This window comes from Rattus rattus, chromosome 15 (genome assembly GCF_011064425.1).
Source record: "Rattus rattus isolate New Zealand chromosome 15, Rrattus_CSIRO_v1, whole genome shotgun sequence".
NCBI lineage: Eukaryota > Metazoa > Chordata > Mammalia > Rodentia > Muridae > Rattus > Rattus rattus.
Window position 1 is genome coordinate 12,124,399 of NC_046168.1, and position 72,089 is coordinate 12,196,487.

The following is a 72,089-nucleotide window of genomic DNA, read 5'->3' on the forward strand; positions in this document are numbered from 1 at the left end:
CACCAATCTCTGAGGTCCCACAAGCTCATGACTTAAAATCTCACCAATCTTCACTCTGAAAATCTCTGCCCTGAGCTCTGTCCCCTTAGAAATCCTATATAAGCACTGTCCCTTTGTCCAGTTCCCTGCTGTCCGCTCCTGGGGGCAGAGGGCAGCTATCTCTGGATTCATCTCTCCACACCCTGGACCAGCCAATAAATCTTTTATGAGATTTCCTGCCTCAAGCGACTCTCAAAGCCAAGAAGAAGCAAAGAGAAGAAGAGAAGAAGCAAAGAAAAGAAGCCAGGCTGAGGCCCCTGACCTCCTCAGCTCAGTTGAGGCTACCCTCCCCTGGGAGCTGCAATGCCTCTGCTTAGGAGGAAACCTCAGGGCTATGTGATTCCTGGGTTCTGGTATCTCAGGATGCCCTTCCACTAGGATACCTTCTGCCCTCAAGGCTGTATGGTTCCTGGGTTTCGGAGTCCCAAGATATCCTTCCATCTGAGCGGAAACACTTACAGAAGCAGAACCCTCTAACTCCAGGGTTCTGTTTTGAAACACCAAGACCAACAATCCTCAGGAGGTTTCTGGAAAAGGCAGATTCTAGGTCCACCTGGTGGAGACCTGTAGTGCAGGACCATCAGTCATAGGTTGCTAGATACCAATGGACATTGGTAGGGAAGAAATATTACCAGAAGATTATTCTATTCTGTTCTGTTCTGTTCTGTTCTGTTCTGTTCTGTTCTGTTCTGTTCTGTTCTGTTCTGTTCTGTTCTGTTCTGTTCTATTCTATTCTATTCTATTCTATTCTATTCTATTCTATTCTATTCTCCTTATAAGAGCCAAAGTTAACCTCTAAGGCCCACTTACCCAAGAACAAGGTAACTTCCCAGAATGCAGGAGCTGTTGTTCTTAGGAAACAACAAGCCATGCTTTCACCCTAAACAAATTCGTTTGAACCAACTACACTGGATGAACTTGGTCATATGTAGGGGAGAGGAGATTGATGCTGGCTCAGGGTTTCAGGCTACTTCACTCCACCATGATGGGAAAGGCATGGCATTATTTATGACAGTAAGAGCATGTGGCAGAGACGCCTCACAACAGACCAAAATGCAGAGGACAGTGGAACCAGAGGACAGTCTATAACTTTCCAAGTCCCACTTCTAGTGAGTCACTTCCACCAGTGAGTTCCCATCTGTCAAATAGTGCAACAGCTCAGTGTTTGATATGCGTTGTAGAGCAGGTACTCAACTATGTGACTGTATCATATCCTTCATAGTTGTCCTCTGTGTTGAGCTGTGTGTGGGATTTTTCAGGTCATCCAGGTGCCTAGGCTTTACTTTGGCAGACATAGCTGAGACTCCTGAGAATTCTGCCTGACATCCTTGCCAGCCCAAGCTTTGGTTTAGTTGTATGCAGTATTACTCTTAGGTCTTATCTGCATAGCCCTGATGGCCTATCAAGATGTGTATCTCACTGGGCTTGATGCTTAGTGGTGTATGCCTTTAAAGCCAGGATTAGGAAGGCAGCAGCAAACAGATCTCTGTGATTTCAAGGCCACCCTGCTGTACATACCGAGTTTCTGAACAGCAAGGGCTATGTAAACAGCCTGTCTCAAAAACGTAAAAAAAAAAAAAAGGTTGTTATGGGTCTGGGCTCACTCAGAGATTTGCCATGAACAGAAATAAAATTAATAAGAGAAGCCTTTTTGTTTTTAATTAGACACTGGCACTCTGAATGATCCGGGCCAGGTCTGTTCCTGAAAGTGCTCCCAAGCCTGAGTCCCTAGCTATACTTGATTACCCAGTGTCACCTACTGTCATAGCAACAGACCTAAACTGCATCCACTGCTGTCATGGTAACAGACCTGAACATTCTATTTCCCAGAGTACCCTGTTGTAGCAACAGAGCAGAAGACTCCATTGCTGTCATGGCAACAGATCTGATGTAGCCCCTAGTGTGTCATCAGCCTAATGCTTATAGAGTAAAAATCACGAGATCACATTTTTTTCTGCCTACATGTTTTTAACATATATGTCTTGCAGCTATCCCAGTCATTTAGCAGAGTAAGCAAATTTGATTACAAAAGCAGAAATAGCAGTCTTATGACCTATTATCTTGCAAAAACAGCAAATTTTACAAGATCAGTCAATTTAAGAATAGTCTTCATGGGGCTGGAGAGATGTCTCAGCGGTTTAGAGCACTGTCTGTTCCCCAGTTCAATTCCCCCAAACCACATGATAGCTCACAATCTTGGGATCTGATGCTCTCTTCTGGCATGCAGGTATACATACAGATAGCGCATTCATACATAAAATAAATACATTTTTAAAAAAGAAGTCTTCCTTTGAGAAAAAAAGGGAAGAAAGCTGCTGGAATACAGCCTGTGCAAGCTGGGAGCTTACATGTTGGAGGCTTTATTTTTTCTTCTTTTTTACCTGCCAAGCATAGTAAGTGTACATTTTAAATAATGTTAACCATAAAAGATGAACATCCCTCCCATCTTTATTGATCTCTTAGATGTCCTCTTCTGTGAAATGTTTAACGAAGGTCTCTGTTAGTCAGAGTTCTCTAAAGAAGCAGAACTGAATCTGGAATGAATATATAGACATATGCATATTAAAAGATATATGCATAGTTATTAGAGGGTCTTACAAGCTGTGATTAGAGTAGTCCAATAGTGCTTATTTCCTAATGGAAATAGCCAGCAATCCAGCAGTAGAGTCTCAACAGCTCAGCAGTCCCTATATGGTACAACAGTCCTAGGAGATTCATAGAAGGCCACTAGTCATCAGTGTATGTCACAATCCCATAGAAGTAGTTTCTAATTGCCGCAAAGGATGTCTCAGCAGCAGAAGCAATAAACACACTTCTTTGATGTCCTTTTGTGTGTGATGCCACCAGAAGTTGTAGCCCAGATTTAGGGAGGGTCTTCCGACCTCTAATGATCCAATCAAGACAATTCCTCACTGGTGTGTCCAGCTGTTCTAGTTCCAGACGTAGCCAAGTAGACTACTGGGATTAGCCATCACAGAATAGCCTCTATTTTCCATTTTTAGAGACTATAAAATTGTGTAGTTTCATCTATTTTTAAAAAACACTGACAGGACCTTTGAAACTCTATGCTGGATATAGTTTTTTGTTTGTTTGTTTGGTTTTTAAATCTAATCCCATTCTGTGGATTTTCATGAGCAGAACTTTTTTTTTTTTTTTTTTTTCAGAGTTGGGGACCAAACCAGGGCCTTTGCCATAGGCAAGCGCTCTACCACTGAGCTAAATCCCCAACCCCATGAGCAGAACTCTTAATAACAGATTTGTGTTTTATTTTATTTTCTTCATGGAACTTTTTGTGTCCCATTTAAGAAATCTTTGTGTCCTGGGTCATCAATGTGTTTTATTTTCAAGGGGGCTAGAGAAATGGCTCAGGGGTTGAGTGTGTGCTGCTCTTCCAGAGGCCCTGTGTTCAGTTTCAATTATCTACCTTGGGCAGGTCTTTAGTGTCTGTAACACCAGCTCCAGAGGACTTTACACCCTCTTCTGGTTTCCATGGGCACTTGCACTCACTGCACAGATATACACATAATTTCTTTTCTTTTCTTTTAGATTTACTATATATAAGTACACTGTAGCTGTCCTCAGACACACCAGAAGAGCATCAGATCTCATTATAGATGGTTGTGAGCCACCATGTGGTTGCTGGGATTTGAATTCAGGACCTCTGGAAGAGCAGTGCTGTTAACCACTGAGCCATCTCTCCAGCCCCATTTCTTAAAATAAAACCTTTTAAAACAGAATTAGCCAGGCATGTTGGCACATGCTTGTAATTCCAGCACTCAGGAGGAGGAGGAGGACCAGGAGTTCAAGCCCAGTCTCAGCTACATATAAAAGGTCAGTTTTGGCTACACGAAAACCTGCTACAAAACAAACAATTGCAAAATCATCCCAACAGTACCTTCCGTACCCAGGAAGGTCATTGCATTTTATATGCTTTTGTCACAGGAACCTCCTGCTGGGTTTCCCCAAAAGCTTTATTTTCTATCAGACAGGCCTATCTCCCTAAAGCAGGGATTGAGAAAATAGCATCAAATATTGAGGTAGGATTTATATACGCCACCAAACTGCAAGGCTATGGAGTTTTCAAGGGTTTTTGGTTATATAGGAACTTGGCAGAACATTTCAAAATAATTTTCAGAACACATCTTATCCAGATGGATGGAGGTTAGGGTATAGGATGTGGAAGACATCAAATTCCAGAAAATTAGTCAAGATGTGGTCAAACTCAAGTATTATAGGGAACAGGAATGAGTTTACTTTGACCTTGTAACCAGGTGGCTTTTAATCTCAAGATGGAGTCAGGCTTGTCCATCAGTTTCAGTTCAGCTCTGTTCTACAAGGTGGTCAGGTATGTTTTTCAGAACTGGACAAAATCTCTTCCTAGACTGTAGGCAAGTTTTTCCTCTGGCTAGTACCTAGGGTTTTAGCTTTTCCCATTCTTCATTCACCATGGGACTCCTGAGGAAATCTTAATTCTTTGGAGTCCACTGTTTCAATAGTTCAGCAGCAGAGGGAACAGTACTTCTGAGTGTGCATGTGTACTAGACGTGTGTGGGTGCACACATACCACTGTGTGCGTGTACATGCACAGCCCAGAGGTCAACGTCAGGTATCCCAGCTACGAATGCAGCTGAACTCTGAACTTTTCTTCACCCTTGCACAGGAAGCATTTTATCCACTGGGCTACTTCTCCAGCCCTTTCTTGATAAAATAGCCCCTTTCATTAGCTGGCTCGGTCATACACATCTTTAATTACGGCACTGAGAAGGCAAAGAAAGATTTCTAAGCCCATCCTGATCTACATGATGAATTTCAGGCCAGCCTGTGAAGCCCTGTCTCATACAACAAAGCTTTCAGGTCTGAGAGATGTCTCAGTTACTGAAAAGTGCTTGCTGTTAAGCCTAACAGTTTGCTCCCCGTTCTGGGAGCAAGTAAAGGGTGGAATCAGCTCTGATTGTACATACACATGATGTATTCATACCATAGTAAGGCTTTTTTTTAAAGGTTTCAGCAAAGGATGATGGTGCATGCCTTTAATTTCAACACTCAAGAGGCAAAGGTGATAGAGCACTTTGAGGTGAAGGCCAGCTCAGCAAATTGCAGGCTACCAGGGTGACATAATGAGATCCTGCCTTAAAAAAAGGGTAAGATTTGTGTGTATAGACACACAGGAGTGAGCATAGGCCAATGGCATTAGATCTCTTAGAACTGGAGTTTTAGGGAGTCTTGTATTGCCAGACACGGGTACAGAAATCCAAATTTAAGTTTTTGGCAGGAACAATAGACCATTTTGACTTTCCAACCCCCCCCCTTTTTTTTCCAGAGGCCAGCTGAGGGCAGAGGGTACCCTAGAACTGGAATTACAGGCAATCGTTGAGTACCATGTGGATACAAGGATCCCAACCCGGGTTCTTTGCAACAGGAAGTACTCTTAACTGCAGAGACATGTCGTTAGCCCCTTGTTCCTGTTCTTTAAAGCATTTAAATTGACCACCATGCCTGTCTTATTTCATCCAGGCATTTCTATCCCCTCCTCTTCCTGTAGCCTAAATGAGAGGAGCATAGACCATCCATCACTCAAGAATTGAGACCAGCTTGAGGACATGGAGAGGCAGCATGAACTGTATGTGAATGACAGAGCACAGTTCTAAGGATACTGGGGAGATGCAAAGGCCCTGGGGAGTTGCTATAACCTTGAGCCTCTTCATAGCAGTGTCGGAGAGAGAAAAGGCCTCTCGGGGGCACAGCCACAAGCAGGCACACAGAGGCTGAATAATGTACAGAAGGAACAAAGGTATGGGAGGGAGGGAGGCCCTGCATAGTATATCCTTACCTGTGCCCACTGGCTTAGCAGCCGCTGCTTTTCTCCCAGTCAGGGATACCAGGATGGAGTAGCTCCCCTACTTCAGTAGAGTGAATGGTTTCCTATTTGTCAGCCCCTAATCCAACCAGGGGCACTCCCCAACTAGAAAAAGTAGGGGAAATACACTTTATTGATTAAGGCAGAGCGCATGTTTATTTCTCAGACTCTCCTCACTTGAATATAATTCTTCTCTCCCCACTGGTGAGGTGAGTTGTCAGCAAGAATAGCTAGTGGATGTGCACTGTGTCTCCTACTTTCAGGCTTGGGCTTCAGTTCCTGAGACAAGACTAAAGGCACGAAGAATATAGGAATCATAGGGAAATATGAGAACTGCTATGGTAGCTCCCTCTGGAAAACGGTGCAGAAAACTGAAATCAGACAACCCACCAAGGCCAAGTACTCTTGCTCCTTCTTTGGCAAGATCAAGATGAAGAAAGGAGCCGCTGGCATCTAGCACTGTAGTTCCGACATGAAGAGAGTGGCGGCAGGCCTGGACCTACACCATTCTGCCATCACAGGAAGTCTGCCATCAGAAGACTCAAGGAACCGAAAGACCAGTTAGAAGTGCCACCATCTGAGACTCACCTGGCCTGCAATAAATGGGCTAATTTACATAAAAATATTACCAACTTTTGTGACCTGGAAGTGATTTTGTCTGGTATTAGTGTACTGGCTGGCATTTGTCCTGTAGTCAGTGAGTGAAAACAATAAATAAAAAGGACACGATGCTGCTGGTATGGTGGAAGAGGAAGTTTATTACAGATATGTGAGTGAGCATAGCCAAAGGCAGACACAGCTGGGAGAGTCCAGAGTGGTCATGACTGTCAACCATGTGGGAAAGAAGGAGAGAGAAAGGGAAGGGGGGAACCAAGAACAGGAGCCAGGAGGCCAAAGGTACAGAAGAGGAGAGATGAGTGGGCAACCAAAATGTCTGAATTATATAGGGAACAGCTTCTGGGAGAGAGAATTCAGGGCAGATGGTGAGGCATGTCAGCCATATCCCGTTACAGGTATGGACTGAGGGATGATGGGAGAACCTGGAGTCCAGGCCTGCTTTGAAAGGTTAAATAGGCACCTCAGCCGCTTGTCCTGGGTCTGAAACTTACTATCACAGCCTTTTCTTGATAATACACAAATAAGGGGCAACATAATAACTTATGACTACTTTTTCCCCATATTGGGACACTGTTGTCGGGGACCCAAAAAGCTGGAATGTTGGCCAAGTCCAAGAAGAGCAGGCTGTTTCCCTTGCTGTCTAGGTTGCAGGAATATCTAGCTAGGGACATGAAGACAGCAGTTGGAGCAGTTTGCAGTCTTCCATTGAGTGGAAATCTGCTGGAACAGATTTAAGGAGCTTGGGGGAAATTTTTCTTAGGTTTATATTTAAAACTTTTAGGCCCATGGTCCTGGTAACTGGGGGAGGGGAGTCCCAAAACCAGAGAAGGGGAAGAGATCCCACCCTCAGAAATGGGCAGGGAGGGAAACAGGCTGTTGGTGGACAGTACTTATCTGAAGTCCATTTGGCCCGTGAGAAGTGGATCCATGTCCATACCCTGAAGCTTTCAAGAGTTCTTTACATTTACAAAAGAGGATTAAGTTTTAGCATTACCACTGTTTGTAATCTGAACTGAAATCCACACTGTAGAAAGAGCAGCAGATTCACACCTTTGAGACAGTGAAAAAGCCTGGGACCCCAAAAAGACTTTGGGAAAGCATTAACACTCTTTTTTTTATCCAGAACATTGGGAGATATAGAGCGAGTAGATTTTTAAGAACAATGAGAAGCACTTTTAAGTCTCTAATTAGAAGACAACCAAAGAAAATTTAAAATCCTGAGCTCGTGACTATAATACGAGTACATGTTTATCAGAGCTAGATTAATAGTTTATCAGATCTCCATTGGTTAATATTAAAACTCTAAATTTTTGCTGAAGTTTTAATATAAAAATAGCATAGAGAGGGAAAGAAATCTGAAACATTTTTTCATGTATTTACCATGAGAAACAGGTAGTTGATTACTGACAGCAGTCATTGTAAAGCAGGTTCCTTTAAATAAAGGGATAGTAAAAAGTTACTTTAAAACCTGTTTTCTCAGTTTATTTCTATTTTAGAGTCTGGTAGCAAGGTTCTCAGAGGGACGTCTTAGGAAGCTAGGCCTGAGGCCTGACTTTTACATATGAAGAGAACTGAGAAGACAACTGAAGGTTTGGCTGCTGGCATAAACTAACAAATCTGTCACTAGCCCAGTCACCACTCCATCAGAGATCTGAGAAGGATACATTTCACAGGAGTAAGCAAGCAGGAAGTACAGACCAAATGGCTCTAGATTAAAAATGACAAGTTTAACAGCTACCGAGACGATCACCCTACAGCTGCTCTGTAATAATCATGGCTTCACTGGGGGGCAGAGGTCCCCAGGTAGCATCAGTCTTCGGCTACCAGACCCAGAGAACAGACTTCCCTGTGGCCTATCTTGTCAAGAGTAAGTGGGTCGTCACCTCTCCAGTGTCCTGCTTGTCCACAGTTTGGACAGGGTGAGGTGAAGAACAGTTTTTCACCCAGTGTCCCACTTGCCACATTTAAAGCAAGATCCAGATGGAGTTCTGTGCACCATCAACTTCTCTGGAAACCTTGAGGCAACGGCTAGGAGCTGGGGTCTCTGTCACAGTAGGTTTTTTCCATTAAACATTTTAAGTGCTGTATTCAGCAGATTCCTGAAAGTTCGGAGGAACATTCTCTATCAAGCATAAACTAACAAACTTTGCTAGTTTCTAGTTAGTTGTTTTAGGCTTAACTTTGAAAACGTACTGGAGACTAAATAAAGCTTATATCAGAAATTATTTACATTAGTACTTAGCATGACTGCTGTATTGTGTACCTGAATAGACCTTAGGAATCTAATAATCTTATCAAATATACATTATTTATCAAACATATTATTATTTATCTAAATTTTCCAGAACAGTTAGCAAAGACATTAGTCAAACATTCATCTTAAATCAGTTTTTGTTAATCTAAGTATCTTAAATTTTTAACAAAAATTTAACAAAATTTATAACAAAAATTCTAAAATATTTGGAGACTTCTACTTCCTTAGTCTAAAAGGATACACAATGATAAACTAAGGGATCAGAAGTACTGAGAAATTTTATAATTGTTGCTTTATGCCAAGTGGTCATCTTAAAGACAGTGAAGTCACATGGCATATACCCTTTAACCTTAGTAAAAATGACTACCAGTCATGTGGCTGCTTACATCTTGATGAGGTCATCAGCCAAGATGGAGGCAAGTCATACAGCTGCTGTTTAAATCATGTTTTCCTAGCAGACCTATTTTTTTAAAGCAAGAGTTGAATCCAAGTTACAAGTACAGTATATTCTACACCAGATTAAATCACATATATAGTATGTTATAACAAATTAAAATCCTTATGTATAGGTTAGTTATAAGCTTCTCGTTGTAAGTTTTAAGCCAAATTTTGTTACAGAATTTATAAATATGGTGTTTATGGAATGCGACTAGAAAAGTGGGGAAGTAAAAAGGATAAAGGTAAGTGTGATCAAACACACTATCTATATACGTAAAATATCATAATGAAAACCAACTATGTGTAATATATGCTTATAAAATACCAAATACTTTAAATTAATTCTCCAGTGGAATTTATTAGTACTTCCAAGACACTGAGTTTAAATGTTTTTATTACTTATATGAACTCGCACACATTCTTTTGCTAACTTTAATTTGTTATGAAAACTGCTAGGCTAAATGGGAACTGCCCAAATGACTTCATTTTGTCCTAGTTTTAGCTAACTCCATCTCAAGCTTCACCCTACTGTTCCCCAACCAAGGCTAAGCACACCTTGATGAACAGAGCATTCTCACACAGCCGTATCTGTAGCTTTAGGAAGTCCATAACATAAAATAAACTTTTTTGGTTTTTCATGGCAGGGTTTCTCTGTTTAGTCCTGGCTGTCTTGGAACTGGCCTAGAATTCAGACATCTGCCTGCCTCTGCCTCGCTAGTACTGGGATTAAAAGCATGTACCACTACCGCCAGTCTAAACAGACTAAAACAGTGCTAAAACAGACTGCCCCCAAACCCACACCCTTGCCCTGTGACAGGGTTTCTCTGTATAGCCCTGGTTGTTCTGGACTCACTTTGCAGACCAGGCTGGCCTTGAAATCACAGAGGTCCACTTGTCTCTGCTTCCGGAGTGCTGGAATTGGTATATGCCACCATGACTAGCTTAAAACAAACTTAACTACACCTGTTTTATACAGTGCTAGGGAATCACTTATGGATTTGTAGAGCTGGTGGTGCATGCTATAGGTCTTATAAGAAATGTTTTCAAATAAGAACTGTCAGTCAGTCACACTGGGTGCTGTGGTACATGCCTTTAATTCTAGCACTCAGGAGGCAGAAGGAGGATCTGCGTTTGAGGCCAGCCTGGTCCATACAGAATGTTCTAAGACATCCAGGAACTCATTCTTCTGGCCTTGCTTCTTCTCTGACTTGGCTTTCAAAAAAGTCTTAGCATTGTATATGCTGTTTTATGTTCTTAGCATAGTTGTGTACACTGGATAACATCCAAAGGACCAGTGCTTACTGACCCACTAGCCTCTGATGGTCTTAATATAAAACTTTTCTGAAAAAATTCTAATTCCATATTATTTCTAGTCAAAACCCTTCTTACTACTTATGAAATGTGCCCCAAAGAGAATTAGAAATCATGCTTCCTGCAAACTCAAATGGCAGGTGTCCCTGTTCTGTATCACAAGATATCCTTATTGTTAACTGATTAAGTATTACTTTTTTATCAGTGTGATAAAGGCCAAGAGTTTATTTTGGGCTTACGGCTCCAGAGGGTTGGAGTCCACAGTGGCAGAGTAAAGGTAGCAGGTGGCAAACAGGAGCAGCAGCTGAGGGCTCACATCTTGATCTGCAAGCAGAAAACAGAGAGAGCTAATTCACAGTGGTATGAATTTTTTGAAACCTCAAAGCCCCACCCCTACCCCCAAGTACTATACTTCTTCCAGTAAGGGAACAGAACAGACTTCCTAACCGTCCAGAGATAAGCAATATCTGAGGACCAAATATTCAAATGCCTTAAACTTAAGGGGTGGGGGGAGAACTCATTCAAAGCACCACATTCCCTGGCTCACATAGGCTTATGGCCATATCATAATGCAAAATGCATTTAGTACTATTTCAAAAGTCCCTACTGTCTTCCAGTTTCAAAACAGCTTAATAGAGTCCAAACTTTCTGACACTCAAGGCAATCTTTTAATTGAAGACTCTGTAAAGTCAAAAGCAAGTTCCATCCTTCCAGCATACAATGGCACAGAATATATAGTACCATTCCAAAACTGAGGACTCAAAGTATACTGAGTCAATACTGCACCAATACAAGGCCAAAACACAGCAGGGCCAACCTCCAAATCCTGTAGCTCCGTGTCTGATGTCAAAGGGCTTAGATGGCCTTCCCCTTTTGCTTTGCTGCCTGTAAGATAGATCAATCAACTTATCTCTCTGTCCTGTCTCTCTCTCGGGTTGGTTCCACTTCTTGAGTGCAGTCTCCTTGGTAGATATCCCACGGCTCTGGCACCTCTAACATCTTAGAAGCTTCAGTGGACCCAGAATTTACTTCAACTGCCTGGCCTCCATGGCTTTCCTTAACTATAGAGGAAGATTCCACAATTCCTTTACATATACATCGAGTATGCCTCTAAAGTCAGAACTGGTTTGATATTGTCAAGGTTCAGCTACCAAATGGCATGAATCCTGCTCCTCTTGAGCCATTTTTTCTAATGGTTTTTGTTAATTCCTTAGGCCTTTTCCTTTCCCTTCTCACAAGATGGAAGTTCAGCTGGGTGGACTCTTGCCCTGAGGGCATTCGTCTGTTCATTTCAAAGCAGATCTGGCCTCCCTTAACAGTTATAGTCTCTCTTCCAGCACAAACCTTGGCTTTAATATTAACCTTGCCAGTGTCCTTTTCCTGTCCAAACTCTACATTTTTTATTTCTTTCTGCCTTATTTGCTTTTCTTCATTGAAGATCTGCAAAAATAAAATGAGTAATTCCTAATAACTACACAACAGAGTTAGTATTAGGCTGGCTTGAAATCTCCTCTGCCAAAGAAGTTGGTAACCTCAGGCAAGTTCTTAAGAAGAGGGCAGAAAGCCACCATATTCTCTGCCAAACATTTTAACAATGGTCTCCAGGGTGTTTGCTTATGTTGTTTCCCTCTGAAAACTCTGAACTGGGCCTCCATAGCTCATGCTGCTCTTAGCACTGTCTTGTAGCTCCTATTAGACTGGCCCATTAAGCTCTGCTTTCAGCATTCAACAGCTTTTTAACTTCATGGTTCCGAAGCCTTACACATTGTTCCCCCAAACCATATGGTCAGGTCTGTCACAGCTAATGACCCACTCGTAGTAGCAATTTCTCTATTACTTACTTTTCTATTGTGATGAGACACCATAACCAAAGCAACTTACAGTTGGTTTATCTGGGGCTTACGGTTTCAGAGGGTTGGAGTCCACGATGGCATAGTGAAGGTAGCAGGTGGCAAACAGGAGCAACAGCTGAGAGCTCACATCTTGAACCACAAGCAGGAAACAGACGGTGGTAACTCTAAATGGCTGAGTCTTTTGAAATCTTAAAGTCCACCTCCAGTAATATAGTCCCAGCAAGGTCACAATCCTTAATCTTCTACTAACAGCCACCAACTGCAGACCAAGTATTTAAGTGCCCCAGACTTAATGGGTATAGTGTCTTAGTTTCCTCTGAGATTGACACATTCCATCTCCCAGGGAAGCTCCTTAAAACAGAAAATAAGTAACTCAAAATAGCTCAAAATAGAAATCCGTGACATGGACCAGACTCACTAGGCCCCTCCATGTCAGACAGAGAGTAAGTAGGCTAATTGTAGCTCTCAGATGAGCAAAGGTGACTCAGACAAGTCAGGATGCAAACAAGACTCTGAGATCCAATCAGGGGCTTCAAGGAAGCAGTGATTGACTGAACTGCCTAGAAGAGCCTTACACCAACTGAGGTATCTGGTAATGACACTCTCTAACCTGTTAAGTTTCCAGCTTTTGTGAGCTGTCATCCATGTTGGGATGGGCCTTGATGATGCAGCTGTCTTTGAAACATTTCTCCTGCTGTAAGTAACACCAATAAAACTCATTGGTTTACTAAGCTGGACTTGAGTGGTTTCCATATTTTGGTCTGTCACTGGCTCCCTGTGTAATGGGTAGACATGTATTTGTTCCATCTCCCCAGACAATTCTGTTACACAATAAGTGGTCTGTTGAAATAGAGCAGTGAAATGCTACTGGGCTGAGCAGGTAATGTGTTTACTGTGCAAGCCTGACAAAATGAGTTCAATTCCTAGAATCCATGTAAAGTAGGAGAGAATGATTCTCCAAAGTTGTTCTCTGATCTTTACATATATAATGCAGCACCCTTGTGTACACATACATACACGACATACATATGCAATAATATATTTCTTTAATGAGGGAGAAGTGAAGAAAGCAGAGGAAGCTAGTTCATTAATACCTTGTAAGAAATGCAGAAGGGGATCCTTCAAGTTGTAAAGAAAGGATACTAGACATATCAAAGCCATATAAGTACATAAACTTCTCCTATAACAATAATCACACAAACAAAAAACCCAGCATTACTGTAATTTTGGTTCACAACTGTTTTTTATTCAACAGTATTTAAAATAGAAAAGCATAAAAAGTTATAAACTTGTTATTGGACACGCATATGGTATTTGTGACATTGATAATGTAAGAAAGGGGGATACAGCTAAAAAGAGAAGAAGTTTTGTATGTGATTGAAATTATTAGATAAGATTGTTGAAACTTTAGGATGTTCCATGTAAGCTGCATTAAAAACCACATGAACAATACGCACAAAAAGAAATTAAAGTAAATCACACAAACCACTATAAATATCAACCAGATGCAAATAAACCCTAAAAGAAGAAATAAAGGACCAAAAACTGTAAGACATAGAAAACAAAATGGCAACAGTGAGCCCTTTCCTTTAATAGTCACAGTAGTCACTTTCTCAATGGATTTAATGCCCTAATAGAAGATACAGCTTAGAAGAACACATTTAAAACCTAAGGATCAACTATATATTGTATACAGACTCACTTTAGAACTATATACACTAAACTAGAATGAAAAACATGTCCCATAACACAAGTAACTCAAAGAGGGAAGTAGCACACAGGTAAGAGACAAAGGATGTTACATAATAAGGGTTAAATTCATCAATTAGACACAGCAATTCTTAGGAAAGATATGTCAACTAAAATTGCTAGGTATATGAAGGAAATACTGACAGAACTATGGGAAAATAAGACTGTTCTAGGGTTACAGATAGAAGTAAGGCAGACCAACAAGGAAAAAGAACACTTGAACACCACCACATACTATTTAGACATCATAACATATACAGAACACATACCCAACAAGCAGAATATACATTTTTCTCAAATATACATAGAACACTTTTGGGGATACATTAGAGCCACAAAGAGCCCTAACACATTAAGGGAAATTACAAACCCACAAATATGTGTAAAATAAATAGGACATTTTAAAATAACTAATGGTTGAAAGAAAAAGTCACCAGGAAAATTGGAACACTTGCTGAAACAAATGAAAACACAAAATAGCAGAAGTATTGTGATGTGACAAAAGCAGTGCTCGGACTCACAGCGATGCAGCATGGTCCTCAAATGACACGGTCCTCAACAATCTGACCTTATTCTTCAAGGAACAAGGACAAGGACAAGTAGACAGATCAGAGCAGAGGAAAAGAGAAAAACACACATAATAAAAAGAACCAAAACCACAAACAAACCCCAAACCCAAAGACTTTGTCTTTCAAATCTCAAAACTGATAAACCTTAGGTAGACTGGCTAGGTAAGGGAGAAAAAGAAAATCAAAATGTGACAATGGGCTAGGGAGATGGCTCAGTAGATAAAGTGCTTCCTATGCAAGCAGGACACTAGAGCTCAGATCCCCAGAAACCCACCCGAAAAGAGAAAAGGCTACGTACAGTGGTGGGTCTCTATATCCCAGGACTTTTAAGAGGCAGAGATGGGGGGATCCCTAGGGCAATATAACTAGCCAGTTAGGAGCTTGGTATTCAACTGGGAGACTGATTCAACAGAGATAAAAGATGAGGCCTTAACTTCACCCCCCCCACACACATATATGTGCACACACCTGCAAACAAGTGACTATAAATACACATAGTGATGTATCTTTAAAAGGGTTGGGGACATCATGGCCAATTTTCCAAGAATGAAAAGCACAAAGCACTATAAACTATACCGAATCAATATAACCATTAGGTAATAGGCAAAATAGAAAACCCACCAACTTTGATTCATGAAGAATTAGGAATCTAAATAGACAGACCTCTAACTAGTGAGATTACATCTACTCTCCAAGCCTTCCCAGCAAAGGAAAGCCCAGTCCAGGTACATTCTACCATCTAAACAACTAACACTATTCCCCCCATCCCCCACCCCTTCTTTTGGAGACAGATTCTCACCATATAGCCTTGGGTGACTTGGAACTGCCACACAGAACAGGCTGGCAAACTCAAAAGTCTAAAGGCAACAAACGCTATGCCTAACCAAATTAAAATTAATTCTGACAAATTATTCCAAAACCTTATAAAGGAGGGAGTATTTCCAAAGTACCAGCATTACACTCATACCAAAACCAAACAAGCTCTACCATAAAAGGTCACATTGCTACAAAACTCCTTAGAAACAAAACCATAGCAAAATGATAACTAAAAAGCCTAACATAGGCCAATAGCTCAGCTGCTAAGACTGACAACCTGAGTCTGACCTCAAAACCCACATGGTAGAAATGACTGACACACCAAACACACTAAATGTAAAATTAAAAATTACTATCAAACAGAACTCAACAACACTTGAAAAGGATTATGTAGGGTTGGAGAGATGGCTCAGTGGGTAAGAGCACTGGTTGTTCTCACAGAGGATCCTAGGTTCAGTTCCTAGCACCTGCATGGCAGATGACAACCATCCTGTTAACTCCAGGTCCAGGGGACCAATGCCCTCTGATGGTCTCTATGGGTACCAGGCACACATGTGGTACACATACATACATACATACACACACACATACATATATGCAGGTAAACATTCACAAATATAAAATAAAAATAAAGCTTTTCAAAAAGTATCTAATTCAAAAAAATATTAGATACTATGTCATGATCAAGAAAGATTTACTGACAGAATGTTAGGATGACTTAACAGTAACAATGACAAAAATCTGATAGGTTGGAGAGAGCTTAGTTGGTAAAAGTAGATTGCCTTGCAAGCAGGAAGACTCGTGTTTGGGCCCCAGGATCTATGGGAAGTCATGTGTGGTGTACATTTATAATCCCAGAGACTATGGGTTCCCGAGCCTCAATGGCCAGGTAGTTAAGCCTGTATGGAGAGTTCCAGGAAAGAGACCCTGACTCTGAAAACAAGGTGGATGATGCCTGAGGAATGAGCCTCAGGGTTGTCCTTTGACCCCCACACCAATGTGCATGTATGCACCGACATTCAAGCATATGTACATCCGTATAATTAAAAACAAAAACACATACATACATCAGTGAAATACACACTATCAAGATGAAGAAAAACCAGTGATTTCAAATGATACAGAAAAATTATCTCATAAAATTCAAGATCCTGTCATAATAAAAACAAAAAATTAAAAGTAGGTCAAGAATGCAAAAGCCATACATGAAGGTCTCACATTATATTCAGTGAAGACAAAGCTTTTTCCTTAATCCCAAAAGTAAAACAAGGATGCCCACTTCATCACTAGTATTCAACCCAGTACTAGGTTCTAATCAGGCAAGAGGAGGAAGTGAGAGGCATCCAAAGGGAAGGGAGAGTAAAATTACCAGCTGCACTTGTTCATGAACGAACAATGATCCTAAATGGGAATTAAGAAAATAATTTATAACGATATCACAAGGAATTAATATACTTAGGAATAAATTCAACCAAGGACTCTAAATGGAAAGACACTTGTTTAAGAACCAGAAGACTTAACATTGTTAAGACTCAGTACTTCCTCAAATGGCAGATCTAACACAGTGTCTGTTAAAAATCCACTGATGGACACAGATAAGTCATACAAAACCTCCAGGAAGCCCAGAGAGCCAAAACAACATTGAATGGAAAAGTGGAGGGGACCAGCAAGATGGTTCTCAGGTAAAAATGTGCAGTGCAAGCCTCATGACCCGCGTTCAAGCCAGAACTCAGGGGGAAGAACCTATTCCTGAAAGTTGTCCTCTGACGTCCTCATGCAGCTGAGGGACATGCATGCACACATTCATACACACTTTCCTCCTTAATGTCAAGGAATCCCAACAACCAAAACAATATTAAAGAGTAAATAAATCATATTATTTGACTTCAAAATTCAATATAAAGCTCCATTAGCAAAAACAGGATCATGAGGATAGAAAAAACAAAAGGCCTAGAGCAAGATACAGAAATAAACCCTCATACTGTCAAATAAATTTTGATAAGGGATCCGAGAGCAATGAAAAAGAGTCAGTCTTTTAATAAATGATTTAAGGACATCAATGATTTTATCCACAAGAATAAAAGTAGGCCTTTTACAACATACAATTATCTCAAAATGGGTCAAAGACTTAACCCAGAGGGTCAAAGCTACGAAATTCCTTTTAAAAAAGCTCCAGGCAAAAGTTTTATAATATTGGATTTGGTGATACCAACAGCACAGGAAATAAACTACGTCAAAATTAAAATGAGTTTTGTACTAAAGGACATGTTGTGCAGAGTGAAAAGAATGAAACTATTTGTAAACCATGCATCTGACAAAGCATCACCCCCCATACACAGAAACAGGCTGGTGAGATAGCTCAAGTGGTCAAAATTCCTGCCACTAAAGTCTGGCAACCTATCTTATTCCTAGAACCCAAGTAAATAAAGGTGGAAGGCAAGAACTCCGGGAAAATTGTGATTTTCCACATGCATACCACAGTACAGGTGCCCCTGCCCACAATAGATTAAAAAGTAGGTTCCTAGGACAGTCTAAATTAGAGGCAGAGAGCAGAATGGAATGTCAGAGCTGGTAGAAGGAGCTAAGGTGGTACATGTTTATTTTGAGGGCAGGATCTATGCAGTCTTAGCTGGCCTGGAGCTCGCTATAGACTAGGATGATTTTGAACTCAGAAGTTGTCCTGCTTCTGTCTGCTTAGTGCTGGGATTAAAGACATGCACTACTATGCCCAGTACAGCTAAATTTTGTATGATGATTTCTAGAGATTGCTTATACGATGTGAACCCAGCCAATGAACCTAAATTGTACAGTTAATAATGGTTAAGATACAAATCTTTTGCCAAAAGGAAAACATTTTACAAAAAAAAAAAAAAAAAAACCAAAAACCAAAAAACCAAAACGAACAAAAATCCAGAGCATTCTATACAAGAGGTCAAAGTTAATATGGCCAATCCTGAGACAAAGTGTCTCAAGTGGCCCAGGCTGGCTTTGTATTTGCCATGTGGTCAGGCCAGGTTGGCAAGGTGACAGGCCAGTTACCTGTGGTACAGGCTTAGTGCATGCTAGGCAAGCACTCTACCAACAGATCTGCATTATCCAGTCCCTAAACACCATGGGGTGTGTTTTAATTCTCAAACAGGGTTTCTCTGTGCAGCCCTGGCTGACCTTAAACTCAATCACTAAAGCAGGATGGCCTCAAACTCAGCGATACACCTGCCTCTGCTTTCTGAGTGGGGACTGAAAGTGCAAGGCCTGGATACAAAACATGTTTCTAAGAGAAATATGCTTAGAAATGGAGCTTAAGAAGAAAGGTTGTTGATAAACTATGCTCACATGCTCGGCAAAAAAAAAAAAAAAAAAAAAAAAAAAGGAGGATCATGTATAAAGAACATAATAAAACATGGCACACTGAAAAATGTTGAAGGGTACATGGCAGCTAATTCTAGTTATCTGGAAATAGAATAAATGGAAATTATGAAGGCAATGAATGGGTCAAGCTTGGGATGCCCACCCAAATCCACACAGCAAAGGTAATTTATAAAGAAATTAGCATTTTCCCCTTTAAGTAGCACAGAACCACTCCCATCTCCTTGAACTCCAGGGTGTGGGTTTATCACCTGCTATTTTTACTTGCATAAACAATATGGTGCTAAGTGGACCTCATACCAAGACACCAAAATGCAAATAACTCCTTTAAACACTTGCTTTTCACTTTCAGAACTGTTTTGATCTCATTAGAGGCTTTTGTTTTGGTTAATGAAATTAAAACCAGAGGTAGTTTGCCACCACCCAGTGCTTAACTGTTCCTTTGTAAGGTCTTTCTGTTTCACATCCCATCTGCTCTTGCTCTTGGGTGCTGAGTGTACTGATGGGCTTTAAGAGGCTCTTTTCTTTCTCTTTCTTAAACACAGGGTTTCTCTGTGTAGCCCTGGCTGTTCTGGAACTCATTCTGTAGACCAGGCTGAACCACAAACTCAGAGATCAGCCTTCTTCTGCCTCCCAAGTGCTGGGACTAAAGGTGTGTGCCACCACACCAGGCTTGAGAGGTTCCTTTCGAGTGTTTTAGTCCATGAGGTCCACTTTCCTTCAACTGTCCAAAGGCCACTGTAGGCAGTAATACTCTATTTTTAAAATCAAGGCTCTGGTTTGTACCCGATGAGGATTATGGTAATTAGTGGGTTACTGATGAAACTTTCTTGATCTACAGAAATCTCTCATGATTTTTAAGAATTCTCAAAACTGAATAAGAAAGCACAGTTTCTCCCTTTTCTATCTGTCCAACTGCTGTATGTAATTGAGTAGTTTCTTAACCTTTTCTTCCCATATCTTAACTCCCCAGATTTAAACAAACAAGTAAAACATCCCTAAATAGAGAAATAAAAAGTATGCTTGTTGTACTTCAGCCTCAACTGCGATATCATCTTTATTTGAACAGGGTCTTTCTGAGCAACTCAGGCTGTTGGGGGAGCTCACAATACTCCTGCCTCTGGCTCCCGAGCGCTGAGATTACTATACAGTGGTATACAACTCAATTCTGATACCAATGCTTAGCGTCAGTGCAAGAATCGATAGCTCTAGGGATCAGATTTCCTCCAAGAAAACATGGGCTGCAAGTGATATCTTTAGACTATGAAAATTCCAGGGATGCTATAAAGAGGCAAGTTCCCAAGAATTTCTTGGTTTAAAACTTTGCTGAACTTGGAAAAGCACTGTCTTTCAATAAAAGACTACAGTTATGACTGATCTTATTAGAAAAGATACAAATTAAGCCAACCAGGTCAACGAAGACTCAGGAGTAGAATGGAGGGCAATGCAGAACTTCTGTGCTTTTGTTCTCCTGGCGCATCAGCATAGCTGCAGTATCCAGAGCATTTAAGAGTCTTGCCATGTAATCCAGGCTAGTCTTAAACTCATGATTCTCTTATTTCGACATCAGTCTCCCAAATGTTGGGATTATAGGTGTGCAAGGCACCTGGCTTATCCAAAGTTCTTTTTTTTAACTGGAGCTTCAATACTGAGGCATGACTGATTAATCAAACAGGCAATGTGACTAGGCCAGCATACTTCTGTCAATCAGTCATTAAGTGAACTCAGGGCCTTACAATGAGCCAAATAAAGAGTATAACAAAGATACTTCAAAGAACTAGCTTTTGATCTCACAGAGAATATTCTCTAAGACAATGATGAGACAACCCCCCAAAACCATAATGAAATTTTATTACGTACAGTTGATAGAAGCAGGAGTAGTAAGTACTCTTCTGTACAAAGCAGACAACTGGTCTTAAATACAACAGAGAGAAATGTTAGTCCTACAACAACAGATGATACAAATGGAACCATTGAGAGACACACTAAAACATTTAAAAGTATCTTCTTTCTCGATAGTCCACTGTGCATTTTTTTAGAGATGGGGACACGTCCCAGGCAAGGTCACAATGGCATTTTATTGCCCTCGATGCTGATTTTCACTGCATGTGCAGATCTGCTTTTTTTCCTGATATCTGTGAACTTTCTCATCTGTTTATCCAGCCGACTGATACCTTTCTTGGAGGTTGCCTGAAACTAAGATTGGGGAAAATTGAAGAACAAATTATTGAAATATGTAAATCTAGCAGTCAGAAGAGCCTGAAATGTAACAATAACCAGAACATGCTTTAGTGACAAGAACAAAGTGTTAGGAAAAAAACTATTGAATTCTCAGCGACGATTAGCTGGTTATTGTCTGTGCTTTATTTTTAATTTTGCCACAATCCACAGAAACTTCCCAAATGACAGAAGGGGTAAATACAGAAACTACAATCTTCCCAATCTCATCACTGACATCTGACTCTCTGGGGCTAATTACCTGACATACAATTTCAAACAATTCTAGTATTAAAAAACAAAAACCAAAGACAAATTATTAGAGAAAGACTTTAAACATAACCAACACAGACAGACTCTTGGGTGCTGAAGTTCAAGATCCAGCCTTGGGGTGAGTTTCTCTGCTCTGCCTCAGCAGTGTCAAGAATTCTGTGCAAACTCTACTGGTCGCTGCTACTACCAGGACATTCCACCTGCTTTTACAGTTAAAGGCTTAGTTGGGGTTTTTTGTTGTTGTGCTTTGTTAAAAACAAATATTTAAAAATATTTCAAATAATACATTTCTTACAAAGATGTGGTTTCAGAGGAACTGACAGCTTTTATAAAATAAATCTGAAAAAGCCTGCTGCTGATGTCGAAGACCAGCGTGAGTTCTTGCTGACTACATTAAGAATGGTGACAGTGATGGCTTGAATGAGAATAGCAGCCACAACCTCATGTATCCGAATGTTTAGTCACCAGGTAGTAGAACTGTTTGAAAGGATTAGGATTAATTAGGAACATGACCTTGTTGGAGTGTGTCACTGCGGGTGGCTTTTGAGGTTTCAAAAGCCCATGCCAGGTCCAGTCTCTCCCTCCCTCTCTCTGCCTGTGAATCAGGATGCAACTCTTAGCTCCAGTGCCATGAGTGTCCCATGCTCCCACCATACCACGCCCCCGACGATAATGGACTCACTAACCCTCTGAAACTATAAGCAAACCCTTAATTGCTTGCTTTTGTAAGAGTTGCCTAGGTCATGATGTCTCTCCCCTGCATTAGAGCACTGACTATACCATAGTAAGTAACCTTCCCTTCTGGCTACATTGCTATGTGGGCTGCAGTGGGGTAGTGGGGAATGGGGAAAAGCAAAAATATCATCGATGGTTTTACCCAACGTGAATATCGCATGCTACAATACTGACTTGCCAAGCAAGATGTGCCCACTTGGACAACAGTGGCATGACTATTATGAAGGTAACCAACCACTTTGTTACTTTTGAGGCTTGCTCTACAGGAGAATTCATGCTTGGTACTGTAAGTCTGACCAAAAGTCATAGCTTGGGAGGTCATAAGCCCTAGGACCCTAACATTACTGTGTTGCTACACATGTTGTCAAAGTGTCTTCAAATATTCATGGTTATACCCGTACATCAGCCTTGTTCAGAGAAGCTTCTTTCTATAGTGGGTGGCAGTTAGTGTAGTTGAGTCATAATTAGTCAAAATACTAAGGATAAGTGATTGTTCAGTTGTCAGCCATACATGGGAAACCTGTATCAACACCTCACAAGGCTCAAGGAACACAGAAAAAGAGGGGCTGGAAAATGTAAGAGCCAAAGGATGGGGAGGAATATTGGGGAGTTGTGGTCATGAGCTCACCGCAGCTATGGTTACTAACCCAAAATTAAGCCAACAGTCCAGCACACGGCATAAACTGGATTCAATGAATTACAAAAACTATATATAAATAAATAGGAGATAGTGAGATGGTTCAGTGGGTAAAGGTACTTTCTGCCAAGCCTGACAACCTGAGTTTGATTCCCAGAACCTAAGTGGTAGAGCAGAGAACCAACTATGAGTTGTACTCTGACACCCATAGGTGCACTACTGCACACAAACCCAGAGATATATAAGCACAAACACGAATACATGTATACTGAAAACCAACAAACTACATAGGAGAAAATGTGAAGGTAGGAAAAGCACATGAGTATCTAGAAGGATAAGGGAGGAGATATTGGGGAGGGCAGACAGGGCCAAGTTATGCTGTATACACACATGTAATTGTCAAAAAAATAAATAAAAGACTAAAAAAAAAAAAATAAAAAAATAAAAATGACAGATTAGAAAAGACAGGTGCTTTTCTTTTACTTCTCTCCAAATATTTACTACTAAATTACCTCCAAAGCTATAATCTCAGAAACACTAAAGGTAAGCAAGACCCTCTAAGCCTTCTTCATCCATTCACAGACTTAGCCTCACCATAATATGAACAAACTTGCTAATAGGAAAATATTAGCAAGGAACACACTTTCTATGGCTTTCTTCAAGTTTTCTAGGAATACCCCAATTCCAAATGTGCCACTAGTACTCTCAGCAAAAAAATTCACTGTTAGATAAGAAAGTTTTATCCCCAGCTTATCATTCCTAAACTGTCCTTTTATTTTGTACAAGGAGTTGGAGGCTTTACTGCTCAAATCTCTGACAATTACTCACCTCCCTGAAGCCCCACACACCAAGCTAGACGTCTCTTTGTTCACTCCCAGGATCTTCCCTTAATAGTTTGAACCCTCTGGATCTGTTTGGCATTAGCACCAGGGATACCCCCCAGGCTGGTGCCAGACTGCTCCTGCTCACGACTTATACCTAGTTCACAAATTTCTCAGTGATTGGAGTTTCACTACAGCCACCCAGAACCTAACATGCCAAATCCAATGATCTTCATTTCCTCATTCATCAACTCTGTACATTCCTATGGATATTAGGAAAGCCATAATGTTTTATAAAGAGGGGGAAAAAAAGACCCTTTAGAAAATTAGCAAAGAACATTTGCTAAAAAAATAAATAAATAAATAAGGGGGGGGGCATGCACAGCTACATGACAACACATAGTAAATCATTAAGAATGGAGTCAGACGGAATTTTGCCATATTAAAACCAAACCCTCAAACTCAAGTTAGAAAAGAATATAATCACATTACAGACCAAATTTTTTTTAAAAGGCTAATGTTCATGCATGCATTAAAAAGGAGCCAAAAGCTACAATCCAAAATGTTAACTTATATCAAGAGTACAAGTTATATTAATTCTATCTGTAATGCCTATATTTTAAAACTTTATACAAAAATATGCATTGCCACCACCATTTTACTATTATTTTTTAAAAAAGCTCCATCATTCACAGGCAGATGGATCTCTGTGAGTCTGAGGTCAGTATACTCCACAGAGCAAGTTTTGGGCCAGCCAAAATATTGTCTCTCAAAATAAAGTTTTGTTTTTTTTGTTTTTTTTTTTGTTTAAGACTTATTTACTTATTTTATGTATGTGAGTACACTGTTGGCTCTCTTCAGACACACCAGAAGAGGGCTCTGGATCCCATTACAGAAGGTTGTGAGTCACCATGTGGTTGCTGGGAATTGAACTCAGGATCTATGAAAGAACATAGTGCTCTTAAACACTGAGCTATCTTTCCAGCCCCCAAATAAAGACGTTTTGGGGCTGGAGAAATGGCTCAGTGGTTAAGAAAGAGAACATTGACTGCTCTTCCAGAGGTTTTGAGTTCAATTCCCAGCAACCACATGGTGGCTCACAATCATCTATAATGGAATCTGATGCCCTCTTCTGGTGTGTCTGAAGACAGCTACAGTGTATTCATATAAATAAAACAAACTTTTTAAAAAAGTTTTTCAGAAAAAACTATAAAGCACAAAGACTACTACATATCCCTTAAAAATAAATCTCCCATGCAGATTAATGAGGAGAAATGAACAAAAGGACATGCCAGTCTGGCTGACAGAGCTTAATTTTGGCAGACTAGATAAATATCAGTACATTATGATTGGAAACGTAGGAAGTGAGCTTTCCTTCACTGGAGGAAAAGAATATACAGCTCTCCTACCCACTCTGCCTACAAGGATATGGGCTCATAAAAGCAATAGACGACAGGCCCTGGGAACATGGACTGTGCTTCCACGGCGGACCCGCCAACAAACTTTTATTACATTTTCGTGGCTTCATTGTTACTGCCAACTTCCAAAACCAGAAGTATTAGGAAAGGAAATATAAATAAGGTGGCTGAAATAAGGGAGGATATAGTGAGAAAAGATAAGCAGGTTCCAAAAAGAAATAAGTATGAGAAGGAATATCAAGGAGAAGTGGCCATCCACTTAGATATGGAACCTGAAAAAAGGAAGTCTGTGTGGAGGAAATATCATCTACCTAAAGCCCATCTGCTTTATTTACTTTCAGTAGTTAAAAGCACACCATGGCAGGAAGATAAAGGAATTGAAAGAAGCCTAGGGAGAAGCACAAAAGGCAGCAACATACTGTGCCGAGCAGTGGGGGTAACTCTCCATCTCAGTGTCACTGGCTTATGACCAGGTGAGGAATACCTGTGGAATATATCTACATGTCCACTAGAGGGTGTTAAGTAATGGGTCCTTGATGAATGCTATCATGTCACTGACTAAAGGAAGAAGTCACTTCTCGTGTACCAACAAACCACTAAGGCAGTTTGTACACCTGTAATGCAGACTGTGATTCTGGGGTAAAAAGGCTTTCTCAGTTGGGCAGTAGTGATGCACGCCTTTAATCCCGGCACTCAGGAGGAAGAGGTAGTTGGCTCTCAAGTTTGAGGCCTGCCTGGTCTATACAATGAGTTCCGGGACAGTCAGGGCTACACAGAGACACCCCGGGTTTGGGTGTAGTGTGCTCTTTTTATAAAAATTGGTAATAATCAGAACAAACAAAATGTTTACTAGGAAAGTCTCTATTATTACTGGTATAGAAGGGGACCCGAATGCCAGCTCCTAAGGATTCAGGGGTCTTTATGATTCAGGATGCTGGCCAGGATTATTTTTTTCAGAAGCTGATTTCAGGCCAGGTGTTTTTTGTTTTGTTTTTGTTTTTTTCTTTGCCTAAGAAAGCACATACTTGTTTCCACTCTGCTGGCAATTCAAGCCCATGCACAGCTCATGCTTCCTTGGGAATACCTCTGAGATACACACTGTGGAGGGGCCAGGACTACAGGGGCATTCTGTTGCCTTCGATGCTGAACTTGACAGCACGGTGCATTTGGCTGAGCCTCTTCTGCTCTGCAAACCGCCTCTTATGCTTTTCCAATCGACTTAGACCCTTTTTAAGAATACCAGGCTAGAAAGAGTGGTTTGATGGGAGAAAAAGATTACCATGAAACAACATTTGTGTAATATCTTCATTGATGACAGGGAAAGTGTCTAATGTATCAATTTCACAACAGAAATGTTTAAGCAGATGGAAAGAGAGGTGAGGATCCAAGAAAGCAGGTAAATTCTATTTCTCATGATTCTTTAAGTGAATAAATAAATAAATACCTAAGAGATGCCAAAACAGATCTCTGTGAATCAAGCTTAACTGCTATAAACATTATTAAACACAAGGAAAGGGAAAACATTCAAATGTCCCTGTTCTTCCTCTGCTCACTCACCCTGGATGACTCCATTTCTACATTCCACTTGGGCCTGACAACATAGTCCTTGTTTGATGGCATTGGGACTCTCGCACGGGCACAGAAGCCAGGATCTCCAGGTCTAAGAGCCCTGAGGAAGGGAAGAAAAACCATATACTGCTTACTTATCTGGCCATAGCAGAGGCTAAGTGAGATTTCACCCTTTTATTCCTAGGCCCCCTCATTCAGCTACAATGTTTCAAATCTTAACCACAGACCACCTACCTACCCCTCATTATATGGCTTCTCAATGGCAACTTCCTCTTTATTTGTATGAATTCTTGCTTCTCCTTGGCCTTAGATGTTCCCATGCTCTGTCCTTTCCAAGGCTAGTCTCAAAAATATGTTTTCTTAAATTTATGTGTCTGAGCATTCGCCTTCATTTATGCATATGCACCACAAGAAAAAGGAGTCAGATCTACTGGAGCTGGAGTTACAAACAATGTGAGCTGGGAACGGAATGTAGGTCCTCTGAATAATACAGCAAGTGCTCTTGAGCCATCTCTCCAGCTCCAGAGTATTCCAAATCCTAAGTTTTCTAACTAAGTCTTAAGAGTTACAAGGTGATAAGGAAAAAAATTGGGTTGTCAAAATAATCCCTCAAAGCTCCATGTATCCCCACAGTTTCCCACAGTTCCATGAATGCCCATAGTTCACTAGGGTTTTGCATAAGCAACTCATACATTTTCATTTGTTTCTTCTTATAGAAAACGTGTGAGGTCACTACAAATCCCCTAGCAGCTATATGAAGTAACAGAGACAGATCCCAGTGTCTCTCTCAATACTGACTTTCCAAACTATAGCATATCGCAGTCAGGACACTGATCCAACCTCTTTATCTTCTCTTCTTAGCTTCACTCAGTGTAAGTTTTACTTGTGCTTATCTTTAGTTCTAGGCAACTTTGAAAATAACCATGCTACACTAAGAGCACAATTCTTAGTGAGTCAAGCCTCTCTGTCAGTGTCTGAGCAGTTAAGCCGTTTGGTCCTATGGAACTCCCTGTAAGGGTATGGTGAGAGTAGACACACCTGAGAGCAGGGAACAAACATCAGCTCTCATCTCCAGGACCTGTTCCAGGATGCACTGACACATCAGTACCAGCTCCTCAGCTACACTCCTTTGCCAACTTGGTTAGTTCATTTTTTATTCTAGACTCTAAGCTTTGGATATAAACATCAAGTCTATGGTATTTCTAAGAGTATCTTAGAAACTTATATGGAAGGGCTAGAGAAATAACTTACTAATTTCTTCAAATCTACTTCCTCTTCCTAAGTTTTGGTAGATGGTTATATCACTCTCTATATTTTGGCTTGAGTCTTCAATTGTAAGCTAACTTCTCCCTAAATATGTCACCAACTCTAAGCAACTATCTCTACAATGTCTTCTCAGCCTCTGTTACCCCATTACTAACCCCATTTAATTTTAACACTACCTTCAGCCCACTGCTCTAGCCTGTCCAAACGATACCCTCAGAGCCAGAATTTCTAAAATATGACAGTTTCACACATAAACTCAAAACCTTCTGCTACATCATAAAAGGAAGCAAAAATTCCACGTTTTGATCTTGGGCTTCTGCTGGTTCACACTGCATCTCTAGGATCCCCCACTGCCATCATCAGTTCAGCACATCTGCCATTCTGAAACTAGGACTGTATATGAACCACACATCTTACTCTATATCCCTCCATGAAACTACTTGATACCATGGGACAATTTTAAGTTTCTTTTGTATTCTTTAAGCTTTAGACTTAAAAGGATTCTAACACTTACCAATCAACAAATCAACAACAGAATACTTGTTAAATGAACTATTAATTCTTTAGAGAACAAAATACACTGCTTTATAATTATTCAATAAGCATCAAATTGAAAAAATTATCCTCTGGCAATGGGAACAAATAATTTAATATTGTGCTTATAATGAAGTAAAAAACAAAATCTCTATATGCTAGGAAAGATCAAGACAAAACTTACTTTTCCTCTCCTGTTAGTACCTTTTCCAGGTCTCTTCGTGGTGTCTGACCACCAGTGCTGGAAAAAAGCAAACAGTCAGATACCAGAAATCTCGAATTCTTAGAAGTAGGGAGAGCATATCAAATTATCACATTTATATTATAACCAATACCTTTACAGTGAATCAGAAAAGCAATCAAAAGTATGTGTGTGAGGGTATACTTGTGGCAGTCGGAGGATAACTGGAGTTAGTTTTCCTTACACCTTCACTTGGGTTCTGGGGATCACTCAGTTTGCTAGCCTTGCATAGCAAGTGCCTTTATGCTCTAAACCATCTTGCTGGACTGAGACCTTGTCACTGTTTTAAAGTACTGTTCACTTTAACAGTCATTTGTGCAGGAGGTTTCATTCTGGGTGAGCTACCCAAACTATCCTTATGACTGATTACCCTGCCCTTCCAGGATGTATCCAGAATACTGATAAATTCAACCAATAATGTTCTTTTCTTCCTAGGGTTTTGGACTTGGAGCTGAGAAGTTGTTTTCTGCGAATGGCTAGAACACTACAGTCTCTTAACATTCCAGCACTGGGACAGCACACTGCATTCAGCTGTCCCAGAAAGGTCTTCTGTAACTGCCATTAGATTAAACTACACTTGTGCATTCATACCTGTTCCCTCATACCTGCTCATTCTTCGTCGCTGTGGCATTTGTTCTAGATCTCTCTGCTCCCTTTCTTCTCTTGTCATTCCTTTATAGTTTGAGGTAAGACCAAATATGGGCCGAGACCACTCATCTGCAAAAAGGAAAAGTAAGTATTTAGTTCACAAACTAGCGTTTTCTCCCAGGCTTTTAAATAACCATACCCTAATACTGGGCAGTATTATAGGCATTTACAGAGTATTTCTTTTTTAAATGTGGAGCATAGGAAAATGAAGACAAACCTAGAGCTCACAATCAGTATGTCCTTCTGTGAGGATCTAGATTTCTCTGTCATAAACAAGGTAGAAAAGGAAAAAGTCTTGGAGGATGACAACAGCAACTGTGGCTAACTATCTTGATAGTAGTGCTCTTTACATATCCTCTCATTTAATCTTTATAACAGCCCAAAGAAAACAAAGAATTAATATCTCTTTATTACACAGGTGGAGACCAAGCCTGAAGCTTCGGTTACTAGCTGAGGATTTGCAGGAAGGTGGTACAGTCAATACTATAAACTAGGCATGGCTAAATCCAGGCCTGCATTCTACCCACTCTCCACGGTCTTGGTCCAGAGCTAGAATACATGCTTTTAATTGTTGTAGTTAATACTGGAAAACACATTTAAATAATCCTAAAAGCATTTTAAGCGTAAGAGAAAAAGAGCTAATACCTGTGTGAAGGCACTAAAATTCTTCTATTCCACTTTATTCAATCATTTTAACAAATACTGGTAAAAATATAGTTCTTATATATGCAGCTCCCTCCCTCCCTCCCTCCCTAGACATTAAACAAACTAAAAGCAAACTTCACATACTGATTAATTTCCCTGCCATATCCTTGTTGGACCTTGATTCCTTAGGATGTTTATACAGATACATCACTGCTCGGCCAATTCCACTATGCTTCAGGGTCTCTTGGCTCACACTAGGTAGCTAGGGAACAAAAAAACATACATGCATATTAATTCACTCATAAGCTAGGAGGTATGTTAATCTAGAGATCTTCAAACTCTCCTTCATTCACATTAGAACTAATACAAAATTCTATTTTCAGGATCTACAAAGACATGGAACATCCTCTGTGCCGACATCCAAAGTGGAGATTTTAGTGTTAGTGAAGTAAAACCTGACAATGTGAAGAAATGTAAACTACACACACTTAAGGGGGCAGCAGTCCAGCCCAGGCTGTAGAAAGCAACAAATCGAAGTCTGAATCTAAGCACAGCACCTGCTAGTCGCATGTCTTTGGATAAGTCATTTAACTTCTCTTAGTCTCCTCATCTATAAACTAGAGGCAGCATGCCTAACTTTACAAGCTTTTTTTGCAAAAGACCAATAAGCTAACACACAAAGCACCTAGCAGTGATTTGCACACAGAGGCTCCTTCCAAGTTTCTTCAGATGTTAAGCAACTTTCCTAGGGTGTCCTAATCATACCAAAGAGAACCCAACTAGAGACCCAATTGAAGTTTATCATCTCTAAATGTAGTACGCTTTCTACTTCAAGTGCCTCTCTACAATATGACCACTTCTGGACTGCTCCTCTAAGAAACCACTGCCTGTACTAAGAACTCTTTCCTTGAAAACTGTCATTAATCAAGTTTTACAAGGTTTTGTGATTCTTTTTGTTTTTTAATGCTCATTTTATTAGGTTTCCCAAACCCCTTTTCTGACATGCTGTAGCAGAACAAAATTTATAAGTAAATGGTACAAAATACAAGTCTTCACTACAGAAACCGCATTTGATACTTAATAAATTACAAATTATCTGTGGCTAACCTCTTGCAGAATCTTTAACAATTCCTCCCGAATCTTCAGTGCAGGCAAACTCCTATCTGGTAGAGGTGAGAGCCACTCTTTAATGGCAGACATCACACCACTGTCAATAAATGTTTCTTTAAGGTCCTGCCTAGAACAGTAATGATAATAACGATGAACACAGTGACCATGCCAAGTCTATCACCCTGACTTTATTCACATAGTGACATTTCAAACTGCTTCTAAAGAAAGGTTATATATACTTACTGTCTATCCAACCTCTATTCTAGTTTCAAAAACAGTATATAAAAGTTAGTTTCCGGGGGTTGGGGATTTAGCTCAGTGGTAGAGCGCTTGCCTGGCAAGCGCAAAGCCCTGGGTTCGGTCCCCACCTCCGAAAAAAAGAAAAGAAAAGAAAAAAAAAGTTAGTTTCCAGAACTACAGACTTGACAAAGGTAACTTGCTAAGATATGCAAGTTTTACAAAACAGATTAATACCAATATTAATGATATAGACAATTAAAAAAAAAAAGAGAAGCCCAATTATTACTAAAAAAGAAAAAATCTATTAGAATAGTTTCGTAGTGGAGAAAATATCTCAGTTAAACACCAATATTTAAATTCTGCTTTATATTGTGGAATAAACTAGAAAATGGAACATATCTATATGAGACCTGCCAGACAGCTTTGCCTGCTGCGGTGGAGAAAGCAGTCCCAGTTGGCTGGCTGGTGTGTACGGCACTTCTCCAGCTAACAGAAATAGGTCGTCACTGTAGTCAGTTTTACAAAGTTGCTCATGACTCCAGCAAACTAATGAAAGAATCCCCCAGCACGGACTTAGGAAGCGCGAAGGCTGTGATGTACAAGATTAAATGAATCTGCACAGCATGAGCTTTAAGCAGCATCTCCCAAGATTAGCTGTTTCCAACTACCATGGGAATAATAGATGAAAATTTCCAAGGTCTCAATTGTCTATAAAAAATAAAATCAGTAAATTTCTAGGTTTTCTTTTAATATTACTAGTTTTCTGTTTGTTGTTTGCAAAACGCATTAAGGTTTAAAAAAAAAAAGTATGAGCCAGGCACAGTGGCAAAGTCTGTATTTCTGGCACTTGGTAGGCAGAGAGGCAGGCAGATCTCTGTGAGTTCAAAGCCAGCCTGTAAGTTACAGGACAGCCAGAGCTACACAGAGAAACCTTGTCTCAAAAAACAAACAACAACAAAAGCACCAAAAAATCTAAGAAGAACAGTAACTACGGAAAATGTACTCATCCCTGATTTCTATGGCCCAATAGAAGGACTTAATTATTTAATAGTTCTAGAACGGTATATGGTTTAAATATTATTTTATTAAAAGAAATAAAATTTCCAAGAAAACAAAAATACTTACTTTTTAAGGTGCATAACCACAGTAGGCAATAAGGTTAATTTTTTCAGAGCAGGCTTTTTTTGATTATTCAATTGCCTGTCTTCCTATTCAGAAAACAGACCCCCCACCAAAAAAAAAAGGTTTAAAATAAAGTAGCATTAACTCTTAATAGGCAACTATAACCACTACAATTCTGAACTTTAAAACAGAAAGAAACTATGTTCTAAAGAGAAAGGACAAGCTGTCTATACAAAGCCAATTTAGTCAGTCAAACCCATAAAGCTGTTACATTGCTTTTCCACCATCAGAAGTGAGAGGCACAATGTCATTTTCACTATGGACAAGTTTTCAAGTCTTTGAAGTTTATTGTAGTAACAAAATATAGCTGGGAAATTTTGGTTTCTCTTCAAGAATTATCTTTCAGTGAGGAAGGACAGTATAACCTATTACTAAAAATATTTATTTGAATAATTCCTACTTTTTTAGACACTTTATATTTGAATAGACATCAACTTTGTTTGTGAACCAGATAGCTATGAAAACAAACTTCCCACTTGCTTAAAAACGATTCACGTTTACTTGAGATTTTCCTAGCCATGTGGCTGAATCTTTACAGTTAAGATTATTTATAGCATTAAAATTTAGCAAGCACACTATTACAGAAAGCAAGGAACCTTTTATGGTAGTCTAAGTTTAAACATTTAAAGAAGAAAAAGATGCTACAGCAGTCTGGGGGAGGGTGCAAGAGGAAGGAAAGGTAACCCAGAAGAGAGATCTCACCTCAGCAGCTTCGTTCATCTTGACAATCATGGCACTCACGACATCATCTGCATCACTAATAAAAGTGCCCCCATCTCGATTTCGTCTGCGTTTGCCACACATGCTCTTTTTTCGTTGTAACATCATCTCAAAATCTGACAGAAAGTCCATACTAGGCAGCAACACACACACACACAAAAAAAAAAAAAAAAAATCAAGCTCTTCACTCATACACCTTCTTTAATCAATTTAAGAACACCGAATTGGCCAGGCAGTGGTGGCACATACCTTTAATCTCAGCACTTGGGAGGAAGAGGTAGGTGGACCTCTATGAATTCGAGGTCAGCCTGGTCTATAGATCAAGTTCCAGGACAGGGCTACACAAAGAAAACCCCACCTCAAAAAACAAAAAGAACACCAAATTGTCTAATCTTGAGTCAGAGAAGTACTACTGTTGTACTACTGTTGTTTTAAGACAGTTTCTTTGTGTAGTTGTGGTTGTCCTAGAGCTCACTACATAGACCAGGTTGGCCTCAACCTCAGAGATGCACCTGCTTCTTCCTGGGATTAAAAGCACGAGTCACCACCACCCAGCTACATATTTTAAAGTTCACATATGCATAACTTCCTGCCACAAGAGGAGGACTTTATGTCAACTCTTATTCTACCCACTGTAAACATTAATCACACCAGGCCTAAGTTTTTCATATGCCACATTCACACCTGTCACCGATTAGCTTGAGAAGGAACCTCTCAAGTCCTCAGTCTAGAGCAGTCAATTTAGGTGCACTGCCCTTTTAGGAATAGGAAATGTTCAATTATTTGAACGTTTTTGTCTTATTAACAATGACAGAAAAAACTTAACTGCTGCTTTTAGTACTGAAGAGCTCAGCCAATCACTGTGACTTTACAGCTATCCTCACTCAGACCCAAGAGGGTGCTACCTCACTCTGCCCCTCGTCATGCTAATAAACCCAACACTCTGAAGGCAGCACCCGAACAGTGCTGCTTGATTCTTGCACACCACTAAAGAGGAACTCCACTTGCTAAACTCTTCACAACCGTGGGCAGTGTTCAGTCATGCTCCCACCCCTCATGGCATCGTCTTTTTGTGGACACGGTTCGCAACTATCTTAACAAAAGTAAGCAAAGTATGATTAAGTAACATTTTAGTGTGGACTTGAGCTTCCCACCCCTCAACTTCTTTTCATATTAGGTTATTTTTTAGTAGTTTATCTTGTAAAAAATAAATTAGGAGTGTCATATAATGGTATAAATTTAGGACATCTAAGCACAGAGCAAATAATAGCAAACAATTCACTAATACTATATAGAAGAGGTAAAGGGGAAGAAGAGAAAAATGAAAGAAAGAAGACAAAGAGACATACTCTTCCAAATCTGGAAACCCAGATGAGAAACAGGAAACCTCAATGGTCTCTCCTTCACTTTTCTCCTAACAAACCACTTACTGCTTTCCTCTCTTTATGTTATCGTCGGAATCAGAATCTTCTGCTTCTTTTAGCTGTGTTTCATTTTTCTCTTCCTCCAAATCTTCTTGGTTAAATCCCTAAAGGCACAGTGAGTTAGCCTATCATAACCATTTTGCAGATTTCCTTTTGCAAACAACTCCCAAAATTTCATGCTAAATAATATACTCACAAGACAAAAAATACTGAATAGGTATCAAAAAGGACATAACAAAACCTCCCTCCTTACCCCTTATCCGGGGAATTTTTTTGTTTTTGTTTTTGTTTTGTTCCAGAAAAGTCCACACCTGAATGAGCACTTTCATGCTCTAGTGTCCCCTTTAGTATATATATGCCAGCATACTATCCACAGCAGGTAGGGCTGCTGTACTGCACTTTCCAAATTCTACAACCTAAAATACTTCTATTCTTTGTAAGGCTTTGTACTTTCTCACTGTAAGTATTATAGAACTGCTGCACAGAAACAAAACCATGCGTACGTAGAACGAATAGCCCCATCTTATACTTACTGTAAATTCCTCTTCCTCTTCATCACCAGATTCTCCAAATATATCTGCAATAAGATTTCTAGAAAAGCAAATATAGTAAGATCCATCTGCTTTCTTACATTTGCTTATGTATCATTTTTACAAACAAGGTATGATTTATGGACAGTAAAATGTGCAGACCTAAGCCAATAGTTCAATGGCTGTAACAAATGTACACTCAGATAACCAGTGCTCTACTCACGAAGCCTATTTCCACAGAGGTTTTCTCACAGTCTTTTCTCATTCGGGCAGTGCTGAACTCAAAGGTGTTTTGGTTTTGTTTCAAATACTCTGACTGAGTCACATCCCCAGCCCTTGACAGCCCTTTTAAATCGACCTTCTACAACCAAAACCCAGAGGTAACATGATTACTGACCCTAGCACCATTTGTTTTACCAGTTCTTTTTTTTTTTGGTTCTTTTTTTCGGAGCTGTCCTAGGCAAGCGCTCTACCACTAAGCTAAATCCCCAACCCCGTTTTACCAGTTCTTAAACTTCATGTAAATGGATTCCTTGAAAACCCCCATGTTCTCACTTACTCTTCTTCATTGCCTGATTCACTATCACTCCCAAACAGATCCTTCTCTTCACTCTTCTTTACAGAAGACTCTTCTTTCCCGACTTCTTCTTCACTATCAGATGCTACCGTCTTCTCTCTTTTGCCTGATTTGTCTGATACAACATCACTATCAGAATCATCAGCATCAGAGACAACTCGACTCTTCTTTGCTGCTGCTGGAAAATACAATCATTCGTGGCCAGTTAGAGGCTCCTGATACACAAAAAAATACCTAAAAAACCTCGGAACACACATAAGAAAATTCAACTGACCATCTCTGGTTTAGCAATCTCTAATTTTTCAAGGAACCGTTTAAAAAAAAAAAACTAGTCCCATATTGCAACTTTTTTCTTTTTTATGTAATTTTCCCCCCTACACACTTAAGCGCATTAAAACAAAACAAACAAAACAAAAAACCACTGTATTGAAACTGGTTTTTTGAGACAGGGTTTCTCTAACAGCCTTGGCTATCGTGGAACTTGTTTTGTAGTTCACGCTGGCCTTGAGATCTGTCTGCCTCTGCCTTCTGAGAGCTGGAATTAAAGACGTGCACTACCACTGCCCTCCCAACTCTGGATTGAACTTTTAATTTTGGTTACTCTCCTTTATATAGTCATCCAGTTTGTTCATGCAGTTTATTCCCATTCTTAGACAATATCTTTCTTTCCCTTAGTTTTGTATTTTTCTGTTTGTGTCTCTGTCTTCCTTGCCCCATTAGTCTGGCTTTACCTTACTGTCTTTAAAAAAAAACCAATTTTTACATTTAACTAATTTTGTTCTTGAACTCTTTTACTACTTAAGTGATTGTTTTCCTTTTAAATTTTTCTCCTAATGTCCTGCTCTTGTCTTCCCCTCTAAAACATCTTCAGCTGTCATCTATTATACCTTGCTTCTCTTCTCCTGCCTTCCCCGCCTCCCTTTACCTCTCTGATTATTTCCATCCTTGCCTTAGGTAATTTCTGACTCCCAGCACTCTCTACGGTAATGCTGCCTGCCTACTGGTGCACTGGTGCGGTGGCTAATTCTAAGCATCTTTCTAGATCTTGTGTGATGCTGCTGCTCCTACAGCAGTTTGTCTCCTTCTCGCTTACTACATGGGGCCGAGCCTTCAAGAGTAGACTGCTCAGGAAAATGACTCCCATCCCCAGATTAAGAAAAGACATCCAAACCAAGAGGTATAAAAGAACTGAAGCAGCTAAAATGTAGGACAGAAGTTTCAAAACTTTCCTGGTAAAATGAACAATGACCTGAAAGGCTAAGAGCAGATGAATCTGATCCACACCCCAGAGAGCTAGTGAGCAACACACAGGGGAAGGGGCTACACAACAGACGAGAATCCTGAATGGAAAAGTCAGCAACACAGAAGAAACAAACCAGCAAGAAAACTGAGATTTTACGTGAGGAATAAGAGGGGAGGAATTGGGGTTGGGGATTTAGCTCAGTGGTAGAGCGCTTGCCTAGGAAGCGCAAGGCCCTGGGTTCGGTCCCCAGCTCTGAAAAAAAGAACCCAAAGAAAAAAGAAAAGAGGGGAGGAATTGCTAGAAACAAAACCTCAGTAAATGAAATATGATCTAAAGTTTTTTCTAAAAAAAAAAAAAAAAATCAAGTTACATAAAAAGGTATTAAGAAGTATTCCCTGTGAAGATGGAGTCTGAGGCAGTAAAGACTAACACTCTGTAGAGCTATGGTCTCTAAATAGAACCCTCTAAGCCTTCTCGTATGTGGATCCTCAACAATGTTTTTTTTTTTTCTGGAGCTGAGGACCGAACCCAGGGCCTTGCGCTCGCTAGGCAAGCACTCTACCGCTGAGCTAAATCCCCAACCCCCCTCAACAATGTTTTAACATTTAACAAAGAGAAGGACTTCTGAAGCTCAGTTCCTGTCCGAGTGAAATTCAAATTAGCAGTTGCAGAGAATCCCAGCCTACTATAAGTGCAGACAGGAGTTTTCATGGGAACATATTTCTTTAAAATACTGGCTTTTCTAGGAAAGTAAAATGAAGTCTTTTATACTGGCAATTAAACCATCATTTCAAGCACATAGAAGTTAATAAAGTGAAGTTAGAATAACTCAAAGGAAATTTAGCCAATGCTAGTCAAGGAAAGTGAGTGTTTTCATTATATTTAAGAATATCGCTCTTTCTCTTCAACGAGGCGGCCGAGCGGCAGACACCAATATGCAGATCTTCGTGAAGACCCGGATGGGTAAGACCATCACTCTTGAGGTCGAGCCCAGTGACACCATCGAGAATGTCAAGGCCAAGATCCAAGACAAGGAAGGCATCCCCCCTGACCAGCAGAGACTGATCTTTGCTGGCAAACAGCTGGAGGATGGCTGCACCCTGTCCGACTACAACATCCAGAAAGAGTCCACCTTGCACCTGGTGCTGCGTCTTCGCGGTGGCATCTTCGAGCCGTCCCTTCGTCAGCTTGCCCAGAAGTACAACTGTGACAAGATGATCTGCCGCAAGTGCTACGCACGCCTGCACCCCCGTGCAGTCAACTGCCGCAAGAAGAAGTGCGGCCACACCAACAACCTGCGCCCCAAGAAGAAGGTCAAATAGAGCTGGGCCATACCTGGCCTGTGACCCCGGGACCAAATAAAGTCCCCTTCCATCGACTGGAACAGTAAAAAAAAAAAAAAGAATATCATGCTAGGTGTGGGGATTTAACTCAGTGATTCAGCACCTGCCTACTACTAAACACTAGGCCCTTGTTTGACCCTTAGCTTCCAAAAAAAATAAACAAATAAAAATAAGGCAATTAGAATATCATGCTGGAAAACAATACAGATCTAACATCTAGTATTAACCATAAAGATTTAAAGCCAGTAAAAGGGCTAAGAATAAGTGACTATTGAATGCTCAACCATAAATGAGACATCTATCTCACTCTCTCTAAGTCTCAGGAAATAAATAAAGTAGAAAGAACAGGGAGAGCCTCAGAGTCAGAGGTGTGGGGAGGTGGTGAGGACTAGAAACTTCCAATCATGACATGGCTGTTGCATCTGTGTCACAACATCTATGGATACCTGCCCAAGACTGGAACCATCAACTTAAGGTCATGTGAATCCCCATCTTCCCTAACGATTTATACTCAGCTCAGTTCATGGTTGGCAGGGAAAGGAGAAATATTTTCTTCAGTAGTGGACCCACTGGAAAGGTACATGATTTCTATAAGGTAAACCTAAAACTCATTTGGTTACAAAAAATCCATAAAAATGAGAAAATATAAGAGTGGGAGTTGCTAAGGCCCTGGGCTTGGTCCCCAGCTGGAAAAAAAAAAGAACCAAAAAAAAAAAAAGAGTGGAGTTGACAAGACAGAATAATGAGATAAGTATGATTACAATATATTATGTACTTATGAGAAAAGGCCATGAAGAAATTAACATTACAATTAATATATGCTAATAAAACATAGCAGAAGAGGACCCGATATTTTAGTTTTAACTAGAGACAGTAAGTGACAACAGGATCTTACATGCTTTGTCTTCGTCCTCACTATCAGAAAGCACGGCAGCCTTCCGCTTTGCTACTTTCTCATCCCCCTCCTTTTCTTCGTCGTCATCACTGTCAATCTTTTGCCTCTTGGGTTCTTCCTCCTCGCTGTCAGAGCTGTGGAGTCCTTTTCTGTCTGCATGGCCGTCTGACTCATTCTGCACTTCAGAGTCTTCCCTCTTATTCTCCCCATCACTGTCCTCTGACTCTGGCTTTTCTTTATGTCTGGAGGCATCCTCAGCTTCAGAATCACTAGCAGGTCCTTTCTGAGGGTCCTCACTTTCCGAGTCGCTGACTCGGGGTTTGGGGAGCTCCTCGCTTTCCGAGTCACTAGCCTGTGGCCTTGGGGGATCCTCACTTTCTGAGTCACTGACTCGAGGTTTGGGGAGCTCCTCGCTTTCCGAGTCACTGACCTGGGGCCTTGGAGGATCCTCACTTTCTGAGTCACTGATCCGAGGTTTGGGGAGTTCCTCGCTTTCTGAATCACTGATCCGAGGTTTGGGAGGCTCCTCGCTTTCTGAATCACTGGCCTGTGGCCTTGGGGGATCTTCGCTGTCAGACTCGCTGCCCTGAGGCTGCAGAGTGTCCTCGGTTTCAGAGTCACTGGCTGCATGCTTTCTACCCTCTTCCTTTTCAGAGTCACTTGCATGCCCATTAAGAAGCTCTTCCTTTTCAGAGTCACTCCCCTGCTGGTGGACAGCTTCATTTTCAGAATCACTGGCAGGAGACTCTGCATGTTCCTCGGATTCAGAGTCACTGTCTTTTGGCCTGTGAAGCTCCTCACTTTCAGAGTCACTGGCATGAACATTGGAGGGCTCATCATTCTCAGAGTCTGTTCCATTATGTATCTTGGTCAAGCCATCTTCTCTATCACTAGTTTCATTCTGAAAAAGTTAGAAAAAAATTAGCAATACCAAAAAAGGCAGTGAAACTTTAAGATTTTTCAGCAATTTTTTTTTAAAACGTAGGAATTTGTGGATACTCAAAGAAGGTTTTTAATCCTATACCTATATAGAGGTATCACTTTAAATTAAGGCCAGTCTGTGAAATGAACTATCATGGTTTAGCCCCCAAAGAGAAGTATAATCAAGCCTGTATAACATACTCCCAGATGTAGGGGGGTCTCAGTTTTTTCAAATGGAGCCTTAATTCCTTACATAATTCTAGTTACCCAAAGAAATCACTAGAGCCAATTCTTCAGAAGTAGGATCTTTATAAGACATTTCTCAAGAAGTCTAGCATAAAACTTGGATAAAAATAGTTTGGATTTGCCCTTAAAAATTTTTACTACCACTGTAACAGCACAGCATTTCAAACAAATGATAACTGCTACACATACTCACTGAAATACAACAAATTTAGGAAACTTTGGAAAATCGAAGCTTTTTTAAGATTCCCAAAGGCATTTTTTTCTTGAGCACTCAATTTGATTCCTTGTCACTAACACTTATTTAATAAATGCTATGCTCAGAGTTGTGATGTTTGCCAGGTCCTGGCCTTAAGGAAGTATTTGTCTAAAACAAAAGTTAGGGAAACACAAGACAATACATAATTTGATTCACCACATGAAGGTATACAGATATTTGAAAACGTGTGTGTACACACATCTATACGTGTATTTTGTGGGGGCAGGGGTATTTAGATAGGATTTCTCTGTGTAGTCCTAGTTATCCTGGAACTCCCTCTGTAGACCAGGCTCGCCTTAAACAGAGAGCTCTGTCTGTCTCTGCCTCCTGAGTGCTGGGATCTAAGGAGTGTGCTACACAAACACCTGACTCCTATCATTTTTACTTCTTAGACTTCTTCTCTCTTCTCCCCTCTCCCCTCTCTTCTCCTTCTCCTTCTTTTTAGTATTGGAAACTGAACTGAGGACTTCACACATACTAAGTAAGCTCTACCACTCAGCTTTACCTTTTGGGAGGTGTTTCAAGACAGGGTTTCTGTATGTAGCCCAGGCTGTTTGGAACTCACTGTGCAGACCAGGCTGGCCTCCATCTCAGAGATCCTCCTGCCTTTCTGGTTCTCAAGTGCTGGGATTAAAGGTGCGCACCACCACCTGTCCTATCATTTTTAAATTAGCTTTAAAAATATCCAGACACTCATCCATGATAGGCATGAAGGGAAGAAACAGAGCAATCCCTTCAGTCAAGAGCGAGCTAGTTCCGAGCATGTAGGCACACATCTTTACTCTCAGAACCTGGGAAACAGAAGCAGTCAGATCTCTGGATGTACAAGGCTAGCCTGGTCTAAATAGTGGAGTCCCAGGACAACCAGAGCTACATAGTGAGACCCTGTCCCAAAACAAACAAAAACCAAAAAGAAAAAAGAGGAAGAACTAGTCAATAGACTTAAACAGGAGGCAGACATTGCAGGATTTGAGAAAACTATATTAGAAACAGAACTACATAGCTACAAGGTTTAAAAGTTATCAAAATAAAACTTTTTAGCAATCAAACTGAAATTTAAAAAAAAAATCACACGTGAGTATAAAAAAAACATTACAAATTGACACAAAATTTCTTTTAAAAAAAAAAGTGTTTTTATTCAAACAGGGTCTCAAGTATCTCAGATTGGCCTCAGGCTTCCTACATAGCAGGGGCTAGATAACTTTGAACTTCTGGTTCTTCCTGCTTCTTCTTCCTGAGAGCTGGGATTATAGGCATGTACAACTATATCTAGCTTATATGGTACGAGGTATTGTACTCAGGGTCTTATAATGGTCCAAGCAAGCACTCTATCTACTGAGCTACATCCCTAGCCCAAATGTCATCTTCTTAAGGCAAAAAATTCTCACTTAGAATAGTCAGAAAAAGGGTTGGGGATTTAGCTCAGTGATAGAGCGCTTGCCTAGCGCGAAGGCCCTGGGTTGGGGTCCCCAGCTCAAACAAAAAAAAAAAAAAAAAAAAAAAAAAAAAAAAAGAATAGTCAGAAAAAAACTGAGCACTTTGAGGGTCTATGTCCCAAGCTTCCTTTGCAATAATTCATAGTGCAGTAATAACTATTGGTTATATATCAAAATGATCTTGTTCATTTCAGCATTCAAATAGCACTCATGCTCTTACAGGCTAGGTCCATAGCATGTAACGGAAATAACTGACCTTTTGGTTGTACACCTTAGCCTTTATCTGCTGAGCTGTCTCCTAGCCTCAACTGACATTCTTAAAGTGAAAACAAACTGCTGTAAAGCAATGGTTTGTAATATGAGGGGAGAAGAGGGGAAAGAAGAGGAGCGTCTTTATGAAAAATCATAAGATAGCACAAAGCTACCAACCCAATGTAAGCTCCCAGAGGATTGCAATGCCTTAAAACTTCATTTATTTTTTTTAATTTTTGAAGGTTTATTTATTTTATTTATATAAGTACACTGTAGCTTTTTTCAGACACGAAGGGGATTGGATCCCATTACAGATGGTTGTGAGCCACCATGTGGTTTCTGGGAAATGAACTCAGGACCTCTGGAAGAGCAGTCGTGCTCTTAACTGCTAAGCCATCTCTCCAGCCCAAAAACTTCATTTTTTATCATAAAAAAAAAACAAAAAAACAAAGCTACATTTAGAATATCCCCCTCTGTCGAAAGATACCTTACAATGTCAATCTATAAAAGCAACACTGATGACTTGAAAACTGATTCTACCCAATCTGCAGGCTCGATGATTAGGACAGCCTCACCTGCCTCCCCTAACTTACACTTCCATCCTGACACATCCTTCATGTCACGGCTGCCTCCATGCCCTTCACACATACTGTGCCCTTTATTTTTTATCACTATCTCCTTTGCATAAAACTCAGCAGTCATAAAGCTTAGCAAAAATCCTCCTCACATGAAGCCTTCCTTCTCCATCTTCCATTCTAGAAAGAATACATTTTGTGCAATGTAATGTGAAAGTTAAGAATGGAGACTTGAGCCACAGTCCAGCCTGGGATCAAAACCACAGCCCTACCACTTTATCCTGTGACCTAGGGAAATTCACTTAATGCCTCGAAGCCTCTTTCTCCACTATGTTATAATCAGAGATAGTAATTGTACTTTTTTCTTCCTTCCTTCCGTCTGCCCATCCAACCATCCATTTGTTTTTCCAGACAGGGTTTCTTTCTGTGTAGCTCTGGCTGCCCTGAAACTCACTGTGTAGACCAGGCTGGCCTCAAACTCACAAAGATCCACCTGCTTCTGCCTCCCAAGAGCTGGGATTAAAGCCTAGATAGTAATTATACTTTAAAGAGTTGCTCTAAACATTAAATGCATGAAAAGCTGCTAATAACAAAACCTTACTAATTATGATTAGTAATCATAAACTCTTTCAAGACACAGCACAAACATATCCTATGACAGCAGCGAGTCAGTACTCTTTAATATCCCCACAGCTCCTTCTATTTCTTCCTCATCAAAAATGAGACTCTATCATCTCTGTCATACACCTTAAGATCAGAGAACTTTTTCCAATTAAAAAAATATTTGTATGTACTTTATATGCATGATTGTTTTGCCTGCAGAGAAAATTTTATGTATGTGTGTATGTAAGTGTACTGCATGTGTGCCTGGTGCCTGCAGAGCTCGAAGGCATCAGACCTCCTGAACTTGGAGTTACAGGTGGTTGTGAGCCACCGTATAAGTCGTAGGAATTGAACCTGTGTCCTCTCGAAGAGCAACAAGTGCTCTAAATCACTGAGCCATCTCTCTAGCCACTTATTTTTTTTACATCATGAGACAGTACTTATATAAAATTCCACACAAAGGGGGTCAGAAAGAGGACTCTGGATAACAGCTCTTACTTATTGCTCTTCCAAAGGACTTGCGTTTAGTTCCCAGGACCCACAAGGTGGTTCATAACTAACTCCAATTTGAGGATATCTGATGCTTTCTTCTGGTTTCATAAAAGCTGAACATAGCTTGATCCACAGAGCAAGTTCCAGGCTAGCCATATTTTGAGACTTATGTTTTTGAGATTTTGTTACATTTCATTTCCCAAGAGTAACAGGCAGACATGATGTGATATTTCATAACTTTCTCTCTGCACAGTAGTAACTCTAGTCTCTATTCTGGGCAGGGTTTCCTCTTACTAGATATCAGCAACTGGGTCTATAAAAACATTAACAAAACAGCAGTAACGGGGTTGTGGATTTACTGGTAGGTCTATAGAAGCGCTAAGGCCCTGGGTTCATCCCCAGTTCAAAAAAAAAGAACTAAAAAAAAAAAAAAAAAAAAAACAAACAAACAGCAGTAACTAATGGTCCTCCTTCACACTCCAGAATGGGCAAGGAATCTCCAGACTCCTCTCAAACAGGCAAAAACTAAATCTTAGGGTGGGCAAGGAAACTGAGGCTATCTTCACAGAGACTTGTAGCCACTCCATTCTGTGGTCAGAGCAATCTGATCACCACTAAGTAGATCCCATTGACTGGTTGATTTCTGCTGCTTCTAACATGCACTCAACTCTCAAACGCAAAAGGAAAGGAAAGGTCTTGGGTCTGACATTGAACAAGGAGGCACATGAACATTAATGACACTAAACACTTTATTTTCTGTCAAATGTTTGCAGAAACCAGTTTTAATTTGGAAAGGTCCTGGCAGCCAGAAGAAAAATAAAAATAATATCAAACAAGGACTTCTAAAAGGTACCAAACTTTGTTGACCTCCTCTCCAGTGAAAGCAGTATGAAATCAAATTTAAGGCCCCTGGAAAAGGTCTCCAGGGAAGAGAAAATGAAAAACTTCTAAATTGAGCAAGAGGCAGAGTCTGTAATATCTGAACCAAGATTACTTCCTTCCAGTATCACAGATTATGATTCTAAGGTAGAGATCCTATTCTAGACCATCCAATCATAAACCCAGACCCTACTACCCAGATCCCCTGAGACAGTTTTCTTTTTGCAGGAAGCAAGGTGCCCTGCCTTAACATGACCAGTATGGACTAAATCCTGGGCGAATGCATTCCAGACTAGGCATGGCATCTCCTGTGCCGTCCTTAATCAAAGGCTGTGCACTGGACACTGTCACTCTTCCCCCCCCCCCCGCGTGTTAAGAATATGGTAATGAGATGCTACTTCATTCCTACTCTAGCTGAGAGCTCAGCTTCTGAAGCACTGGAAAAAAACAGGCTTAAGCTAAATCATTCTTGATCACTTCCCAAAAAAATGGACTTCATATATAACCAGATTTAAGGAAATTGTGGCAGAAAGCACGTGGGAAGAGATTCTAAACACAGGCTACACTGGATTCTAAACACTGGACAGCACCAGGGACTAAGACAAATAGGAAGAGGGGCTAGACTTTACTGAAGGACCAGGGTTTGATTCCCAGCATATACACAGTAGTTTACAACAGTTTCTAACTCCAGTTCCAAGAGATCTGATGCATTCTTCTGGCTCTGCAGACACCAGGAATGAACCTGGTGCCCAGGCATACATACAGGGAAGCACAAATAATGAAAATAGCTAGGAGAAGTCATTCTAGGCTTGGCTTAGAATAGTTAACACTATTCTTAGAAACTTCTCATTCCAAGGAGCCAGGATTTGATGGGATTATTTTATAAAGCAGCATAAGTCTCAATGCATTATTCAAAACAAGTACAGTCAAGGGGCAGCAAGGAAGTTCGATATCCTAGTGTAGTAAAGGAAAAAGGGAACCCTGAGAGTCTACAAACCAATAATAATAGGAGACCACCAAATAGGCACTTAACAAACCAGAGTACAGACTGAAAACTAGCAGTATCTTATGGATGTGTATACTATGTAGTTAGGCCCAGAACTTTATTTGTCATTATCCCCTGAAATTAACATTCTAAGTATACTAGTTATGGTAAGCAATCTAGCAATGACTGAAAATATAGAGAACAATGTGTCTTATTACACAAGAACTATACGTTTAAAAATTTTTTTTAGATAGGGAACTCACTTAGTAGCCTAGGCTAGTCTTCAAACTCGCAGCAGTCCTGTTTCCAGAGTGCTAGATTTCAGGCCTGAGACACTTTACCCGGTTTACCATTTTAAATGTAGGAACCACCCAAGGCTTTGTATATGCAAAGAGCACACTCTGTCACTAGCCATACCCTTCATCTCTTGTGTCATTTGTAATAAGCAATGTGAGTGAGCATCCTTGATTTGGGTTTCAGATGGCAGGGATGAGGCAGAGTCCTGAAATACATTTTCATGGACACAGGGGTGACTATACTGTTATATTTATATTATGAAATCATTAAATTACACTTAGTGAGATTCTTAATGACATGGAGAATTATTTAATATGTTATTTTAAGCAAAGAGATAAAAATAATATACAAACACAAAATATACATAATGTCTTAAGTAACTTAAAAGACATATACAGCTTACATGCAGGAGGGGGGACTAATGTGTAGGAGAAATAATCTCTACAGGTCATTTCTAAGACAACACGTCAATCTTAATTTCCTTCTTTAAAATGACTTCATTTCCAAGTTTTTCCCATGAACATTCACTTATCAGGGCATCTATTAGCTACAGACAATCAATTGTCAATGTTCACCACTAAGTATGAGGCTATGAGATGGCCACCTTTACAGATTCTAAGCTGACACAGGTACTGGTTGTTCTTTCAGAGGACCTGGGTTCAATTCCCAGCACCCACATGGTGGGTCACATGTGTCTGAAACTCCATTCCCAGGACATCTGACATCCTCTTTCAGAGTCTGCAGGTACCAAGCACACACTCAGTACACAGATACACATGCAGGCAAAACACTCAACACACACACAAGAAAAAAGATGAAAAAACCTTTACACTATTAATAATTCTGTTTTAGGGAACAAAGATGGTTCAGAGGTTAAGAGCACCAGCTGCTCTTCCAAGAGGATTAGGTTCAATCCCTAGCACCCACTTGGCCACTCAGAACAGTCTATAACTCCACTTCTAGGGAACCTGATAATCCTTTCTGGCCTCTGAAGGTACCAGTCATACACATGTACATATGGACACACATACATGGAGGCAAAACATTCATATAAAATAAAATATAAAGAAATCTTACTTTTATTATTTTTATTTATGGGCATGCGCGCATGTCTAAATAGGTCAGAAAGGAGTGCTAGACTGCTTGAAGCTAGAGATATTCCTGACATGAGTACTGTACACTGAACTTGGGTCCTCTGGAAGAGCAGTAGGTACCTTTACCCACTGAGTCATCATCTCAGTCTCTACGCTATTAATAATTCTTACCTGTCATTAATTAAGAATAGAATTTAACTTATTTAAGAGACTCTAACACTGACTGACATCAAAACACCTAAACAATAAGCCATTCTAGACCTGCAATTTGCTGACCTCCCATGCCCCTTATAGATTACAACCCCCACACTTGTTCCTTGGTGTCCCTTGAGGACTTCAAACACACCACCACTTGAGGTCACTGGCAGGAATGTTCTTCCCCTACAGACACATGCCTAAATGGCTATTTGGCATCGTTCCCCAACCATCCCCTTTAAATGTCCCTGTTGCAATAAGGTCTACATGGACCTACTCAACATGGGAGACTAGCTTCCATCTTTGTACCCGACACTGCTCTATTTCTGTTTTATTTGTTACTTTCTAATAGACTACACAATTTAAAATATATTATATATCATATATAAATGCACTATACATTTATATATATTTTAAACACACTAAATATATATTTATACATATAAAATATAAATATATATTTATAATATATATTTTAAATATACTCTTATGTATAATAAAAACATGGTTATAATATATAGCAATATTAAATAATATATTATTGGATTAAGTATATTAAATATAATATATATTTTAAAAATTATATGTAGTGTAATGCCTTTCTCCTTCTACTGGAAAATAAACCCAACAATGGAATTTTGATTCTTAGTTACAGTATGTCCAAAGCACTTTAAAAAAAGCATTACACACAGCAAGTCATCAGTAAATAAGTTCAATGTATATATGAAAGATGTGAATGTAAAGACTAAAAAAATAATGTGACTGTAAAAACAGAGTCTTTTCTTTTTTTAAAGATTTATTTATTTACTTTGTGTATGAGTGCTCTATCTGCATGTACACCTGCATGCCAGGAGAGGGCATCAGATCTCACTGTAGATGGTTATGCCTCACCATGTGATTGCTGGGAATTGAACTCAGGACCTCTGGAAGAGCAGCAAGTGCTCTTAACCATTGAGCCACCTCTCCAGCCCAGTATAACTTCTAAGACGTATCTACTACTTAAAATCGGACAATCTTCTATGCTTAGATAATAAAAATGTCAGTCGTAAAATTCTTAGAAAAATCCATTCATCTCTATTTGTTTCAGTGTTTATCTATCAAAGACATATGCTGACTTCCTGGAAAATTAGTTTTATCAAAACTGAAAGGTTATATGACTAGGAAGGTATATTAAGTAGCTTCAAAAATATTTAGGACAAATGTTAAACATTAGAATATATACACATTTTACCATTTGGTCATTAAACTAAAGCAGCTTTAGAGCTACATTTGCCACAGGATGGTTATGCATGCCTATAATGCCAGCTACATAGGAGTCTGCTAGAGCAGAACGGTGAAAAGTTCAAGATGAGCTTGGGTTACATAGGGTTCAAGGCTCTAGTCCGGGCAATCTTTCAAGACTCTGCCTTAAAGATAAAAATAAGGGAAGATGGCTCCATTGCTAAAGGCATTTGCCACTAAAGCTGATAACCTAAATCTGATCCTCAGACCCACTTGGTGGAAGGAGAACTAATTTCTCCAAGTTCTCCTTTGACCTCCACACTGTGGCATGCTCAGTCCTGACCTTTGAATAAATCTAATAAGAAATAAAAGGTAGCTCAGTGGTAGAGTGTCTACTTTCCTAGTAGATACAAAGCGTTGGGTTTAATCCCAAGCCACACAATAAGAAACCAAAACAAACACAGCAAAGCAGTACATGTGAGTTATAAACCTAGACCTTGCTACACATCAAACCAATCTAATTCCTGACATAAACCTTAATAAATGACACCCCCTGGACTATTTCAAGTGGTATTTCTTTCTGACTGCTTACTGTTCTTGCCAAATATTATTCAGGGATGGTGGAGCCTGCTAATACATCATACACTGAATAAACAGGCATAGCTGAAACTGCCTAGTATTGAAATTTAACCCAAGAGAACTTTTTTCTCTGTTAGCATCAGCTGACCAGACTATCCCTATGCTTTTTTTTTTTTTTTTTTAAATCTACTACTCTTTACCCTTTCGGGGCATTAGAAATATATGGAAAAGCCTCCCAAGACACTGTACCTCTGAATGGCGGTCACACTTCCAGTGTCGGATCCGGAGTGCTGCTCGTTTACATCATCCTCACCATCTGACCCTGAATCCCGCTCGTCCTGTACTGGGGTTGCACCACCATCATCTGCTTAAAAACAAAACAAAACCCCACTTAGGTATAAGGTGGATGACGTCTGCAATAATGTTTATGATGACAGTTAAAATGAACATCTACAGCTAAGACGGGCAAAAGTTCTAGACAATAAGATACCCGTCTAAATACTAACAACTACTACCATGTGATGTGGGAAGCCCAGAACAAATTAACTAGATGCCAAGTTAGAAATTATCTAAATTATACTTTCTATTGTTTTATTATCTATCTTTCTAAGGTATTTACCATCTTCTAATGCACTATGTGACTTAAGTTATTTTGTTTACTCTGGAGTTTTCGATTCATAACTGAATCTTTGGAGCCCAGACTGTTGCCTGTTACATGGTATACAGGAAGTGCTTGTTTATGAATGAAGAGCACAGGAACTTCAGTCCAGAAATAGTGAGAATTGATTGATGTATATAAACTATAATCTGATAGGATGAATAGTATTGTCATCTAACCTTATCCAATGCCTTAAAAATACCAAATAAAATTATCCCTAAGAGGTACTTAGGGATATTAGAAGGCATAAGACCTGATTAGTAGTTTAAGAAGCAAAAGTTAAATGAAACAGTAAAGTACAAGAAAGCCAAAAAAGTAATATAAAAGTGGAATTACTTTTATACTAATGAGATCTTCAATTCACTTCAAGAGTAAAGTTGATACCTGGGCATGGTGGGGCATGTCTTTAATCCCAGCACTAAGGAAGAGGCAGGAGGATCTCTGTGAGTTTGAGGCCGGCCTGGACTACAGAGTGAATTCCATGACAGCCAGGGCTGTTACACAGAGAAAACCTGTCTCAAAACAAAAACAAAGTAAAGTTTATAAAGTAACAAAAAAAATAGTTTTGGAAAGTCTTAACAATTGTATTCAAACCGTTGAATGACTGGAGAGATGAGGGCAGCTGAGTTAAATTCTGGAGTAATAGGAAAACACTGAATGGAAAAAAATTTTAAAAAATGCATAACTAGACAGCCTAAGTTAAGAATACAGACACGCACACCAAAAAATTAAAATCAGAAAAGCAGCCTAAACATGCACCTTTAATCCTAGCAATGAGGTGGAGGCAGGTTGATGAATGTCTCATCTGTGGATGCCAGGCCAGTCTGGTCTACAAAGTGAGGTTGAGGCCAGCCAGTGCTACAGAGTAAGGCTCTGTCTCAAAAAAAAACAAAAAAAAAACAAATCAAACCAACCAACAACAACCCAAACAGCTAAAAGGAGCACACGTGTGTGTGTGTGTGTGTGTGTGTGTGTGTGTGTGTGTGTGTTAGGGAACTGCTATCTTCTTGCTACCTCGTTATTTTTCTTGTAACATAGCCTATAGACCATTCAAACAGAATTAATTTTAAAATGCCAATGAACTGAAAAAATATTTTGGTATTTAGGCAAAACAGCAAACAGCTTAATGCTAAACTATCTAGTTCAGTACTTTTGATAAAGTCCAAAAGAAATCGGCACACAGCTCTTTTAACCCAGCAGGCCCTTGCCTTGTTCACCTCTTCGTCTAGTGTGCCGATTTAGTACAGAAGACACGAAAGTCACTCCAAGTACCAGGGACTCATTCCTTGCTTTAAAAATGCGTGTGTAAACTTAAAAGACCCCGCCCTTTCTTCCCGGGAAGCCAGGCTTACAGATTAAACTAGCCCTAACTGGTAAATAAGAGTCTAGAGACGATTCCTGTCCCCCATGGAACTAGAAAACCTCAACTCCTGACAATTCCCTTTGAAAGACGTATCTCTTCCCTGGCCGACTGAAGAGACAACTTGAGCAAAAAAAAAAACCCTTCTTGGACCGGAAGAGATTCCCTTAAGAGTTCCCTCCCCAGGCTCCAGTCCCGCCCCTCCTCGCCCGTACACCTGAGGAGGCAGGAGGGGACTTCCCAACAGGGCATGGATACTGACAGCGGGCTTTCCGGTGCTGGGCCCCGGCAAAGACCTCTCCTGCTGAAGCGCGAGGCCGAGCCGCAGCGCGGTCCTCCCCGTCCCGACCCACCTGACTGGTCACCGCTGTAGTACTCCGAGTCCATGGCAGGCGGGCTCTCGGCGGGGAGTGTCCGCGCCACGCGCCGCCCCCGTCACGTCCTTCCTGGCGGAGTGACCTCTCTCCGCAGCAGAGCGCTTCTGCCTCACCCGCGACTCTGGAGAAGTCGGCAGCGGCGGGCGCCGACGCTTCGACCGGGAAACCCCAGCTACTAAACAGGGCCGTACCTCACCGACCGGCAAAGTGAAGAACCGCGCTCAACTTCCCAGAAGCACCTCTGGGGCCAAAATGGCGCCTGCCCACCGCCCTCAGAGAAATGCAGTGCGCAGGCGCCGTTACCCTTCTGTCGGCCAATCAGAATATGCTATGGTAATATGACGCCACGGCACCGTCGGGAAGAGGCTGCCGGGAGAGTTGACTGGACGCGGGAAGTTGGACTTTAGTTAAATACCGATCTCGGTTGGATTTGGTCTGTCTCCAGAAGGAGTAATGTTACTCACTTGGCCCTCAGTTCGGGCTTGTTTTGAGAAACATTTTAGTTCTTGTGAAAAATGAAAACCCGGTAAAATTATATTTTAACATTCGGTCAAATAACTAGTTCTAATTCCCGCCCACAGTTTAGAAAGTAGCGTGTTGTTCTCTGGGACTTGTAGTTCGAAGGTTGGATTCCCTTCGCCAAGAAAGTTAAAAACAAGATGACTGGTCCTTATAAAACATACCATGATCTTTCTTTCTTTACAAACTAAGTAAATTGTAACGGAAAAGCCATGTGGTCAACAAGTACAGATCTTTGTTTTAAGAGCATCTGATAGCCAGGTGGTGGTGGATTAGGCCCTTAATCCCAACACTCAGGAAACAGGGGATCTCTGATCTCTGAGGCCAGCCTGGTCTACAGAGTAAATTCTATGGCAGCCAGGGCTACATAGAGAAATTTGGTTTGGCAAAACCACTTTTAAAAAAAAAAAATGCTACTTATTAAGTTGAAAGCTTAGTTCCCATTCGAGAAGGCTGGCATCGGTGGCAATGCAGAGGCAGGTGGATGACATCCTGGTCCACAAAGAGCGTTTCAGGACATTCAGAGCTACACAGAGAAACCCTGTCTTAAACAAAACAGTCCCTGATAAAACCTTGATGAAGGAGTAAGAAACCACATACTCTGAGTAACCGGTTTCTAGTCCTCAGTCAGAAGAGTTGAGTGATAGTTTGAGGCAGTAATGGCTTATACTCTTTGTTGCAACAGATTAGAGGGGAATTTCAAAATACCAGGATTGAAGATTAGAGCTATCATGATAAGGGCTCAATAACAAGGGTTATTCATGTTCCCCAAGAGCTCCAGAAGCCTGTCCAGTCTGATGGGGAGTATCTGGCTCGAGATTCTGTTCTATTTTTTCCTAAGCTGTCTGCTGATAAATTCATATAGAAACAACATTCCTCCCCCAACACAGCCCAGATTCCTCCCTTCTCTGCCACAATGAGATTTAATCCCCATCTATCTTGTAATAATATCATGGCTGCCAGAGAGTTCACCTAGGTCTGGAGTTTTTCAATGCTATCCTGTACCAGTGTCAGCTCAACCTTGATCTGTTGGCTATGTTGTACTTAATGGAGTCCAGTGCCCTTCCGAATGGCCCCACTATTCCCAACAGGACTGGTATTAATATATCATCCCTTTTAGTACAGACAGGGGTAGACTGATGGTTTATTTTCGCCCTACAGATGATTATAAGACCTGAAACTAAATATACAACTTGGTACATGGGATAGCTGATAGGTTGCCAAGAGGAGGCACTATTGGGGTACGTGAAATAGGTGCCATTAGGAACTACCGAGTTGGAAACTCACCTGGCGCAGTCGAGGTGGGGTCCACACAGTTGGCTGTACCCACTATTTGTACAGGCCAGGCCCAGAGGCAGGGCTTGGTTGTGGAATCCTCAGTTAAAGGGATTTTAGTTAAGCCAGTGCCCAAATATGTAGCTCATCTTGTCCTCAGGCAGATCCGACAGTCTTTTCCTAGGTCAGCTGAAATTCAGAGAGCATTTTGTGGTGACTGTTCATAAGGACAAGCATTTTAAGGAGGGGAACATTGGAATCCAAGGGTAGCTTGGGGTTTGGCTGGCTTGGTTTTTCTGAGGAGGAATTTTATCATCAGAGAGAGGTCGAGATTTCATATGGATCCAAACTTTGGATGGGGACAGAAATGTCTAGAGTTTTTATCCCAGCAGAGGGTGACCTTCAGAAGGAGGTCCTTGCCATTAGCTAGCCCTCTGAGGCCAAACGTTCGCTTTCCAGAGTTTATAAGACCTTTTACTCAATCATTCATAGTATTTCTTGCCTTTTTTTTCTGTGTTCTGAATGTCCAGAGGATTCTGACTACTGAATTTGATGTAATCCATGGAGGTAAGGACCTCCAGCCAGGCTCCCAAGGAAACAAAAATGGCACAATATCAGTCCTACAGAATGGACTGGGGCAGGTCTTCACTAACACCAATACTGAAGCTTGTTCTCTTTAACAAAAATGTAGCTATTTTATACTCAGACTCCGTGTTACTCACAAGGTGAAATTAAGTTTATGGTTATTACTTTAACTGACACTGAAGAATGCTACTAATAAGCCAAAAAGTTATGATTGTGTCTTAGTTAGGGTTTTACTGCTATGAACAGACACCATGACCAAGGCAACTCTTATAAGGACAACATTTGATTGCGGCTGGCTTACAGGTTCAGAAGTTCAGTCCATTATCATCAAGGTGGAACATTGCAGCATCCAGGAAGGCATGGTACAGGAGGAGCTGAGAGTTCTACCACTTCATCTGAAGGAGAAGACTGGCCTCCAAGCAGCTCGGAAGTGAGTCTTAAAGTCCATGCCCACAATGAAACATATCCTCCAACAAGGCCATACCTCCAAATAGGGCCACACTCTGGGCCAAGCATATTCAAACCACCAGAAATTGAATCATTTGTACCCTGTTATCTCAATGTTCTGAAATTCCCCTGCCCACCACTCCTTACCTCACTCAGGACCAATCAGCTTAAAGTTTGGCTGATAATACTTTCTGTCGTTAGCCAAAAATGTTGTACCACTTTGCTGTTTGCTTTCAAACTTTTGAACCTGGTTTTTCATATAAAAAGTCTACTCTGGGGCTGGAGAGATGGCTAAGTGGTTAAGAGCACTGACTGCTCTTCCGGAGGTCCTGAGTTCAAATCCCAGCAATTACATGGTGGCTCACAACATCTGTAATAAGATCTGATGCCCTCTTCTGGTGTATCTGAAGACAGTTATAGTGTACTTATATATAATAAATAATTTTTTTAAAAAGTCAACTCTGAGAGCAGACTAGTACTGCAATTAGGCTTCCCAGTTCTTTTGTAGTCCTGGACATCCAGTATTACGGTGTACATTTAATAAACTATTCTTGCTTAACTGAAATTGATGTGTGCGTGGTTTGTGTAGCAACTCCCAGACCCCAACAGCTGTCCCTGCAAGCCTACTGCTACTGCACATAGCTACAATGTTGCTTGTTTCTATAGAGGGGGCAGGACAGGATTCAGAGACCAGGACAATTAGGTTGTCTAGTTGCAGAGGCCTTAAAGCACTATCTCAAAGATACTCACTGAGCTGACCTTCCTGAATGCAGGTCGTCCTCTCCTCCCCTCCCCCTCCTCCTCCTCTTCTTCCTCTTTTTCTTTTTCTCTTCTTCCTCTTCTTTTCCTCCTCTTTCTCCTCTTCCTCTTTTCCTCCTCTTCCTCTCTTTCTTCTCTTCCTCTTCTACTATTTCTTTTTTCTCCTCTTCCTCCTCTTCCTCCTTCCTCCTTCTTCCTTCCTCTTCCTCCTTCCTCCTTCCTCCTCCCTCCTCCTCCCCTCCTTTCTCCTTTCTCCCTTCTCCCTCTTCCTCCTCTTTCTCTCTTCCTCCTCCTCCTCCTTCTCCTCCTCCTCTTCCTCCTCTTCCTCCTCTTCCTCCTCCTCTTCTCCCTGCTCTTTCCTTTCCTCCTCTTCCTCTTCCTCCTCTTCTCCTCCCTCCTCCTTTCTTCCTGATCCTCCTCCTCTTCCTCCTCCTCCTCCTCCTCCTCCTCCCCTCCTCCTCCTCCTCCTCCTCCTCCTCCTCCTCCCTCCTCCTCCTCCTCCTCCTCCTCTCTCCTCTCCCTCTCCTCTTCTTTGTGTTGTTCTGGCTGTCCTTGAACTTGCTCTGTAGACCATGCTGGCTTTGAATTCTTGGAGATCTGCCTGCCTCTGCCTCCCAAGAGCTGGGATTAAAAGCGTGTGCCAGTTCTTAGTGAGAGTAGACAGACAGTGGTGGCCCATGCCTTTAAAAATAATTGATCCATGTTTTTTTTTGGGGGGGGGAGTATGACTCAGAGTTAGGAGTGAGCTAAGGACAGAGAATTTTATAATTGAGAGGAAGTTCTGAAGAACGGATGGCACCAAATAACCCCTAAAGTAACAATAATGAGGTAAAAGAGGGACAGAAGGAGCTTCCCTTCCCTAGTGGTGTGTAGGAGGGCACTGGAGACAGCAAGCCCATAAACAGAAGAACAGCGATAAAATAGTTAAGCACAGAGTTTGCAGCCCATCATGAGGTAGGCGCAGATAGAGAAACACTGGATTTGGTTAGTAGTGTGCTGGATAAAAGTTCCCTGTAGCCATAACTTCTCAATGGCATCTGGGAGAGATACCAAGTCAGGGCAGGTCTCAGAATCAACCAGACCACGGTTACCCTTCAGGAAGGATAGAGGGGAGTCACTCCCCTTGGCTGCTCTGGGGTTAGTCCTTGGAGTCACTCCCCTTGACTGCTCTGGAGTTTGTCCTTGGAGTCACTCCCCTTGACTGCTCTGGAGTTTGTCCTTGGGGTCACTCCCCTTGACTGCTCTGGAGTTTGTCCTTGGAGTCACTCCCCTTGGCTGCTCTGGAGTTTGTCCTTGGGGTCAGTCCCCTTAGCTGCTCTGGGGTTAGTCCTTGGGGTCGATCTCCTTGGCTGTTGTGGGGTTAGTCCTTGAGGTCAGTCCCCTTAGCTGCTCTGGGGTTAGTCCTTGAGGTCAGTCCCCTTGGCTGCTCTGGGGTTAGTCCTTGAGGTCAGTCTCCTTGGCTGTCCTGGGGTTAGTCCTTGAGGTCAGTCTCCTTGGCTGTTGTGGGGTTAGTCCTTGAGGTCAGTCTCCTTGGCTGTCCTGGGGTTAGTCCTTGAGGTCAGTCCCACCTAGCTGCTCTGGAATGGAAGGGAGCTTACTGAGTTTCACATACAGTTTTCCAGTCGAGACTGCTCTATATGAGGGGGAAGGCTTTTAAAGATGCAGCAGGCGTATCCAGTGTGGGAAGTTTTCTAATTTAAAAGATGTGGGGCTCAAGAGAATAATTTTGTGGAGCAGAGGTGTATAGGTTTTTTGATGGAGGGGTTCAACCTGAGATCAGATGGGCTGCAGATGCCCTGGCTAGGGGAGCTAAACTCGGGCCTCCTCATTATATGGTGTCAAGGAGTGAGGCACAGGGAGTGCCTTCTAGTGCCCCCATTGTGTACTCTTATCTCAGGGGCAGAGGATTGGAGCCACCATATTAGAGACAGAATTGAAGAAGTCCACATAACCAGATCTCATTTCAAAAATACTAAAGATTGGGACTAGAGAGATGGCTTTGCAGTTAAGAAGAGCTCTGGCTTCTCTTCCAGAGAACTCAAGTTTAATTCCCAGCACCCACATGGCTGCTCCAACTGTCTGTAACACCAGTTCCAGGGTATCTGACACCCTTATTCAGACATACATTCAAGCAAGACACCAATGCACAGAAAATAGATTTAAAAGTTTTGAAACATCCACTCCAATCTACCAGTCTAATGGAAATATTCTCCAGTGAGAATTAGCTAGATGAGCCGTAGGGCATAGAGTTTAACATATCATAATTTTCACCTGAGAATTCTAGGAGTTTAAAGACAACACAAAGAAACAGGTCAAAGACCTTAAGAAGAATTAATGCTGAGTGAATCCCAAGAAAAAACAAATGTTGGGCTGATGGAAATGACAGTGACAACTGGGGATTTGCAAATGGAATTCAATAAACAGAAACATTGGATGTGAGTCAAGTGGAAATGGACATGGAAACCTAATAACCCAACTAACTACTCAAGGGAAAGCCTTACAGCTGCAATGAATCTAGCAGAAGACAGTATCAAAGAGAAGGGAGAAGGCCTAGACCAAACAAGTAAAGAATATGAAACAAAATTAACATACAGGAAGCGTGGACCCCATGAAAAGACCAAACCTTTCAAATACAGGAATAGATGAAGGAGAAGAATCCCAAACCAATTGCATAGTCCAGATTTCCAACAAGATCACAGATGAAAACTTCCCCAGCCTAAGGAAGACACACCCACACAAGAAGCAGGCAGAACAGCAAACAGATAAGACTAGAAAAAGAAAATCATCATGGCAGATCATAGCTAACATACTAAATGTACAGAACAAAGAAAGTACAGAAAGCTGCTATTGAAAACAAACAAACAAACAAACAAACAAATAAGCAAAACCACACAAGTCCCTTGTAAAGGAAGGCCCTTGAGAATAACGGCAGATTCCTTACTGGAAACTTTAAAAGCCAGAAGACCCTGGGACAATGCATTCAAAGTTGTAAAAGACCACACCGGCCTACCTAATGTACTAATGTACTCAGCAAAACTGTCTGCTGCAGTTAAAGGGAAAATAAAAGCTTTCTATGGTTAAAATAAAGTCTATATCTGGTTAAAATAAAATTTATACCCAGTCAGGCTGTGGTAGCTCCTTTAGTCCCAGCACTTGGTGGGCAGGGAGAGGCAGATTTCTGAGTTAGAAGCCAGCTTGATCTACAGAGCAAGTTCCAGGACAGTCAGAGAAGCCCTGCTCAAACAAAACTAAACAAAAATGTATATTCAGCAGACCAAACCTAAGAAAAATACAGGAAGCAATACTTGGGCTGAAGAGAAGAATCATGTTCTGTATGTTGAGGCCTGCCCTCCTAGCATAGCTTGTAGCCATTGTTTTCCATGCCTGCCACTGACACAGAAAAATATCTTGACTCAAAGCAGGGTCATACTGTTATGTTTTGTATATTCTGAGATTTGTTAATCTTAAGAAGTCCCACAACTATAAGATCCACTTAGGACCAATCAGAATAAAGGTCAGTTACAGCTAGTTGTGCTCAACTAGTCAAAACAGTCAGGGTCAACCACCCTGCCACACTCTGTGTGAGCGAGCTCATTGTGGTGTCTTCCCTTTAGAAGCCGGCCCTGAGAAATGCTCTGGATCATGGCTTTCAGCTCCTGAGTCTGAGCTACGGCCCTGACCAATCAGTCTTGTGCATTCAGTAAACCAGTCCTGCTCACCTGAGATCGGTTTTTGAGTGGTTCGTGTGGCCGGTGATTCCTGAAACCTAATATTTAGCACGTTGGCCTGGAATGCCCCCTACTCTCGACCAGCCCGCAGTTACTAATACTGGATGCCACCAAGCTGGCCCCTCTATGAGGAGGTAATTTTTTTTCCTGGTTTGGTCTTGCTTCTGGTACCTTTTGGTGACTCAAGTGAGAGCAGCTGGACACTACAGTCTCTCAAGTCAGGAGACTGGAGACACCCTGCTTCTCCTCTTGTCTAGGAGGAATGGAGTGCAAACTGCCCCTTCCAACTTGGATGTGCTCAGGATTTGAAATGCCCCAAACACAGTGCTGTCTATCAAAAAACTAGATTTTGTCTGTTTGTCTTCCACTTTCATTTTTTTGGGGGGCACCTTTCGCCTCTATCTAACCTTTAACCTTTAACTCCTTCACTGTGTCTCTTTGGTGGGACATCTGGATCCTCTCCATCTCCTCCCCAACTCCATTGGCTGTCCTTGGAGGGTGGTCCTTGCCTGCCAGTTGTAGTTTTGTTTAATTTCTTTTTTTTAAAGATTTATTTATTTTATTAATATGGGTATATTTTATTAATATGGGTATACTGTCACTCTCTTCAGACACACCAGCAGAGGACATCGGATTTCATTACAGATGGTTGTGAGCCACCATGTGGTTGCTGGGATTTGAACTCAGGGCCTCTGGAAGAGCAGTCAGTGCTCTTAACCACTGAGCCATCTCACCAGCCCCTCATTTACTGGCTTAATTGTTGCTTTGTGTTTCATATTCAGAGGGAAAATGGCTCAAACTTCATCTGCTGGCCATTCACCCCTCGACTTAGTTTTAACTCATTTCGAGGATGTTTAGGAAAAAGGGGATAGATTGGGACAACAAAAACCGATAAACTGATTCTGCCCTTGGAGCCTTGCGCCTGCAGCGAGGAGTCAGTCTAGCACTACTGGAGAAGCCCCGCCTCCCGCCTAGATCAAGCTGACAGCAACCTGGGGGCTGCTTGAGATGTACAAGCTACTCTTAAAGGGGCACCAGCAGCCTCTCAGCTTCTCTAGTAAGGAAGCTGATGGCCAGTTGTGCTACAAAACCTCTGTGTCCATGAGAATCAGATTCAGCAGGTAGCAAGGTGGTCCTCCCTTGAAATTTCAACTAAAAGAGGTAAGGGCAATTTTGTCTATTTCAAATGTATAAATGTATGTATGTGGTCATGTCATCTTTATTTCTGACTGGTCTTAAATGTATATGTTCACTATGTTCTGCATGTCTTGGTTATAAATTATTGGCTTATAAGTTTTTGGGTACAGTTAAAAATTTGTAACTTCTGTAACAGAAAATAGGCTTAAAACAAGTAATTCAGGGTTAGAGCCATTCTGGGCAATCACAGCCAGCATGAGCTGGCCAAGGAAACAGATCTTTAAAGATACTTTTAAATTAGGATAATATTATATATAATTCCTGTTCTAAAAGCCCAGACTTATAAAAGATAGGATTTAAAACAATGTTTCTTTAATGAGGTAAATAAACTCCACCTCCATGCTTTTATATACAACAACTTTTCTTGCTAGCAACCAAACTTTAGAACATCAAAATAATGCACTTGATATTGATTTTAGAAACACAAAAATGTTTATACTCTTAGAAATCTGTTATTTTCTAAAAATTATGGCTATGTTCTATGTCTTCATTCTCATAGAGGTACTTTATTTTGATATTACAAAAAACGTAAGTGAGAGATTTTGAAGTTTTAGAGGTCTTTACTATCAGAAAGGTTAAGAATCACTGGCTCTTGAAACCGACCCACCCTTCCTTTCAGTTTGCCTGAGCTCTGGCAAGGGTCCAGCAGCCCAGAGCACAGCTTCCCCTCCCTTCCTAAAGCTGAAGTCTACCAAATAAACTACGATTTATGATCTTGTGATGACGACTCCCCCGGCCAACGTCCTTGCTATTTTTCCCAACTTGTCAACCCTTTCCTGTTCTAAAACTGCCTTAATCGTAAACCTGGGAAATGGTTATTTTCCACAATGATACACCACCACACGAAGGTCAGAAAAGCTTCCTGTCTTTTCATGGACTATGCTTATGGTTAAACATTTTTGTTTTGATACTACAAGAACTTCAACTTAAAACTATGACTTTTTTTAGGCTCAAAGCTAACAGGGAGCGATCATCAGTAACCTTACAGTTAATCCAATCCTTTAATACATTCAGAAATATATTTAAAGCCATGTTAAGTACTGATGCAGTTAATTAGAAGATTCTGCTTTATTTAGTCTCCTGTTTTAGGTTTGTAAGTTTAGAGCAAATAACTAAAAACAGACAGACTGTTTAACTCATATATAATTGGTAGGTACTAGCCTTCGAACCTGTCAGAGATCTGCTGAATATGGCATTTAACAGGTTTAAACTTACTCTGACTGACAGACTCCCAAATCCTAAAAGTGACCCCCCCCACACACCCAGGTCTCCAAGAAGATATGGTCACAATGTCAAAGATCACCGCCAGAAGCATGGTACGATAGCCACTGGGCATAACTGTCCCAATGCCTTGCCTGCTGCCACAGCCTGGCCTGAACTATGGACAGAGGATAACTGAAGAATTGATTGCCACACATTGCTTAAGACAGGTGAGGTCAGTCTCTCCTGTGTTCCTCCTCCACAGACAAAGCCTCTTGATCTTCTGGGCCTGATGGCCAAAGATTGCCTCTGCCCTGCCCTTGAAGGTGTGGAAGAAGCTGGGACAACTGTCTAGGTAATGGAATATGCATGGTTTCTGTCATTTCAATGGATACATAGCCGTCTAGACTTACAGTGTGTCCTTCCCGGTCTCTGATCACACTGACAGCTAAGTTAACTGGAGCCTGACAGCTAGAGAACAGGTTAGTAGCTCCTTATCCCAAGGTAATCCACCTCTGTGTTGTTTCATTAGTCAATTCATTAGTTAAAACTACTAGGCCTCTTATTAAAAGGGCAAACCGGCCTGCCTCGTCACAGGCTTCATGATAAAGGATAAACAGAGTTCGATGTGACTTTTTATTATTCCTTTACCTAAACAACTGCTCTCAGTAATCAACCCTCCATGTCTCATAATAAATAATTGGATGAAGAAATATAAAGTTTATATAAAGTCTGAGGATCTAAGAAAAGTTTTGAATGTCTAAACAGATGTTCTAAGATTAAGAGATGCAGATCGATAAATGCAAGTGGAAGGTTAGAGGATGTTAAGAAAATCTTGGATGATGATAGGAAAATGATTTAAGGTACATGGGAGGAATGAAAAATGTTTTAGATGAAAGATGTTTAAGGTTGGTAAATTCAAATTATAAATGTTAAAAGGTCTAAGAAGATTTTTAAGATTGAAGGGTCTAAGAAGGTATTTTAAGGTATATAAATGCAAGGCATATATGTATATATATACATATACATGTATTATGTATATACATAATACATATATACACATGTACACATGTATACATATATACACATATATACATATACATATATACGCATATACACATATATACATATATACATATATACAAATATATGAAAATTATTTAGGATATATGAAAATGGGAACTAGTTCATATTCCTCCATGCCACTGTTGTTTTAACATTGATCAATGGAATTCTGATAAGCTAATGGGACACTGGCGGTTTACAATTCAGTCGCAAGCTCCAGATCTTCGAGCGTCCCTTTGGTTGTCTTCTGACTGTAGACGACGTGCTTCTCATCATGCTGAAAACATTTCGTTGAATCTGTGTCTCTAGCCCTCCGGACTGAGAAAAGAATGGCTATGTCTTTTAGCCCAGACCTACAGCTTTTACTAGGTCTCAGAAATGGTTCTTTACCTTCCCCGGTTACAAGACGATTTTAGCTTCCGTCCCTAGTCTGCATTTGTCTCAGCAGATCTTCGCCTGGCTGACGGACTCCATCCAGGATCACCCGTGGACTGCAAGCGCCTGAGCTCTGACTTGCTGAAAGCCAATGGAAACTGGTCCAGCCGAGATGAGTGCTCCCTGCTTTTCAGCTGAATCAACCAATCAGATGCTTCTGATAAATGCCCCATTGCCCAGCCTTCCTGGACCCCAGTGAACAACGTCCTAATGTCAGCTGAAAGTACTTACAGAAGAGACTGTGTTGTCCATTGTTTCTCCTATCAGGCTGAAGTGCTAAGTCAAAAGAGAAACTCTCACAAGAATACCCTTGGCAGGGAAGAGAGAGGCAAAAGATTAAAACAGACACAGAAGGAACACCCATTCAGAGCCCTGCCCCCACATGTGGCCCATATATATACAGCCACCCAATTAGACAAGATGGATGAAGCAAAAGAAGTGCAGAAGTGTAGATCCTCCTGAGAGACACAGCCAGAATACAGCAAATACAGAGGGAATGCCAGCAGCATTGAACTGAGAATGTTGAAGGAATCAGAAAGAACTGAAGAGCTTGAAGGGCTTGAGACCCCACATGTACAACAATGCCAAGCAAACCAGAGCTTCCAGGGACTAAAAATATGGACTGACCCTGGACTCTGACCTCATAGGTAGCAATGAATATCCTAGTAAAGCACCAGTGGAAGGGGAAGCCCTGGGTCCTGCTAAGACTGAACCCCCAGTGAACCAGACTGTTGGGGGGAGGGCGGCAATGGGGGGAGGGTGGGGAGGGGAACACCCATAAGGAAGGGGGGGATGTTTGCCTGGAAACCGGGAAAGGGAATAACACTCGAAATGTATATAAGAAATATTCAAGTTAATTAAAAAAAAAAGAGAGAGAGAGAGAGAGAGAGAAACTCTCTGGTCTCAGAGGAAACTCTTGAGTTAATTCAAGGTGTGTACATGTTGAGCCTGTACCCCCCCCCCAACCCAGTATAGCTGTAGCCATTTTGTTCCATGCCTGCCAGTCATTGGCAAAGAAAAATAGCTTGACTCAGAACAGGGTCGTGCTGACCACATACCCTGTTATGTTCTGTATGCTCTGAAATTGTTAATCTAAGAATTCCCACAACCGTAAGCTCCACTTAGGACCAATCAGTGTAAAGTTCAGCTAGAACTGTCCACTCCAACTAACAAGATAGCTTTTGTCATGGTCAACCACCCTGCCATGCTATGTTAATCTCATTGTGGTTTTTGACTTTATAAGCTGGCCCTGAGAAATGTTTGAGGTCATAGCTTTCAGCTCCCAAGTCTGAGCTACAGCCCTGATGGATCAGTCTGTGGTGTGCATTCAATAAACCAGCCCTGTTTACCTGAGACTAGTGTCTGAGTGGTTTGTGTGGTGATTCCTGAACCCCATCATGTAGATATCGGTTACGTCCATTTGTTGTATTTTGCCAGTTAATTGATATTTATTTTTGTCCAGATGATGTATGTATAGAAACCAGGATAAACCTGTAAATAATCTACTTTTTTTTTGAGACAGAGTTTCTCTGTGTAGTCGTGGCTGTCCTGGAACTAGCTCTGTAGACCAGGCTGGCCTTGAACTCACAGAGATCTGCCTGCTTCTGCCTTCCAAGTGCTGGGATAAAAAGCACGTGCCACTACCACCTAGCTGAAGTAGTCTACTCTTAATGGGTTGATGTTAGTTTTCATCTTTAATTCCAGTAGTACACATTTAATGTAATCAGGTGTACCAGAGTTTTATACATACGTGTTTATGATAGTAATATCTTCTTGGGTAACTATTCCTTTGATTAGAATGAAGTGTTCTTCTTTATCTCTTCTGATAAATTGTACCCAAATGCCAGCAGCACACAGAAATGGCTCCAAAATAGATCACATCCTAGGACACAAAATGAATATTTACAAATTTAAAAATATTGGAATAACTCTGTGTATCCTATCTAACCACAATTCAACAAAATTTAAAATTCACAGCAAACTAACCTCTAGTGAATACACGAACTCATTACTCACTAGTGAATAAGTCAAAGAGGAAATCAAGGAAGAAATAAAAAAAATTCCTGGAATGAAATAAAAATGAAAACACATCACAACAAAACCTTTGCCATGTATTAAAAACACTCTTTGAGGGAAATTTATTACTCCGAGTGCAACATTAAAATAATTAGAAGGAACATAAATTAAAAGATTTAATACCCTGCAGTTCCTGAGTTTTCTGGTCTGCGGCCTCTTGCCCTCTGGTTCCACTTTATATCCTCCTTTTCCTTTTGTTCAATTTTTATTTTTTTTATTATTAAATAATGTGGTCTATGGAGAAAAAAATAAAAATCTGACTTAGTTTAAAAAAAAGATTTAATGATGCATCTTAACATTGTAGAAAAACAGGAACACACAAAACATAAACAAAGTAGATAGCAAGAAAAAAAAACAGAAGAGAAAATAATGACATAGAAACAAAAACAAAGGACAATACAAGGAACCAGAGCCTCTAAGAACTGGTTCTTTGAGAAGATAAAATCAACAGACCACTGGCCCAACTCACCTAAAGAAACAGAAAGGAAAGTCAACAGATTGAGAAACAAACATGGAAACGTTAAAACGGATACCATCAGCACAATTGAAAGTATTATCAGGGAATAGTTCAAAAACTTGACTCCATTAAAACCTAGAAGAAATGAATGAGTTTCTATGTTCAGCGAAACCACCAAAACTGAACCAACAGACTCACAACAAATGAAGAGATTGAGACAGCAATAAAAAGCCTTCCAACTTGACCACATTTTCAACTAGAACCCAAGCTGGGCGCACCGGTGAGGGACTTTCCTGATTGGTTATTCACTGGGCACACCGGTGAGGGACTTTCTTGATTGGATATTCACTGGGTAAGACTCGTCCTAAATCTGGGCCACACCTTCTTGTGGCAACTCACATGATGAAAGGAAGTGGAAGAAGGAAGTTTTGCTTTTTGCCTGTGTGCCCTCACTCTAGCTGCTGAGGCGTTCCTTCAGTGGTCTTAGAAGCTGCTTCCTCAGGATTCCAATGCGGCCTGAAGACCAGCTGAGGACCTCCAACCTTATGGACTGAACAACTGTTAGATTCTTGGTCTTTCAGTCAGGACACAACCCTTGTTGGATTCGCTGGACCACAGCCTGTAAACCACTAATGAATCCACATGTGTGTATTTACATATATATATTAACATATGTAGTGACTTTTTATTGGTTTTGTTCATCTAGACTCCTCTGGCTAATACTCCAAACAGGCAAAGATGCGACAACAGCAGTAGGAATCTATAGGCCAATATTTCTGATAAACATAGATTTAAAAATTCTCAATAAAATACTTGCAAACCAAATACAGACATACGCCACAAAGATCATGCCTCATGACCAGGTTGGCTTTAAATTACCCCAGAGACAGAGATAGTTCAATATACATAAGCCACTACATGCAATAAACCATATAAATGGGTCTAAAGAAAAAATACATGATAATCTCAATAAATGCAGAAAAAGCTTTTGATAAAATCCAACTTACCTTCACATAAAAGTCCTAGATGACAGAAGGCTAAAGGGGGTACATCTCAACTTAAGAGCCATTTATTAGAAACAGCAACCAACATCATTCAAAAAGTGCCCTTTTCTAGCTTCCAAGGGCACCTGCACACAAGACACATAAAAACACGTGTGCACATACCTTTCTCTTCTGGCGTTCTGTGACTTGGGCTTTTTAGTCTCTCCCTCCCCACACACCCCCAGAATGAAATACTCCTGGGGCTCATTGTTTTAATGTTCCCGTTTCAGTAGCTGGTTCCTGAAAGGAAGGGCCCAAGTATCCCTCTTCAGAAGGCCATTCTTACACGTCTCTCCTTACTTTGTCTTAACGACCTTTCTTGCTACTTTAAGAGTTCACCTCCCCAAAGACTCTAGAATCACTTAGGATCCAAAGCAGGTATCAGAGCTCCCAGAACACTTTCGACATCTCTGGCCTCTGGCAAGGATGGAACTGCTAAGAGTTCTAAGGATATTTCTGCCTTTTAGTCAAGAAAGAACCTGGTTACATTTCTCTGTGGCCATTTTACCCTCAACTGCCTAGCCATTTCCTACCATCACGCCTCCGCCATAACTGCCATTACGGGGGTCAGGGCAATGACTGGTTCAGCTTCTTACAGCTGAACTTGAGGTGTCAGGTGTGGCAATTTGGCGGGGGGGGGAGTACCCCACCAGAAGGCCAATCTAAAAGGACTCAACTGTCAGATGTAGGGAGGAAAGGAAGTTCTTGGCTGGTGTCTAGAAGAGATTTTAAGTCCAAATCATAGCCTATTAGAATCTCTTCGTAAGCTCACAAGAGCCTCCATATATAAACTCAACAGATATATTCCCTTCAACTAAAAGTGGCCAATCAGAGGCATCCATTGAAAATGTAGAATTAGGGACTGGAGATAAGGCTCAGCAGGTAAGAGTACTTGTTATACTCACGTGACAACCCCAGCTCAGATCTCTAGGACCCGTGTAAAACAGCCAGATCTGGCTGCATGCGTGCACGCCTGTAACCCCAGCATTTGTGGGGGTGAAGCCTGGAGGATCGCAGTAGCGTGCTGGTTATCAGCCTACTGAGGGTTCAGTGAGAGACCCTCAAGGGAGGGAGGTAGAGAGTGGTAGGGTTGTCTGTCCTCTCCTGGCCTCTGAATGTGCATACCTGTATACGCATGTGTGCGTAGGCCACACATACACACAATACATTCATTCATATACACATAAACAAAGTCATTTCTTTGAAGAAAATGCCAAAATAACGTTGTTTGTTGCTGGTTCTTTTGTCTGTTTGCATTAAAGCAGCTCTCAGTATGTAGCCCCTGTTGGCCTGGGGTGTGAGGTGTGCAGCTACTTTGTAGACTAGGCTAGTCCCGAATTTATAGCCCCCCACCTGCCTCCATCTCCTGAGTGCAGGGGTTAAAGCTCTGAGCCACCCGGCTGGCTGCCGATGGTTCTTGTTTGTGAAGTGAGCAGAGCAGTGCATGACTGCGTAATTCTTGAGATAATCGAGAGTTAAATCTGTTCGAATGGCTGATCTCACAGCTTTAACTGGGGGAAATCCTCAGCGGTAAACAAAGTCGCTGGTATTTGCACTAACAGTTATGTTGTGAGGGGGCTACAAAAACAAAGGGAACTTCTACCTTCCTCCAGCTTGACCTATTCGAAGTAGTTAGCAGATCTCAGAACGGCTCGATGCTGTACATAAGTCACCATTAAGATCCCAGAGCATTCTAAAAACAATTAGCAAAGAGACAAAGATCACAACTGGGCTGGTGAAGCAGGAAGTCGGTGGCTCGCGGCTTTAGTCCCTGCACTCGGGATGGAAGCAGGTGGATACTGAGACTCGGGCTCATACCAAATAAAACCTCCAAGATCACCAAGGATGAAGAGAACAGAAGCAGTTTGCAGCAGTCTGGAAGCCTTTCTCCCTTAGCTGATAACACAGAGAAACTGGATCCCCTCGATGAATACAAAATCTTTCTCAACAGTCTCATAGGGTATTGTGCCCTGCTGGACATGTCAGAGAAACACAGGCTACAAAACTTAAAAAGTTAGCTGGACAGAGCTACAACTGTGGACACAGAGCCCAAAGTTCTGGTCGTCATTCCTGGAGTGCATTCCTTGGTGATCTGGAGCAAGCCATTAACTTTCTGTCAGCTCCGATTTCCCCGCAGAAGGTTTACGTGTTTAAGTAGAAAACTCAAGTCCTCTTAGCTGAGTCTGAAGAAGTCAGAACTTTATTTGGGACCCCGATTCTTGGACTGAACCACTAGGTGGCACTATATGAGAAGAAACAAATGAAGCCCCTGCTTTCTAAGACTTGATCTGCCTCTGCTTTTCCCGGCGTTGCTTACCAACTCCATCTTTTGTAGCAGCTTATGTAGGAGGATATCTCAGAAAAACTGGTAAGTATAAAAACAGAGGCTTAGCGTACGATAGACCTAACACTGACTTCTACCCTGAGCCCATGCACATTCAATTTCAGGAAATATAACACATCAGTTGAATCCCTAGTGCCTTGATAAGTAGGACATTACCTGAGCATGCTTTCTGGAGAACGTTACTATGTAACTGGAGGGTCTAAGAGGAGAGTATTTGTGGTCGATGTGTGTGAGCTCCATCAAATTGGCCAGATACCCAGAAAGAACAAATATTAGTGAGTGGATCTGTTCCATGACACCTGGAGTAGAATTTTTCTGCTGCCTTGAACATCCGACCTCCGAGCTGACCTGCCTTGGACTCTTAAGATTTGCCTTAGAGGGAACATTATACCATCAGCTTCCCTGGTTCTGAGGCCTCTGGATGTGGCATAAACCACATTATAAGAGCCTCAGGGTCTCAGGTTGGCAAATGGGTTGAGATTTATCTCAGCTTTCATCAGTTTCTTTAAAAACAAAACAAAACAAAACAAAACAGCTGGGCACTGGAGGCATAGACCTTTAATCCCAGCACTAGGGAGGCAGAAGCAGGAGAATATCTGAGTTGAAGGCCAGCCTGATCTACAGAGCAAGTTCCAGGGTGGCCAGGGCTACACAGAAAACCCTATCTTGAAAACAAAACAAACAAAACAAATACGTTCTATTTATTTTTAATTTTTTTGCATGAACGTTTTGCCTGCATGTATCTGTTTGCCACAGGTGTGCCTGGTGCCTGTGAAGGTCAGAGAGGTCACAAGATCCTTTGGGACTGAAGGTACAGGTGGTCGTTAGTTGCCATGTGGTACTGGGAATAGAACCTGGGTCCTCTTCAAGAGCAGCCAGCATTCTTAACTGGTGAGCCTTTGCTCTAACCCACTATCAGCTTCTGTAGTCACATGATCCAATTTTCCAAGTAAATTCCATACCATAGCAAAATTGACAAAAACTTAGTCAAACTAACTAAAAGAAAGAGTAGACCCAGATTAATGAAATTTGAAATGGAAGAGGATATTTTACAATAAATGCTCCTGAAATACAGAGGATCATTACAGAATATTTTAAAGTGCATATTTCTTTTTTATTTTTTTAAATTTTATTTTTTCTTGGATATTTTATGTATTTACATTTCAAATGTTATCCCCTTTCCCATACCCCCTTCCTCCCTCCCCCCTGTTTCTATGAGAATGCTTCCATTTCCACCCACCCACTCCTACCTCACCGCCCTGGCATTCCTCTACACTGGGGAAATGAGCCTTCACAGGACCAAGGGCTTTTTCTCCTACTGATGCCAGACAATGCCATCCTCTGCTACATATGTGACTGAAACCATGGGTCCCTCCATGTGTACTCATTGGTTGGTGGTTTATTTCCTGGGAGCTCTGGGGAGTCTGATTGGTTGGTATTGTTGTTCTTCCTATGGGGTTGCAAACCCCTTCAGCTCCTTCAGTTCTCTCTCTAACTCCTCCACTGGGGTCCCCGTGTTCAGTCTGATGGTTGTTAGCAGCAAGCATCCTCATCTGTATCAGTAGGGCTCTGGCAGGGCCTCTCAGGAGACACCCATATCAGGCTCCTGTCAGCAAGCATTTCTTGGCATCAGCAATAGTGACTGGGTTTGGTGGCCACATATGGGCTGGATCCCCAGGTAGGGCAGCCTCTGGATGGCCTGTCCTTTAGTCTCTGCTCTACTCTTTGTCCCATGCATGTTTCAATATTTTTGAAGTTTACAAAAATAGACAAATTTCTAGACACATGTGCCCTAACAAAATTAAAACAGGAAGATATAAATAACACAAGCGGATCTATAACAAGCAATGAAGTTAAGGCCATAATAAGGGGTACATAAAACAGTAAGGCCCAGGACAGGGTAGATTTACTGCTTAATTTTACCAATATTTAAAGATGAGCAGCTGGGCATGGTGGCATACGCCTTTGTTCCCAGCACTCAGGAGGCAGAGGCAGGCAGATCTCTGAGTCTGAGGCCAGCCTGGTCTACAGAACAAGTTCAAGAACAGCCAGAAATCACACACTCTGACCAAGTTGACGTTATTCTAGGGATGCAAGGAAGACTTAGCTCATAGAAATGAAAATCACGGCCAGACTTCAAATAAGTACAGAAACCACTGACCAGAAAGTGAAGCCAAAACATCGAACTATAGCTTCAATAAAAGAGGCGGTTTCAAAAATGAAGACGAAGGGGCAAGTGAGACAGCTTAGCAAGGAGGGGTAGCTGACACAAGGCTGACAACCTGAATTTGATCCCAGGGACCCACACACGAGAGAAAGAGAAGTGAGTCCTCCTACAAGTTATTCTCTGAAATCCTCATTCATGCTGTGTCCCATCTCTAAACAAACAAACAAACAAATAAATATTCAATAAAAAATAAAAGCATTAATTTTAGTTCTCTGTGTATTAACTTCTTTAATCATAAGTTAGGAATAACGATAATATTTATCTGACAGAGTTGCTGTGATGACTAAGAGCATACTAATAGTGATTTATAGGATTAACATATGTTGTCAATGTTATTTAATTAGGCACAGGGAAGATACAGAAGAATCCCATTCGTGAATCCTGTTACTCTGTTTTCATTTGATATACAGAAACGCCTGAGGTTGGCTACTTTATGAAGGAAGTTGTTTGCTTGTTTTTATTCTAGCATAACCTCAATCTTCTTATGTAGCTGAAGATGTCCTTGAACTCCTGGTAACCTGCTAAGTGTTTATGCAACGCTGGGTATTGAACCCGGAACTTCATGCATGTCGGACAAACACTTTGCCAACGTATGGGAGGTCAGCTACCTGCCCTGTAGTGGATATCAAAACCATGACTTGTCAGTGGCTTGATCTATTAACAATTTAGTTCTTGCTCTTGTCAATAGGACTGACTTCACTGACTCTAGATAATCAGCTAGGAGTTCCATTTCTTTCCACGGGCTCTGCTATTCTCACGGAGAATTTGGCTCTACTGCTGTCTGCCAGCACATCACCGGAAGGAGGGTGCAGGTTGGCACAGGTTCTAAATGAAGCTGTGACTTCGATCTGGTTTCTCCCCTCTGAGAGAGATGTTGGATTTTGATTGTCACGCTGGCAGGGTTGGGAGGTGGAGCCCTTAGAGACAATTAGGTCTATAAAAGAGTTGTTAGGAAAGAAAAGCCACGTAAGGAGATATCCCTGAGACTGACTCCTGCTGTTCCATAGGACATCCACCTTTGCCCTCACCACAGTGGGTGCTCTTTTCTTCCGCATGCCTTCGGTCAGAATGCAGACCTATACTACGAGCACATCAAAGGGAAGCTTCGAAACACATAGAGCCTAAGTGTCATACCACACCTCTCTCTCTCTCTCTCTCTCTCTCTCTC

At 41.1% G+C, this 72,089-nt stretch overlaps 2 protein-coding genes and 1 pseudogene across 2 annotated transcripts; 2 read left to right on the forward strand and 1 right to left on the reverse strand.

Moving 5' to 3' along the window:
* Positions 1-6,601, forward strand: part of LOC116884923 — a 10,828-nt pseudogene extending 4,227 nt beyond the window's left edge.
* Positions 6,602-19,909: 13,308 nt separating this feature from the next.
* Positions 19,910-51,828, reverse strand: Iws1 (interacts with SUPT6H, CTD assembly factor 1). Its single transcript, XM_032886264.1, is given in 15 exon segments — positions 19,910-21,066; positions 26,529-26,640; positions 28,525-28,581; positions 29,187-29,298; positions 30,019-30,136; positions 30,982-31,111; positions 32,350-32,432; positions 33,109-33,259; positions 34,557-34,654; positions 35,084-35,141; positions 35,640-35,835; positions 39,139-40,039; positions 49,419-49,435; positions 49,438-49,533; positions 51,541-51,828. Coding segments are annotated over 15 exon segments (2,295 nt in total). The 5' UTR covers positions 51,575-51,828; the 3' UTR covers positions 19,910-20,934.
* On the forward strand, positions 37,801-38,279 carry LOC116885021 (ubiquitin-60S ribosomal protein L40-like). The gene has a single exon (XM_032886263.1). It carries the CDS (start codon positions 37,836-37,838, stop codon positions 38,220-38,222), a length of 387 nt encoding a protein of 128 aa, XP_032742154.1. The 5' UTR covers positions 37,801-37,835; the 3' UTR covers positions 38,223-38,279.
* Positions 51,829-72,089: the final 20,261 nt, after the last annotated feature.

Coding starts and splice junctions, on each gene's coding strand:
- LOC116885021 (XM_032886263.1), top strand. CDS start 37,836: ATGCAGATCTTCGTGAAGACCCGGATGGGTAAGACCATCACTCTTGAG.